Raw genomic sequence first — 72,089 nt, 5'->3', positions numbered from 1 at the left:
GCTTATAAAAAAAGTAATCAAATTTAATAACTTTAAAAGAAAAATAACTATTGATTTATAATAATTTGATTAAAATGGGTCAAATTAAAACAAACTACTTGGGAAATTTCAAACTAAAACAAAAAGAACTTTCAACTCTTAAGGAAAGTTTTAATTAAATTTTTTTTCAAAATAGAGTCAGTACAGCCGTATAAATATGTGGGAAAGGGGTTTTTTTAACCGCTTGTGTATTTTAAATGTTCGATGATCATTTCTGATGATGTGAAATCATTAATTGGATTTTCGAAAAACACCACTGAATAGGGTTGAAAAAGTCAATTTTATAGATAAAAATTATGTTTTAAAATTAAGGAAAATATATTTAAAGTGTGTAAAAACTTCCACCGAAAAGGTACTGAAAATTAAGCCCCTGTGGTTATGAAATTTTTGAAAAAAATGTCAAGAATGTTCTCTTGACGATAATGTTTTTAGTAGAACAAAACTTGAGTTTAAGAATGTGAATCTCGATACAATTTTTCAAATGTCAATCAAACGAGATATTGAAAGCAACATTTAAATTTAATTTTAAATAACCCTACGGATTGATAAGGAGCCAAGGTATAGGTTTTGTAATTTTGTATTAATTTTTTTTCTAAATATGTTTCAGGTATCATAATTCAAATATGGCTGCTAAATTCAAGTTAGACAATTTTGTTTAAAGAAATCTCTCAGTTTGATTTTCATAAAGTTTTATTGCAATTATTGATTATTTTGAAATCAAATATCGATGCATCAATCAACGGATAATACCGGCTCGTGATGCAAAACACATATCTAACTATTCATAACAACGAATGCAAAACAACTCCGATTTCGAATGGCACGGGTAGGCATGAGTTTGTCAAAACATCCGCAGCCGTTCTAATTAATAATGAAATCTGACTCCAATGTCACAATCGTCGTGAGTATGTGTAGTCCCACAACAATAACTAATGGCTGAATTGAACTAATCAAGTTTGACGCTCTCTAGCTATGATGAAGCTCCTGGAAATGATTTGGATTCAGGTCACTCGGAAATATGATGCTCTTTATCTACGTCGCACTTGTTTTCCATGTTGTTGTTTTTTTTCGTCAAATCGAAATGACCTTCTGAAAGTGTTGATGATTTAGCCTTAATCCCTATCACGAGAACCCTAAACGGGGGATTGAGAGCAATTGGAAATTCATTGCCCCCTTCATCTAATGTCGATCTTTTAAGATTTATGAAACATTTGCACGGTTCAGATTGAAAACTACGCTCCCTAGAAACGTAGAAAAAAGTGAACAACCAGCGAAAAAATCTCTTCAGATGGTGCTACCGAATTCCCTCGCAAATTCCTTTGGCCAAATCCAATGTGAAAACCAGCAGTCAGTGGTGGTTATGGAAGTGTAAAAAAAAACAAAAACAACCGAAACCCTATTACGAGGCGAATGCCGGCTACGTGACCAGGATCCGCAAAATGGACCCCCTCATCATCACACATTCATTCGAAAGGAAAATCTTATTTGAAAACAGCCACAAGAGCTGGTTCTTGTTCTTGGTCTGGTTCTGCAGAAATCCGCGACCACACAATCCTTGAGGGCATGACGAATGGTTTCCCAACTGAACACACAAAATGATCGAGGAGAGATTCTAAGTCAGATTCTTCAAATCTTCGCAAAACTGCACCGGGGATCCTTCGAATTCCATCCATCCATTCGTCCATTCTGAAGCGCACAAGATGGAAGCACGATTTCGCTGCTTAAAAAACAACTCGAAAAACCGGCGAGCGAGGGGCTCCAGCAAGTCTGGCTGCGCCAAAAACCATTACGAATGTTTATTTAACATACATCTACAGAGAAACCAGCTGAAGGCAGCCTTCGAGCAGCTTCGAGCGGCGATAATTGGAATGTGTTTGTGTCGATGGTGCGGTTTTTTTGGGCGATCGTGACCAGTTTCCAACGATTTTTTTCTCCGCCAGGGGAAGTAAACAAAGCTTCGAATAACCACTGCTGGCAGCGAATTCCGAAAGATAATTTTGACAAATTTCACGCCAAATCAGCCAAATCGAAAAGTCCCAGGGCTCGATTGGTTGCAAATTTGTTTTTTTTTCTCGTGATCCACGTTTAAACAACGCAATCTGACACCCGCTGAGCACCAGACAGAATTTCTAATAAACAAATTCTGGGAATCATGCATTCAGAATTTTAATTCTGACGCCAAAATTTGAGTTCCAACAATGGTTGCCGAATTCACAGAAAAATCTATAATTTCACAGAATTTTTAGCCTATTTTCATCACAGAATCTGTGTCACAAAATACAGAATTTTTGCCTTTTTTTTGAAAAATAAATTTTTTAACGTGAATATAAATTTCGGATAATTAATTGGAAAAAAGGTGAAAAATTTGGTAAGGTTAATTGATTTTTCTTAAGTAAAATGCAAAAAATTCGCAATTTGACATGACTTAATGAAATTAATGGAAAAAGCATCACATCAAACCGTCACAGAATTTTTTGGTTATATCACATAAAATCAGAATTTTTTTCCGTTAAAACACAGATTTTTTTCGACAACCTTGCTTCCAACCTCCTTGTAGGAACTCGTTTCAAAATTTTTAAAATTAGTCTACCGGTCAAGCCAAAAAAGAGACCGTTTCGAATTTATCAAACAAGACTCCTACTCTTCAACTGTCGTCTGACATCGCTCATCACCTCTACATTAGAATATCGTTCAGCGGAATTTTCCCTACTTTGCTGCTGTGCTCTGGCGTAGTACCGAGTGCTCAGCTTACCCCGCTTCACGTGCGGCAACGTGATCCTGCATCAATTGAAAGCCTTCTGTTGACATACATTTCTTCCCGTGGAGGGCACTTTAGTTTACTTAACCCTGTTTGTTTGGTTTTTTTTTCAATCAATCTCAAGCTGTCCGCGTGTAACTTTTTTTTTCATATTTCTCGGTGGAAATTCGAATCAATTTAAATTATTTTTTGACGCTAAACTTTATAGCTGAGGAAATGGAAATGCAATAGTGGAAAATTTGCTCCCTGCCCAGTCTATTTCAACTGTGTCAGAAGGTCTGAGGTCAAATGTTTTTCACTTTTTTTATTCTAAAAATAAAAATTATTCATGAAGATTTGATGAATTTTTAAAGATGCAGAAACACTGTACAGAAAAAATCCATCGACGTCTTCTGTTTATCAATTGCCAGTAGTTTTTCTCCTTTTAATTGGTATGAAGTCTTGGTTCTCGATTTGATAGATTCAATTGTGGATCCGGAAGATGAAATTGCATCATCAATTTCAATTGACAGAGATGGTTTACGAATGTAGTTTAAAATTGATTGCTCATTTTCCAACAAAATAGTTTGATTGTTTTTAATGCAAAAAAAACTAGAGTCTCTTTCTGATGATATATTATGGATTCTGATTATTACGATGGGACTGTCGGTTGCAAATTGAAACTTATACTCATACTTATAGACTGTTCCGAAAATTATAAATACACTTTCTTTCTTAAATAAAAGAAAAAATGATTTTTTAAACTTTTCATCATACTGCAAAAAAGTGTTTTCTCTCAATTATTAATAGGGTAAAGTAAGAAGACGTCAAAGCTCTATCTTCTCAAACAACATGTTTAAAAACATTTTTCAAAAACTTGCCTCTAAAAACGAAAAATTCGTTTAACTTATTTCGAAGCGAGTTTAGAGACAAACTTTGTATGAGAGAGTTGTGACAATTGTAAAACTACACAACTTAATTGAAGGTGTCAGGTTTTTTTTTTGAAGTTTAATGGTTTTTTTGGGTTATTTCTTTAAAAAATGACATGTTTTCATTGTTCAATATCTCTAAAAGTTGCAAACATACCAAAACAAAAATATACACATTAGAAAGTGCAATCGTTCGACTTTCATGGACATTTCGTTTCATTTATATGCATAAGGTTTTACTACTAAAATAACTTTACTAAAAGATGGTAGATTGGCAAATTTCAACATTTTTTCACACCTTCAACACAAAAGTGGCATAGTTGGCCGATCTTGACACTTTCAATGAAGTTGTGTAGTTTTACAATTGTTACAACTCTCTCATACAAAGTTTGTCTCTAAACTCGCTTCGAAATAAGTTAAACGAATTTTTCGTGTTTTGAGGTGGGTTTTGAAAAATGTCTTAGAAACATGTTGTTTCAAAAGATAAAGCTTTGACGTCTTCAACAAAGTTTCTTAAAATTTAATGATCTACAACTTTTTTGAAAACGTCGGAGTGATAAAACGATAAATACAAAAAATAGAAAAATTATCTCACTTATAGGTGAATTGATCAGCAAAAAATTTACAATAAAATGTGCGCATTTTAAAATGATGAATCATTGTAGAACACTTTATAAAGCTATTTAAACAATTAGGCCTTCAAAAATCCCATGATCACGTTTTTCGAATTTTAAACCACTGTGAGAGGTAGGGAATTGCTTCAAGGGTGACACTACGATTTTTGTATTTTTCTGCTGTATTATTTTGTTTTAATTGGTTAATGTTTCAATAGTGTTCAATATCTGGTACCTGTTCAATAACTAGTGCTTCTACCCTAATTCATTTAGCATTAGTTTTTGTAGGGTAGGTGAGATCTCTTGCTTTTCTTTTAACACTACTCATCAGCTTCTGCTTTCCCCGACCATTTTTACCAATCTTTATTGAATTTGTTTAACATTGTCGACTGGCTTCATATATATCCTCAGATTTGCCTTCATCAAAGCCCCAAAAGCTTCGATTGAACGAATTTCTGGACAGTTTGGTGGGGTCATGTCTTTCGGTAAGTGACCTTTTCAACTTCATACCACTTTAATACATCGTTCTTGTAGTGACACGAAGCGAGATCATGTCAAAAGATTTAAGGATTGTTATGCTGTTTGATCAAGGGTAGCAAGGGGGCTTTCACTGATACCAGAACATTCTTTCCCTTCGGTGAGGTATAAAATAGTGGTCCAGGCAGAGTTTTATAGTTGAGTTTAATGTAAGTTTCATCATCCTTGACACAACCCGAATTATTGGTCAGAAGTTTGCCGTAGAGTTTCCGAGCCCTCGGTATCGCGGATGCAGCCTCTCTTGGTAATCAAAAAGGCTGCTTCTGCTTCCGATGAGTTTGAAATCCAATTCTCTCGTGGGCAAGCATAACATTAGTCGATGAGGAACCTAGTTTCTTAGCCGCTTCCGGAACAAATGCCGAAGAATGTTGTTTGTAGTAATCCTTGATTTTTTTTGTTCATTGTAGGGCCAAGTTTCCTACCGCGTCTCGGGGAATCTGAGAAAGTTCTCCATACTTTTTCAACGCGGTCGCACAATCCATTTTCTTTGCTCGGAAATAAGGCCACGCATTTTCAGATTTCTTCGCCAAAAACGACAAAAATGACAACGCTTACTTCACTTGGATGTAAACAACAGTACGCAGCCAAAGTTTGGTTGAACACGATCTTAGAAATGATGGTTATTTTAAAGTGTACTAGCTGACCCTGTGTGCTTTGTGACGTGTTCCCAGAAGAATGAAAAGACAAGACTTAGCTAGAACGATGTTTATTCAAGCGAGTGCGACAACTGAATGAATGAATGAGTGAGTTATTTATACTAGCAGGTACCCCTAGCGTGGTGATATTATGCTGCGGCATTCTAGTGGCTTCTGATTGGTCGTTCGGTCGTGTCCTACCACATCTCCCTTTTTCAAGAAAGATCGTATGAGCTTAATCGCTTGGGAAGGGAGTGATTTCGGGTTGGTCTTGTCCGTGGTGGTGGAACTTCAGGTGACTGCAGAGGTGAGGCATACTCGGAACAATCCGAATCGTCTTCATTCAGCAAGCATTCTGTTTGGTCAGCTACGGATACTGAAACAAAGAAATCATCCAACAACACCGACAATGGAGAAAAACTGTTGGATCGGCGATTGTTTTTGGCAGATTCGGGCCACCCGTTCTGGATATAGTTGACTACTTCTTGAAGCGTTGGATTCTCTGCTGATTGTTTGGAGATCATGTCCGATGTTAACGGCAGGTTGGAGATGGACCCTTCGAAAATAGTTTCCACGTCCGTCTCCATCTGTATCGCTGCGATGACATATTCTTCGTCCGATTTCTTGTGGAAATCCATAAGACAAGAGAGAAGATCGGCGTGTCCAAAGCTTGCGGTTGGAACGAACTGGATGTCGAAATTGTAAAGCAACACAGTCAACGCCCAGCGTTGGAGTCGATTTTCTGTGTACACTGGAATCACTTTCTTGCTGCCGAAAACCTTCAGGAGGGGCTTTTGGTCGGTTTGAAGTGTGAACCTGCGACCATAAACCATTTTGTGGAATCGCGTGACAACAAGGATGAGTGCCAAAGCTTCCTTCAGAGTGTGTTAAAACGAGGTCAGACTGCAGAATGGATTTAAAGCGGTCGAACGAGCTTTGGCGTTGAGGAGTCCATTCCCAGCGGGCATCCTTTTTCAGTAACCGGCATGGAGTTCCTTGAGTTGGCCTACAAACCGTCCATAATAAGGTGAGTGCTCCTAGTTTGGACCTAGAGCCTACTTTAGTCCTAAAATGCCGAAAATTGTAAATAATTCATTTTGCTGGCATAGAATAAAGATATTTGTATGCACACAATGAACTCTTATTCTTCCTGAATCCCACCATACTATTTTTTGCCATTAAAAGTCTTTCTGATAAAATCTTCAACGTTTTTAAAAACTTACCTCCTCATCAGTGGTAAATCAGATAGCTCAGTTAGTGGGGCGCGTATTAAGAAAATAGAGTGTTAAGGAAAAATCACGATTTTTTACTGTCCAAGCCAAAGTTTAAAAGAAAATTACTTTCACTGTGAAGAATATGAACCGTACTTCCAATTTTTCCTAAAATTTATGAAAATCAATGGAAAACTCGGAAAAATTGCTTAGGGTCCAAATATAGGAAACTTTCGACTTTGATGTTCCATGTTTAGACCTGACATCACCAATACTTTGTATCAATACCAAGAAATCAACAGAGTTGCGAATTTATAATTGGGGCATAATTCAGAACCAATATTGAATATTTCTAACATTTTTTGCCAGCTTTACGCAAATAAGCTACAAGTAAGTAAACACAAACAAGTTTCAGCTATTGTTCTGCTTATAGAACTGTTGGGGAATATTTTTTTTGATATTCATAACAGAAATTTTGGTTTTTTTTAATGTTTAAAAGCTGTAATACTTTTTTATGGTAATAAATTATTTAAAATAACATGTTCAATGAATTTGTTTATTTATTTTCGAAAAATCATACTTTTTATAGGAATTTTAGTTCTAGGTCCAATGAAAGGAACCGGTTCAGTGCCAAAATAGGAACAGTAGGTTCAAAGTTGGATATTTTGATCATCTATTTATATGCAAATCTCTCAATAACGGCGAAACCTATGTTGAAAATTTTCATCGAAACTTGCAGATAAGATCATGACTTATAAATGAATTTCCTGAAAGATATAAATTTCCCGCCCATTTATGAGAAAAACATGATTATTTAAAAACCACCGCTTAAAGGGTCCAAAGTAGGGCAACTAACCCTAGTTTATAGCGCCAAGATCGAAGCTGTGTCGGCATCTCAGAGATCACACGAGTCTTGGCGAAGACCTTCCTTGTCGATAATGTGACCAAGAAATTTTATCTGACCAAGACAAAAACGGCATTTTTCAATGCGTAGATGAAATCCATAATCACGAATCCTTCCAAGGGTCGCGTCCAGATTGCGATCGTGTTCCTCTTGAGTTCGTCCGGTTACCAGAATGTCGTCGAGATACATTTTTACACCCGGGATGCTAAATTAAGCTTGCCAGATTGCCCGGTTTTATCCGGGCTTGCCCGGATATTTGATGCAAAATTTCGAGAAAGTCCGGTCCGGCCCGGTTGCCCGGATATCGTGAAAAAAGTCCGGATATTGCCCGGATTTTTTTCACAATTTTCACAAAGAAACCAAAAAAAATCAAAGTTTTTGAGTAAGTTTCAGCAAAATCGATTAACGGTATGGAATTTTTCAACGGTTGTTTCAAATAATTTTGCTGATTTACTTTTATAAACCTTTAAATATTTAAGTGTTCCAAAAAGTTTTTGGAAGTCTGCAATTACATTAATAAAATATTAATTTCATTTTTGTTGCATTTTTTCTTTGCTTCTATCTATAATAAAACCTAAATTTTGCCCGGTTTTTGCCAGGTTTTTGAATTTTAAAAATTGAAATCCATGCCCGCATTTTGCCAGGTTTTTTTTGAAAAAATGCCCGGAATTGCTAGGCCCGGATGGGAGTGGAAAAAATTCTGGCAACCTTATGCTAAATACCATGCAGTCGATTATTCGTTGAAAAGCTTCAGGTGCCGATTTTATACCTGGAGCAAGACGGTTGTACTGAAACAGGCCTCGGTGGGTGTTAACCGTCAACAGCTTGCGTGATTTTCCTCTACTTCCTTCTGGACGTATGCGTCCGACAGATCGTAACGCAGAGCTTTAAACTGGTCTTCTGTTAATTCTTCTATTGTGCGATATCGTTCGATCGATCAGGCTTCCGAAAAGTACAGCTTTGCTATGACAGCCTTTTTCTTGCCAAACAAACTGTCAAGGTTTTCCTTACCACTCGGTTCGCTGCTGTACCGTCGGTAACGAATCGTATTGCTTCGGCTACATCGCACACGTGCGAGAACCCAGGCTGTATCTGAACAATCTGCTCAAAGCATGCGTTGCCGAAAGTGTTGTGCTTTAAGCTGTAGCGAACCCAACCGACAGTTCGGTTTTCATCCCCCCATCCTCCTGTTTCGAAAATAATTTCATCCTAACTGTCGGCTGCAGGGCATGACAGTTTTTGCAGGACTGTCACGGGTGACTGTCGTGCCCATACCGTACCCATGCCCGATCGTATGCGCTGCTGCTCGGTTTGAATAGATCGAACGAGCCATCTATTCAAACCGAGCATCAGCACACGACCGAGGCGTAACGCGATGTGTGGTGTCGGTGCAGGTTAGGCGGAAAGGGGTGGGGAGGGTGATTGGGGTGATCACCACCCACAGTAGCTTCAAGCAAAAGGAAAATACGTTCGTTCGAAATCAACTCAGCCCGAGCGAATCTCGGCTACAGTCGGACGGAGTGAGTAGTACTGTCATGCGAAATTCAACGCATTGAAAACTGTCACGAAGATTTTCCCAAAACTGTCACGAAGCTTAAAAAACTTTCATACCCACGAACAAACTCTCGCATGAGGTAAAACAAGCCATCGCTGTACATCGCCCGACCGCTCCTTTTAAAACTGTCGGGAAAGAAATATTCGGGAAGCTTTCATCGAGGTGCATGTGCGACATTCGCAAGAATACTGTCGTTCGCCAGTACTTTTCGGAAGCCTGCGATCGATGGCTAGGTAGATTTCTTATTTTCATTGTGTGCGCAAGTTCGCACAAAACGAGAATAAGAAATCTACCTAGCCATCGATCGAACGATATCGCACAATAGAAGACTTAACAGAGCAACCACATGCTAAATTTTTTGTCCGTTCGAAACATGTGCATTCACATGGCGGTCGAACCATCCATAATTAACTGTATCGAAAAACGTAGTGCCTCCTCTATTGGGTACTACTTCTTCAATACAGTTAATTGGGGAGGGACAAATAATTTAGCATGTGGTCAAGCTTCTATTTCAAAATGCTTATCGCTCTTTTCACCATCTTAGAATTTTCTTCTGATCTACTATCCCTCTTTCATTTCAACTCTTTAACCCTCACCGATAAAGCCGCAAATTAATTTTATAAAACAAATTCACGGTGATTTCTCTTCTTAAATAATAAAAAACTGCAGTAATTAAAAAAAATGAAATGATAAAAATTACTTAAAAGACAAGAAAAGGAAAAAAGACGAAACTGACCAAAATCACAACAAAAAGCGAAAAAAAATTGACAGTAATATTAGCAGATTGATTGGAAAATATATACATTCCTCTTGTTAAAATGTCCGGCAAATCGATTGGACATTAATTCAGACACCGCACCAGCTTACGAACGGATATATAGTGCCGTTTTTACCCCTAATTCCCCTATATTTTGTAAACACTCCAGAAAAACACTGATTTGGACTTCAAAATTTTAAACAAAAATAGACCTATCATGTGTGTAGTAGTAAGTTCGGATCTGAAAATTTTGAATCAAATGAGACCTATCTTGTTTGTTTTTTTTCCGAAAAATCGAATGAGGGCTGTTTGAGCATCGGCACGCATCGGAAAATTATGGCTGTTTTTACTCTCAGTTCACCTACATTTTTTAAATAGTTCTTAAAAAGCATGTTGGGACTTGAAAATTGAAAACCAAATGGGACTTATCTTGTGTGATTTTTTCCGAGGAATCAAATGAAGGCTATGCATGCGGTGGCTCAAATAGCCTTCACTTAATTCCTAGGAAAAAACACACACAAGATAAGTCTCATTTGATTTAGCACTTCCAAGTCCAAACATGTTTTTTCCTTACTTAATTGAAAAATGTAGGGAAATTGAGGGTTAAAACAGCCATAACTCCATTTAACCATGCGCACGGTGGCTCAAATAGCCTTCACTCGATTCCTTGGAAAAATTCACACAAGATAAGTCTATTTTGGTTCAAAATTATTTAGTCTGAATTAGCTGTTTCCTGGATTGTTTAAAAAATATAGGGGAATTATGGGGTTAAAAAGGATTTAACTCCGTTTATAAGCTCATGCGGCATCTTAATCTTGTTCAATCGATTCGTAGTATGCTTTTTTTATAGATTCGGTTCGTACGGCAGGGAACTTCTTGAATTTCTTTGCGATTAAAATTAAAATGATACAAAATGACAACAAATGTCAACAATGACACAAAAGAAAAGTCGATTAGAAAGTGTTTCCGGTTTAGATATAATTTACAACTAGTTATTTTGTATTTTGAAAAGGTAGTTTTCATATTTTAAATTTTTAATATTTATTCCTTTGTTTTTAATTGGACCGATCCGCTTTTTGGATTCTATTCTTAATTAATAAATCAAGACTTTTTTTCAATTTTTTTATTCAATAAAAGCTGACCGAAACACAAAGCTTTCGCAAAATTTATTGGAAATAATGTACCGGAAAAAAGTGATATCACTTCCACAAAAATGGAGAAAACAATGAGTTATTCACTAAATATACAGCTTTTTACTTGCAGGCTTCCCAACTAGTTTTTTTCTTCCTCCCTATTCTTCCGTCCCAGAGTTCAATTGTGTGGGCGGCACCGGAAATAGGAAGCTATAAATTGTTATTGAAATTCCAAACCAATTTTTGTGTTTTGTCTGTGGGCATCAGAGAGTTTTTTGCTCGAAATAAAAACACCCCAGTTAGTCGGAAACTGCAGCAATGATCCAGTACAGTCTGGATGCGATTGGTTAGTCCTTTTTTTTGCTGCTGCTGCTTCTGCCGTCCATCATGCTTTGCGCACACCAGTGAAAGAAAACTTGTGAGAAGTGAATGGAAAAACTTCACGAAACTTATCCGCAAACGAATAGTTTTGTTTTGAAGGTGGTCGATTTTGTGCTATGTACACTTTAATATTTATATTTACACTGATAGGAAAGCTTTTAACTTTAAACGCTGAAATGCTTTCCCTTTTTGGAAATCAAGTTGTTAAAAGTCATTTAATAAGTTCTTGGGAAAAAAAACAGCCATCTGTATAATTTTTCTTTGGTTTCTTCTAATTTCCTACGATTTTTTTTCTTTTCAAACCATCCACCCCAGTGAAAGACTTATGTCGGTGGTTTTTATTTACATTCATTCTGATCTGCTGGAATGAGTCTTGAGGAAATTTTCAAGAGCTTTGTCTAAAGGAAAAAAATATCGGTTTTCCAGAAAACCTGAAACAACCCTTTCGGCGACTCATGAAATTTATATGGAGCTACTACCTCACAAAACAGATTGCAATCGATAAGCCCGACCTTGGTAACGGTTTATTTTATTCGTTTTTCCCCGTTGTTTTCCACCCTTTCAATGAACTTTTTTGTCCTCCATTGAGGGCTTCTTTCCCTCCGTGTTTTCCGGATATGAGAAAAATCTGTTTTCCATTCATTCGCTGTGCTTGAGCTCCATTGAAAGAATCGAGGAGAAATTTATGCCCATTATGGCTAGCTAACTGGTGGTTCTGGCTGCTGCGGCGTGATGGAAAAATTTGTGCAATGGACAGAAAATAAACAATGGCTGCCGTTAAAGGCAAATTTATGTGTTGTTAATTTTGCCCCACCCTGCCGCCGTCTAATAGACATCCCGAGCGAGCCCCATTATCAATTAGCGATGATGGAAATTGATGGGCAGCTTTTTCGATGGCAGGTTTGTTTACAATAAAAATAAAGCCACGTTGCGAGAAAATTTGGTTTTTGGGTATTTTTTTAATTGATTACTAGCTAACCGATAGCATCGATTGATGCCTTTCTTTGAATGCGAACAAGTTGGTGTTACCAGTTAAATCTTCTAATAAAAATTTGTCTTTTTTTATCTTCAATTGTCGAATAAGACAGTTTCTGATAAAAATTCGTTTTATTATTTTTTCTATCGCCATCGAACTTAAAAAACACGAATTTTTCAATATTGTTAACACACGCTCGAGCACTTTCAAACAGCCAACATCCATTGGGTTTGTTCTTAATTTTTTTTCTTGTAAAAGGCGAACAGCATTTAAGGTGACAACCGTCTACCGGGGCATCATGCAGCTGTCATGTTTCATGTCTCATGTCTCATGTCTCGTGTTTCATGTCTCAGGTCTCAATGTCCTTATCATGTCATTGTCGTTGTCATATCATCTCTTTCATGGCAGGTCCTCCCTGTTCAAGCTACAAATTTTTTTTTTCAATTAGTACAATTTTTTTAAGTAGTTTCCGGGAATTAACGCGGTTACTGTACTTGTTTTAGAAACAGGCAGCTCAAATGTTAATTTTTTTCAGCGATCAACGAACAGTATCCTTATTTCGAGCAAAAACTCTCTGATTCCCACAGACAAAACACAAAAATTGGTTCGGAATTTCAATAACAATTTATAGCTTCCTATTTCCGGTGCCCGCCCACACAATTGAACTCTGGGACAGAAGAATAGGGAGGAAGAAAAAAATAGTTGGGAAGCCTGGAAGTTAAAAGCTGTATATTTAGTGAATAACTCATTGTTTTCTCCATTTTTGTGGGAATGACATCTTTTTTTTTGCCGGTACACTATTTCCAATAAATTTTGCGAAAGCTTTGTGTTTCGGTCAGTTTATATTGAATAAAAAAAATTGAAAAAAAATCTTGATTTATTAATTAAGAATAGAATATAAAACACTTTCTAATCGACTTTTTCTTTTGCATCATTGTTGACATTTGTTGTCATTTTGTATCATTTTAATGTTAAATTTTAATCAAATTATGTGTCCATTTTTTATTGTTTATTATTCAAGTGTTTTTTTTGTTTTTTTGTTTTTGTCTCAAAGCACGATGGGGAAAAAAGTGTATAAATCGCGAAGAAATTCAAGAAGTTCCCTACCAAACGAACCAAATCTATAAAAAAATATACCTTCCTTTGGTGAAAATGTCCGGCAAATCGATTGGACAAGTTTAAAAAGCCGCACGAGCTTATGAACGGAGATAAAATCCGTTTTAACCTTTTATTCCTCTATATTTTTTTAACAATTCAGAAAAAAACTAATTTAGACTGAAAATTAGTTTCCTTGGAAAAATTTACTCATCTTGTGTAAATTTTTCCAAGGAATCGAGTGAAGGCTATTTGGTTAATTCCCCTACATTTTTCAATTGAGTCAGGAAAAAAACACGTACGGACTTGGAAATTTTAAACCAAATGAGACTTATCTTGTGTGTGTTTTTTCCTAGGAATTAAGTAAAGGCTATTTGAGCCACCGCATGCATAGCCTTCATTCAATTACTCGGAAAAAATCACTCAAGATAAGTCCCATTTGGTTTACAAATTTCAAGTCCAAACATGCTTTTTCAGAACTATTTAAAAATGTAGATGAATTGAGGGTAAAAACAGCCATGATTTTCCAATGCGTGCCGATGCTCAAACAGCCTTCATTCGATTTTTCGGAAAAAATCAAAAAGATAGGTCTCATTTGGTTCAAAATTTTCAGATCCGAACTTACTGCTACACACATGATAGGTCTATTTTTATTTAAAATTTTGTAGTCCAAATCAGTGTTTTCTGGAGTGTTTACAAAATATAGGGGAATTGGGGTAAAAACGGCACTATATATCCGTTCGTAAGCTTGTGCGGTGTCTGAATTAATGTCCAATCGATTTGCCGGACATTTTCGCTAAAGGAATGTACCTTTATTTTTCATAAAATTTGTTTTTTTTTTTATGATGAGACACATATTTTTCCCCCTATGTGCAACGTAATGATTTTATAATTTTGTCTTTTTCAATAAATCTGCTAACATTTTTGTCCAAGTTTTTTTTTTCGCTTTCGGTTGTGATTTTGGTCAGTTTGGTCTTTTTGCCTTTTCTTGTCTTATACGTAATTTTATGATTTAAATTTTTTTAATTTCTGCAGTTTTTTTATGTTTCTTAAATTTTTCAATTTTTTGTAACTTTTGTTTGCTTTTTTCACTTTTTGGTATTTTTGATCAACTTATTTGTTTCGCTTTTTTTTTATTTCCTTGAATGTTTTTTAGTGAATTCTCCATTTTAGTCATTTTTTTCATTTTTTTTTTTCATTTTTTCAATTAAGTTGATTTTTTTTTTACATTCCTTTTTAGTTTTAGTCCCTTTAGTCTTTCAAGCTTTTTGAGTCTTTTGAATCTTTCGAGTCGTTGAAGTCTTCTGAGCCGTTTGAACTTCTTGAATTTTTGAATCTTTTGAGTTCTTTTTACCCATCCGAACCTATTGTGTTTTTTAAAGTTTTTTGAATCGTTCGATATTTTACAACCTTTTGAGTTTTCGATAAAATTGAGCATTTTTTATTTTTTAAGTCTCTAGAGTCTATCGAGTCGTTTGAATCTGTGAGTTTTTCGAGTCTTTTAAGTCTTTTTAGTGTTTGGAGCCTTCTGAATAAAAGACAAGCACCGTCTTAGCCGATTTACCCAAGCAACCAAAAGTTCGAATATCACTTAAGGAACGAACTATCAAGTTCATATATAGCTGTACAAAAGTTCTGTGGAACTTTTTGCTGTTCAAAATGCTTTTTCGAGGTCCATGGAACTTCATTCTTTATCAAGTTCAGCCAATACTCAAAAAAAGCTTTAAAGTACTGTTTTGGTTTCTGTTTCTACTTTTTGGGAACTTTAAAGTTTGTATGAAGAAAAACAATCTACTTGTTACGTACTTCTCATTTTTTTCAAAATCAAGTAGCTATCAAAGGGTTGCAAGTCTTTTTGTACAACTCAATTTGTAAAAAGTCTCTGTTGTACTATTTTGTAAACTTGAAAGTTTTTAATTAGTTCCAACGGGCGTTCAAAAGCAACTTCGTATTATAGAAACTTTGAAGTAGATTTAAAGGCTAAAATCTACTTTTTTCGAACTTCAACACGTGTTTGCATGAATACATTCGTTACTTGGGAAACAACTATATGAAGTACACATTAAGTTCCGAAAGAACTTTTTAACAGCTTGAAAGTGGGAATTAAGTAGAAATAAAGAACCTGAAAGTCGTTTTAAAGAAAATCATCACATCGAGTAAAATCGTTGCCTACTCATGATGTTCATATAGGGCAACAAGTATGGATCTCAACTTTCAAGCGGTGAGCTCGGGTTCGAGGCTTGGTAAGAACATGTTTTTTAAATGTAATGTGAGTTAGTAACAAATATAGTTGATTAATACGAATCAAAATAGCAGACTTGAGAAGGCAATTGAAGGAGCGGATAAGTAATTTTTTCGATTTTTTATGCTGCTTATAAAGTGGATTTTGAAGCTGGTTAGAAGTTGTTTGACGATTTATGCGAACTTTTTGTCAACTTTAAAGTTCGTTTAACTACTTAAAAATTGAGCTGAAAAGAAGTTGTATTAGCATACTCGATTAAGCTGATCAAACCTGATAGAGGAATGTTATCCGAACTTTTGGTTGCTTGGGTAGGCTTTACAGACTGAATAAATAACGTGGACAACATAGAGAACATTTAACACCCAGTACCGAAATGGGAATCGAACCCATGCCATCAGTGGACCAGCGATTACCGTCTTACCACTCGACCACCGAGACGTACAATCTACTGAGTGTTAAGAGTCTTGAAGTTTTTTGAGGCTTTTTGAGTCTTCGAGCTTTCTGAGTCTTTTGAGTGTTTTGAATTTCTTGCTGTCTTTTTAGTCTTTTCAGTCTTTTAAGTCTTTTAAGTCTTTTAAGTCTTTTAAGTCTTTTAAGTCTGTTAAGTCTTTTAAGTCTTTTAAGTTTTTAAAGTCTTTTAAGTCGTTTAAGTCTTTTAAGTCTTTTAAGTCTTTTAAGTCTTTTAAGTCTTTTCAGTCTTTTAAGTCTTTTAAGTCTTTTAAGTTTTTTAAGTCTTTTAAGTCTTTTAAGTCTTTTAAGTCTTTTTAGTCTTTTAAGTCTTTTAAGTCTTTTAAGTGTTTTAAGTCTTTTAAGTCTTTTAAGTCCTTTAAGTCTTTTAAGTCTTTTAAGTCTTTTAAGTCTTTTATGTCTTTTAAGTCTTTTATGTTTTTTAAGTCTTTTAAGTCTTTTAAGTCTTTTAAGTCTTTTAAGTCTTTTAAGTCTTTTAAGTCTTTTAAGTCTTTTAAGTATTTTAAGTCTTTTAAGTCTTTTAAGTCTTTTAAGTCTTTTAAGTCTTTTAAGTCTTTTAAGTCTTTTAAGTCTTTTTAATCTTTTAAGTCGTTTTAGTCTTTTAAGTCTTTTAAGTCTTTTAAGTCTTTTAAGTCTTTTAAGTCTTTTAAGTCTTTTAAGTCTTTTAAGTCTTTTAAGTCTTTTAAGTCTTTTAAGTCTTTTAAGTCTTTTAAGTCTTTTAAGTCTTTTAAGTCTTTTAAGTCTTTTAAGTCTTTTAAGTCTTTTAAGTCTTTTAAGTCTTTTAAGTCTTTTAAGTCTTTTAAGTCTTTTAAGTCTTTTAAGTCTTTTAAGTCTTTTAAGTCTTTTGGGTCTTTTAAGTCTGTTAAGACTTTAAGTCTTTTAAGTCTTTTAAGTCTTTTAAGTCTTTTAAGTCTTTTAAGTCTTTTAAGTCTTTTAAGTCTTTTAAGTCTTTTAAGTCTTTTAAGTCTTTTAAGTCTTTTAAGTCTTTTAAGTCTTTTAAGTCTTTTAAGTCTTTTAAGTCTTTTAAGTCTTTTAAGTCTTTTAAGTCTTTTAAGTCTTTTAAGTCTTTTCAGTCTTTTCAGTCTGTTGAGTCTTTTAAGTCTTTTCAGTCTTTAAGTCTTTTAAGTCTTTTAAGTCTTTTAAGTCTTTTAAGTCTTTTAAGTCGTTTAAGTCTTTTGAGTCTTTTGAGCCTTTTGAATGCTTCGAGAATTTCGAGTTTTCGGAGTGCTTCGAGTTTGTTTTGTTGCAAGTCTTTTGGATTTTTGGGGTCTTTTGAGGATTTTGTGTTTTAGAAGTTTATTATTATCTTTTAAGAGTTTTGAGTCTTTTGAGCTTTTCGTGGTTCAGTCTTTTGAACATTCTAGGATTCCAAGATTTTGAACTTTATGAGTCTTTGAGTTTTGTTATGCCTGTGGAGTCCCTTTATTCTTTTAATAATTTTTAATTTCTAGAGTGTTTTGAGTTTCCAGGATCTGATGAATTAAAAAAAAAGTTTTCAAGAGAAAATCTGAATAATCGAGTATGAAATGAATTCAATCACTTTTAAGTGACACCTACAATGCATTTCAAGAAGGTCAGTATCGGAAATTTGGAAAGCTTTCCATTGAAATTAGTGTTTTTCATTCATGAATTCTGTTGAAAAATTCCGACAACCAATCGAACAATAGGAATGTTTTCGCCGGAAATACGTAACAGGGTGTTTTTCCACCTCCCTGGTCACGATCAGAGTTAGGCGGCTGAAACGTGTGTCCTAGCAAAAATGATGTTGCCCAGCCAGGCAAACGAAACAGTCGTCGGTGGTGGTTGTTCAATGAAATTATGACTAGCCGGTAAACATCGACCTGGCTCTCTCTTTGGTCAGCCCGTTGTTGTAGGTAGGAAAATTGACACAGAACGAACGAGGTCCACCCAAAAGGAACATGTGCCAGGTCCAGTTCAGCGTTCGAGTCCAGCTTCCAAAATCTATGTGTGTGTGTATTCCGTTGTTGTTCTTCCATTGCTCAATGCTCAATGTTCCGGACTGCGATAATTGTGTGTCGGACAATGAACCAAAATTGAGAACCCACCGGGGGAATGTGTTTGGATAATGCAAACAAAACCTAGCAGGAATATGGAATGTATTTAGTTTGAATGGGATATTTGGGGGTTGGTAGAATGGTAGATTTAGTGTTTGTTGAGCAACTACTCACTGTTATGTTTTCGAAAAGAAAATAACCATTAGAAGACTTCATTTTTATGTTGGGAATAGATTCTTAAAGAGCACTACTATTTTAGTCAAACAAGGTATGGGTCAAATTACCCCATCAGACCCTCCTCAGCACTTTGGGGATAACTTGATAACATTAGAGTACAGTAAAATTTATATTGGGTAGAAATCCGGGTGCATCAAAGGCCTTCGAATGCCCTCAGACCGGCTCAGATATGTGGAAGCCACATCGATGGCAGATGACTTTGTTTTTGTGTATCCGAAATGTTGACAGAGAATGGTGCGAAATACCGTTGTTGGCCGTCGACGTCGTCGTTGTTTGTGACTACTGTTGGACCATGATGTTTTGACCTTGTCCAGAGGCCCTTGCCACTGACTTTTGCACAACGAACCGATTGGAGGATTGTTTGCTGAAGCTGAATCTGTTTGGACATCTGCAGAGGTATTCATAAGCTGAACTATTGGCCCCCGGGTGAGGTAATTTGATTTTACAATTCAAACATTCCGTTCGCATTTGGGGCGAGCTTCGATCAATTTCATTATTCGAAGGACTGTTTGGTTCCAATTGGTAGCTAATTCTAATTCTAGGCCTGCCGATTTCTAGTTCCACCTTATTTCACTCGATAAATTTTGCCAATTGATTTTATCACCCCTACGTATCTTAGTTGCACACATGAAAATTATTTGAAAAAAATCTCTGGACTTGCAGCGAGATTTGAACACATAATATTGGAGTAAGAACATCAACAGATGTTACATAGGACATCACAGTATTCGTTTAAAATAAGTGAGTCGTAAGTAGCGAGAACGAAATAATGCGAAACGAAATAAAAAATATTTCATATTATGTCGTTTTATCAATTTTAAATTTTTATAATTTTTTGTCACTTTGAAGTTGTTGCAACTTTTAGCCTTTCTTACAGAAAGGTATAGTTATCGATGATTTGGGAGATTATTAATAATAGCCTTACCTTTATACCTTTATAGGTACCTATCGAATCACCTCGACGAGTTCTGACGATGTTTGTGTATTTGTGTGTATTAGTGTGATTTTTTTATTCTTTATTCTTGGCGTCTTTGCGAAACTGGACTGCACAATTCAAAACTCGTTTGAGCTTTCATTACGTCGTATGAAAAAAAAGGTGAACAAACAGTTTCATCACGAAAAAATACATTAACTGACACACATAGCCGGCAAAAAGTTAGGGATCACCCACTAAAAAACACGCAAATGTTGATCGTTCATATCTCAGCCGTCTTAGGACATATTGCAAAACTTCTAATCTCATTTGAAAAATAATGAGCAATAGCTATTTCGGAGGTATTTTGCCCAGATATAATGTTTTAGTTTTGTTCCTTAAACTTAAATTAAAGTTAGAACATTTTCAAAAAATCGCATTCAATATTCAAAGCCGATCATCTCGGGATAAGGTGGACCAAATTTCAAAATTTGAGTTGCATTAGATTCCTTATTCTTTACTTCTCAAAACAAATAAAAAAAACTGTGCAAAAATTTAAGAATGTACTTTTAATTAATAAAATAGACACTTAAGTTATCCTCCTAAAGATTGGGATCACCCCTTAGTATGGTGTTTTTGAAAAAAGTTTGGAATCATTCTTTTAAAAACATGCAAATTTATCTCACTGATATCTTTCTCAGCTAACATCGTATTGCAGATCTGAAGGGTTCTTTTGGAAGCTTAGGAATTTTTGTTTTTTCATAAATTCATTCAAAAATTATATTTCAAAGTGATAATTATAGAAAATTCAGAATCATAAGTGTGAACTTTCAAAAAACAGTTAATTTCAGGTGATTTTTTATAATTTCATTTTCGGGTACATTTTTTCGGGTACAACCCCGAAGTTTGATGAGTCAATGATAGGGAATTGATCCACACATCAAATGCTAAGATAGTGATTGTAAGTTCCATCATTCGCCCAGCGCTATAATCGTAAGCACAGATTGTTCTGAAGAGTCGAAAACGACACGGGGACGCGCCGATGCAAACCATCTCATCTTCTCATATGCCGTTCGTGCTCAAGAAGCTTTTTCCTGAGCATGAACAACAGGAGAGAATTTCGTTCGTGGAAGCTAATTAAAACAAACAAGACAAATTCTACTCATTCGTTTAGAGTTTCAAGCTATAAGGCTAGTTTTGTCGTTCCCTTTTCTCTTCCACACTTCACATCTTAATATGAGCGATGCGAGCTTTTTTCGCATCGAAAAACCTGTGCAATACGATTGCTCGGTGGTTGGTGTAGGCAAGGTTGCCAATGTGCCTGATTTTCCAGAATTTGCCGGAATTTCTTTTAAGAGCCCCTTCTTCAGAAAGAGTTTGGATCTCGGTCAACCAGGCGACCGAGATCCCCCCGAGCCTTGGCCGCCAGGCAGCGCAAGCGTCAAGAAGACCTGCCTCCACTGATGGGACAACCATGCGTGGTCCAATTCCACGAGGGGAGCGGACCATCAGTGGTAGTTTTCCCAAGCGATCTCATCGGCTTGGTCTTGGCCTCCAGGCAGACAGTCTGCGTACCTGCCTCCACTGTTTGGCAACCACCAGGGGTTGTCAAAGCCCAATCCCAGAAGGGGAAAGGACAAGTAGTGGTAGTTACGCCAAGGCCGCCCCTCTCTACAGTCCAACGGCTTTTCGTGGCTACAACACACAATATTGTATAAGTGAAACTTTTAATACATCTCTTCTTGAACCGCTTACATTCGTAAATATCAAAAGACTTAGAGTGCTCAACTGCATCTATTAAACCTATAAGTTTCCTATGCGCTTCTGTATGTGAGAATGTAAACTAAATTCGAACTATTTCTGATCTAAATTAGAATTTTAAATTTGATCAAGCTTTAAAATCGAATTATACTTCGGAAATCTAAATGTTTTACGAAATATCAACCATAATATGAATTTCAGAAATTCAAGGATGACTAATGTTGCACGTTTTTCAATAATCTATAAATACAATGCTCATTCATATTTTTTTTTTATCTCAACCGTATAGCACACAGTGGTTCGAATCCCCAAAAAGCTAGAAAATGGTCAAATTTTCAAGTAAGCGAAAACCACCATTTTGTTGGATTTTACTTTCTAAATCTAAAAGTACGTTTTAATGTTAAAAGATATTTTCTCGGACGTTTTATACAATTTACGACAATTTTTAACTATAAACAACTCGGAAAAGTATTTGAACATGGACAAATAAAATAAGCCTAAGAACTAAGGTCGTTTTTAAGGATAAACATCCCATCTCGATACTGAGTGTTAAATACTAATCTTAATTGTCCACGTTTAAGTCTGTAAAGCCTAAATCGGTTAAGACGGTGTATGTCTATTTTAAACAAAACAAAGGTTCCGACAATAATAAACTAACCTAGAGAAGATTAAAATACTCAGTTTTCACAAAAATATTTATATAAATATACATAAGGGGCCGTTCAGATACCACGTGGACAGAAAAATGAGATTTTTAACCCCCTCCTCCCCCTCCGTGGACAAGCGTGGACATTTGACAAACCCCTACCCCCCTCCCCGGATGTCCACGTGGACACATTTGAAAAAGTTTTTTTTTTAAATACCCTTAATTTGACAGTTAGAAAATACCACTTTTTGCCTTTCTGTTATAGAAATGGCTGATTTTGTAAAACCGAATAAGAATTTCCTGATATAAAAGAAATTTAAAAATTTAAAAAATTTCACTTATCATATTTATCACTTGCCTTCAAGTAGCTACTTATTGTTTAAACTTAAACTGGAAAGGTATACCATTTTGAGATTTTGTTTTAAACATCTTAATATTTATTCACCTTTGGAAAATATTTTAAATATAATTATGTCCACGTGGACATGACCAAAACCCCTACCCCCCTCTCCGTGGACAAGCGTGGACATTTCCATACCCCCCTCCCCCCCCCTAAGTTGTCCACGTGGTATGTGAACGGCCCCTAACCATAATTTGCTCATGATAATGCTGGAAAAGTGTCAAAATAAAACCTAAAAAAATCTATAACTCATAATTAATCGATCGATATGTAAGCGTTTTTATGAAACTGACAAAAAATGTGGGTTATTTATAAAAGCCTGATTTGTCCTGATTTTTATATTCATGGTTGTCTGAATTTGTAAAAAAAATGTTGGCATCCCTGGATGTAGGTATCTAGCAAAGACGATGACGGGATGGGAGATAGGAGTCAATCCGAACTGTTACTTGCTGAAGCCAATAATGAGAGATAATAACCAAACAGTAGCGCCACCAAGTCCTCCATAGTAGAGTTTAGAGCATTTGGGAAGCTTTTGAGAACAAGCATATAATTGAAAAAGAATTAGCTACTCATGCTATTTTTAATAATTGTTTTGCAAAATTTTTGTTATGAGAAGGTGCACGTAAGACACATCGACGGAAAACATTCAAATTTTTACAAAAATTTACGAAAAATTCTCAACAGTTCTCACAGAGCGGACATTTCAGAAGTGCATTTTCATAAATGAAATGCTATACTTGAATAAATTTATAAAAATCTAAATCTAAGCAATAAACAGCTCCGTTGATTCCAGACACATCCTTCAAATTGGTTGCTTTGGTTAACATAAAACAGGCGTATTTTCAATGGCAAGATAAACACCAGTTTTTGAAACTCAATGTACCGAATTAGTTGTCAATATTTTTTCAAAAATGTTTAAAATTTCAGAAGAGGATCTAAAAATTGATTCTATTTGCTGGTTTAGTGAGATCTATTAAGGAAAAAACCATAGTAAAATTAAATTTAAATTTATCGAAAATTTTTACTTTTTTGTTTTATATTTTTTCGTAATAACAAAACGTCAAAGATTCTTCTGGCATCTCGAATCAAGCATTGTTTGATAATGCTTAGGACCAAGAATAAATAATTCACTCATTTTCAAAATGTTCAATCTGTTCTCAGTCTAAAAAATTAAATTATATTTTTATACAAATTCACAGATTTCACAAAATTGACAAAATTGTCAAAAATTAACAAATTTAAAAAAATTATGAAATTGGACAAACTTGTCTAAATTAACAAAATTCTCTAAAATAACAAAATTGAACATTGATGAAATTGGCTAAATAGACTATAAAAAAATTGAAAATATTTTACCAAACTTTCAAAAACGACAAAATTAACAAAATGGACAAATTGACAAGGATGATAAAATTTACAAATTTGACAAAATTTAAAATACTAAAAAATTGTGAAATTTGACAGAAGTGACCACATTGACAAAATGGGTCAATTTAACGAAAATTACAAAAATTATTTATAAAAAATTGTCAAAAATTTTAAAATTGCCAAAACGTAAAAAGTAGACAAATAATGACAAAATCGACAAGACTGACAGAAATAACCAAAATGACAATAAATAACTGATACCTGATACCTATTCCCTTTTGAATATTCCTACGGACTAGCTCAGATTAAGATTTTCTGGTTTCAACTTTTAGATATTTATACCAATGGTGATTTTAAGGGTTGTTCTAACCATGCTTCTCATCATTCACAACTTATAAGAACATTGTGTGAACTTTTTGAAACAAATATGTGTTTATTTACTCCCGCTACTTATGGCTCCAGCATTAAATTTCGCGAAGAAATGATTGTATACTGTTGCTTATCCCTCATCTAAAACATTCGTTATAGGAAAAAAACACTGAATCCATAGTTCCTGCTGAGACTTTTTACGATGCTAAGTGTATTCACTTTATGGATTGTAATATGAGCATCGTTAAAAACTCATTCACTTAATTTTCTTCAATCCATCACGGGTTTGTAGTAATGACTCTGCAATTCCAATTAAATAAAAACCAACTCAGAATGAGTTAGTTACTCCATTTCTCTCCACTGCAACCTTAAATGGAAGTTATTTATGAAAAAAAGCTACATAGGTAGTCATTTTAGAAATTGCCACCACAATCATCGATGCTCCCGCCCACCACCCTTTCGGAAAGGCCGGAAAAATTAAAATTCATTGACATGGCACTCCGCAAATGTAACTGATGACACTTTACCTCCGGAAACCGGTTCAAACATCCGCCCGATGGGTGCCAAACTCTCGGCTAACTTTTGCGAATGTCCTCCAAACGAATGTGCCTGATTTCCCCGGACGATTTGGCCAAACTGGTTCAAACAATCACAGGACCTGTTGGAAAAACAAACGAGATTTACTTCATCTCATCGGGCAGCGGGGGCGATTAACTGGGTGGGTAACTAAATTTGATTGCCACCACAAAATTTACCATTTGCCGTCAGTCAGTCCGTCGTTCATCCGGGTCGGTCAATCGGCATGCGGAATGCAAAAGGTGGTTAGGTTCCAGGACTTTTAGACCACCTCAATGTTCGTCACCACTCCAAAACTAGCGAGTGATTAATTAATATTCAAAACGTTGTCATTTGGGGTTGGTTTATGTGTTTGAGTATATTTGTGCGAGTGCGTGTATTATTTGCGATGGACATTTGTGCCACCACACCGTTTTGATTCCACCACCCTTGCTTCTTGCTCGACTTCAGACTTTTCACCGATTGCGGTTCTCTGATGCCAAGCGCATTCGTGTTGCGTTTTATTTAATTTGTTGATGCATAAAACAGTTGGTGACCCGCGGTATTGGCGACAGATTAAAATGGCAACAAATAGGAGCAACGCATCAAAAAAGCAGCCGACAAAGTTAAAAACAGTCAATCCAATTTGCAGTGAATTGGAAATGCCACAATTGATGTAGGAGGAAGTCGGGGGAGGTGGGGGTTGATTTGATTCAACTGATTGTGTGGCGCTCTAGTTGTAGTTATGAGAAATGTCCTGGATTTGATAAACCGTACTTTGAAATCAATTTGCGGGAGTGTTTTCATTAGTAGGTATTCTTTTTTCTTCTTATTTAAAAGTCTCGAATTTATTTAAAAAATCAAAACAATACGTTTTGTTTATCCAATCACAGAAATATGGAAAGTCCCATAAATTCTTCTGGAACTAGAGATTATTCCTTGCAAAACATGTCATAAACTCATTCCCGCTACTAATGACTCACTTGATATGATTGAGGTCTTTTGTGATGTACTCGGTTGCCATTTTTAATGTTGTATGGATACTAGACTGAGTCGATTTGGGGTCATTTTTGAATTTCTCAAACCCTGGGATATAAAAAGCTTCGTTTTGGTTCAAAACTCATCCATGATTTTTTGCAGAATTTTTAAGAAACGTTTATATGAGTAAATTTTTGCTTTTAGGTTTGTGTGGGAAATTTGAATATTTTATACTGAAAAATCAACATTATTTTTGTACCTTCTGTGGAACTGCTTTTGGTTTTTGTGCTAATTTATAAATTCTCTTAATATCTTATTAGACAAAAAACCTATTAGCTGTTTAACAGGGGGGATGTCTTTTGGCATTGATAAACAATAAATTCAATTGACATCACTGCTTGTGCCCCGCGAAGTATTGCATGAAAAGTGGTCATGCAATACCTCGCTAGGCACTGAGTGGTCACCTGGAATGGGTCCTAACTAGAATTATTCGATCTTTAGTAAAAGATAGATCTCCCAGATTGATTCAGCTGGGCGGTCGTAGGATCGATACACCTTAAAATCGAAGCTTGAAGATCGATCTCTAATAGATCGATCTTATCCATTTTTAACAAGAAAGAGAACATTTTGTTATAATAAGGACGTTTCAAAGATGCGTTAAACTTCTATCTTTTGTTGGAATAAATGTATATAACAGGGTGGCCAGCGAACCGGGAAAACCGGGAATTTAAAATGGGACCGGGAAAACCGGGAAAAAGCCGGGAATTTCAAATCAAAACCGGGAAAATTAATTATGGATTGTTTTTCCCGATAGATAAATAAACCTATTAAATCCTAAAATACATTCATTTCATCATGATGGAACTTTCTCTCAGAAACTTTACGATCTATAGTCGCTTTATCCAGGTTTGATAACCATTTGTGAAGAACAGGAAAATGTCGGAATTCCATATTAATGACTAAATGCCTGGAAAAGTCGGGAATATTTCAAAAATTGAGACTTTTCAACTCAGCGCATACTTTTGTCAAGCAAACAAAAGTCGTAGAAAAAATTCTCGCCAACAACTATTTCTAAGCTCACGCATGTTGTGCTCTGCAGTGTATATAAAAAAGTTTTCAAATTAAATAAACGTTTCACAACTGTAAAGTTTGAATACGTTAAGTCTTGGTAAATAACTTTTATAGCGTTAATTAACTAAAAAATTTCTACCATTTTGCACTTTCTTTGCGAATATCTGAAAAAAAATAGAACTTAAAAATTTGAATGAAGAAATAAGTGAAAGGAATTTAACAAATTTCTTAATGCCAACGACTTTATAGTTCTGATGTGAATTCATACGTTAAAATCAGACAGTTTTCTATTGAATCTACATCTCGAGAACTAAGATTTGAGCTTAATTATCTTATAACTGGAATTATTATACACTAGCCCAGAATTGATAAAGTTCAAGTCTGCATCAGGAGCTCTTTTTTCAGAGCAACACGAAAATTTAGATAACTTGCTGAAACGAACCTTGAAAAAATTATCTTATATCTAACAAACACGTTTAAACTGGGGGAGTTATTTTGAAGATTTCGACTAAAATATCGAATAAATTTGATTAAAAAAATGAATTTTAATAGAACGTTAAAGAAGAGATAGGAATTCAGTTATTCATCCATGAAGTCTTAACTCGGTTGAAAAATTTTCTGAAAACCTTTTTATTACAAAGATCTCACGATCAAAGGAAGTTTTTAAATAAATTGAGCAATGAGAATTTTTTCAGCAGTTTTCAATTGAGTTTCTGGATTTGTAGGAGTTTAAAGTTTTTAGAGAACCTTTTCCCTGCTTTATTAACGGCTACACACCAAATTTCACGCTGATCGGTTTAGTAGTTACCGGAAAATTTTTGATTGTATCAAAATTTTATTAATTTTGTATGGAAGACCGCCGCCTTCCCTCCCCTATCTTAATTTAGAGGAGTTTGAAAGTATTATAGAAACTATTCCTGGTCTTCATAATGGCTACGACAAATTTTGTATCGCAGCCCACCTTCCTTTAAGTCGGAGCGGTTTGAAAGTATTTTCGAAACCTTCTCCGACTCCATAAACTTTTAAATACCAATTTGATTGGTTCAGTAGTTTTCGAGTCTATAGGGAACAGACAGACAAACAGACAAATATTCATTTTTCTAGATATAGAAGATGAGTGCCCTCTTTATTTAAATAGAAAGAGTCTTTTAATACAACATATTATATATCTAGATCAAAACTTGTTTGCCAAAGCAATAAATCATCTCATCATGATTTATCAATTTTTGATAAAACTTGAGCGAAAATGTTTCTAATTAATCATATTTTTGAAAATTTTGTACAGGAGCCCCCTTTACAAAAAACGGTAAACATTTAGAAATCTTGGAATAATCTCATGACATCAAGAATTTTATAATGAGCCAAATTTTATCAAAATCGTTCGAAAATTGTTCGAGTTCGTATATATTTTACAATTAATATGGAAGAACACCCCCCCCTCTCCTCTCCTATTTCCTACACAACTATTTTTAAATACTATTATTGGTCCAAATACATCAAAACCAGTTCAACCCCATAATAAATCATTTAGTGATGGCGAAATACGTTTGGGTGGGAAATTTGATGAAAATTTCTAATAAATTGTATGGATTGTTTCATATTTTATGTAAATATTGTATGGGAGCCCCCCTCCCGGAGTCGGAGGGGTTTGTAACTTTGATAGAAGCCATCTCCGGCCCCAAAAACCCTCAAACGGAAACCTCGGGATAACCGGGAAAAAACCGGGAATTTGAAAATGGAATCTCGCTGGCCACCCTGATATAAAGCTTTAATTTAGTTATATATATTGAATATATTGAAAAATTCCAAACAATTACTCTGGAGTACTTTACATATATTTTGAGCCAATCAAATTGAACAATAAAACAAAATTATCATTGTTGTTTATTTTTATCAAAAGTTCCCTATTAGGTTTTATTTAGTTCTAAATATTTTCAAGATCGAAGAAAAATCATTAATCCAAAATAAAAATGACAAAATTTTGATTTCAGAAACGAGTATATAAATTTGGAAAAAAGGAATAGGATTTAAATTTAAGTTAAATTAAATTTAAGTATCATACCTCAGATTTTGAATTCATCATAAATCATCATTTAAAAAGAAGTTATGAAACTCAAAAATTAGTAATATCATAAATTTATATGTGTGTATTCGTTTTAAATTCAAATTTCATACTGCCATCTGAAATTCCTAGTAAAAATCATATTTTGAATTTTTTTTTTCAAATCATTCACACAAAGATAATTTAAATTGAAAGTTATAATCTAGATTCAGATTTGACAAAAAAAGTTTCATTATTGGAAAGAGAAAAGCTATTTTAGTGCATATGTTTCAATAACTGTTTCGAAAGATTTTGGTATCATGAAATATTCCGTCAGATTTTGTCAATCACCTCTAGTTTTGGTTCTATGGCTCGTATAATTCTAAAATTTAGCAGTTTTTACTGAATTGCAGCTCAATGAAGTGAAAAAAAAACGACATAAAAACTCGAAGCCGATTACAAATATATTTACTATTCTGAATTTTATGAAGGATCAAGATTTTGTCTAGACTTTCGAGCTCCAGAGACACAATGCTTAGTTAGAGGAAAAAAAGTAATTTGTCAATTTTAAGACAATTCAATTGAAAATGATATAACTATTTCTTTTCTGAAATCACAAAAGGGCGTTTTGGGTTTTTTAATATTAATGTTTTTAATTTATTTAACATCTATGTAGAAGATTGCAAAACGTTTTGATTTCAATAAAATCTGTGATTCATTTTGGTTTAAAGTTTCTTTGAATTTTAATCAAATTCTTTGTGAAAAAAAATCAAAAAGAAAACTAATGTAACTTTTTCTGAGAAGTCAAAATTATTCACTCATTTTATTTGCAGTCATCGAGTAAGTTGATCATTTTATCAAAACCTATATTTTCAAAGTTTTTGTAAAATTAAACAGTTTTTTTTCCAATAAAAAATGCGAATTTTTTAACTTTCTCAAATCAGTTGAAATCAAAGCAATTTTTTATTTTAATTATTTCTAAAACATCGAAGAAAAAGGATTTTTTTTTAAATGTGAATATAATTCTTTATTTTCTTTATTTCATTTACCCTCTTTGTTGAAAAATTGTTACTATTCCAAACAAATGATTCAAATTTCTATTCATTCGATTCAGATTTAATGCAACTCTAAAATAAAGATAGAATAGAATAAAATTTAGATTTAGAAATGAACTTCTTGAACTACAATTCACAATGAGAAATGAAGTTCAGAATTGATCAAAAACAACATGATATTTTCGAATCATCGTTCTGAAAAAATATAACAGGATAAATATGTGATTCAAAATCAGTTTTAGGTTTATTACAATTATAATCAAAATCTCAAATATTTGTTTCTCGAACGATGAGTTGCGAAATGAAAATCATTTAAATTTCATTTCGATTAACTTTCATTGATATGAAGTAGCTCATAAAAAATAAATAATTAAAAAGTTCCTTAAAAATTTATTCTATTCAACAAAACAGGTGAATCATTTTCATTTGTAAAATGACATTTAAAAAAGAGATTTCTTTTTGAGCTTATGAAGTATTCATGGTATACAAAATACGAAAATCAGCTTTTATCAATATTCCCTGACACGGAAAATTATAGTTTCGCAGATTAAAGTTGTTTCGAAGAATATCGAAAATAAAATAAAATGGAAAATAGGTTAAAAAAGTCAAAATCAACTCTCCAATTTTGATTTTTTTTTTTCATAATATCTAAAACTAAGTTATATGAGATCATATTGAAAGAAAAGGGGCTACACACTGTATCCTCACATCCCCCCCCCCATTACTCTTTAAAATGCTCATTTATTCACGAGATGTTTTTTTAATTGGTCGATTTTTTAAAATTTGTTGAATCACTCCCCCCCCCCCTCCAGAGCGAGCTCTAGGATCGCCCCTGACTCTGCTGGATAATTGCTTTTAATGGCCGACCCATGGTGATGGTGAGTACAACCCCGCCTAAGGAAACGAAAATTGGGTGACAAAATGGGTGCCATGACTTTTGGTTCGTGGGAATAAAAACGAAAGTTGTATGGCAGGGCCCTTTTTTAGGTGGGAGGGGTCCAAAACTATTACCTCGATCATTCTCATGTCCAATTAGATCACTATACAAAATTTCAAGCTGATCGGTCAAGCGGAGTGGATTTGTATAAGGTGCATAATATAGATATACAAACATAAATAGTCCATCTCATCTTTCTAATCTTATGTATATTCATTAACAAAATTCAGAATTTGAAAAATTTTACCCTAAGCACAGTTTTAAAAATTTGGATTAAAATTTAAAGTTTTCATTAATATATTATTACATTTTTGGAGCCGGACTGAAAATTCCTAGATTTTTGATTGATATTACAAATCTCGAATCCAGCACCCAGAGCTCACTCTAGATACGCATTTGAAAAAAAAAAAAAATTAAAGTTATCCAACAAAAATCTGAATTCCACCTAACATGAATCTTAACCAAACATCAGAAGTTAAAATTTAAATTCTATTCTATACCTACCTACCTAAGGGTCCAGCGCCGATTGACCGGCGCATAGGGCTGAGATAAAAGATCTCCACTGCTGGCGATCCGGAGCCAGCGTCTTCACTTGCTGCCAGCCAAGGTTCTCGTCAACTGTGCGGATTTCAGCGGCTAGACTTCGCCGCCACGAGCTTTTGGGCCTGCCTCTTCTTCGATGCCCATCTGGATTTTAGTCAAGCGCCTCTCTGCAAATCTCGTTTTCATTTCTTCGCAGCGTATGCCCAATCCATCTCCACTTACGTTGATAAAACAATACTGGCAAAATTTTAACCCATTCGTATAACTTTAAGGCGACCCTCAAAGACCTTCAAATTTGTACCGAACTTTGTATGGAGAAGTGAAAATTTTCCAAAATAAAAATTGTGTGAATGAGTTTTTCAAGTTCAATTTTCACTCGCCTTCAAATCCCAGATGCTAAATTGTATAACCATTTTTGAAACACGCCCCCGCTCCAGCGATAATTTGAGAGAGCATCACAACACTTGATTCACTCAACACTCCTTCAGGCATACGAATCAATATGTTTCTGAAGTTTTTCTTCCATTTTCACGTAAACAATAAACAATTTCAATAATTTTCGCGAAAACGATGATAAAAACGCGTGCGTTTCGAACCGATCAACGCCTACTTCAGCAGGAATAGATTGAGAATTTGAAAAGAAAATGAAAATTAAAAAAAAAATCATTTTGGAACTTGAAGTCAGAATTGAACTGAAAATAAAATTATTGTTCGCGGGAAAGCTGCTTTTGTTTTTCATCACTTCCTGAGAAATCCCACCAGATCGTCAACTGGCTCTGGATTCGAAATAGTTACCTACAAGTCGCAACCGCAACTCTTTCGCATTCCCAATAAACCACCACCAATCATCCGGGAGCCATTTCGGTGTGATCAAGAATGACCCCAGCCAGAGCTGTCTCCAATGGGGGGTTTCTGCGGTCTCATCTGCAGAAATCACTAACTGGTCACTCCCGTCCTCAATTAATAATAATCCGAATCAATTCGTGTCGATTTGATGAACACAACTTCCCCATCTCTTCACATATTTCCTCCTTCAGCTCAAATGTAAAGGAATGAAGGAATCCGACCGAACCTGGACTCTCGGTTGCATCAATGTTCGAAAAGGATTGCGAATGACGAGGACTTGTCCAGCCAGGCGGCTTTGTAATGGACACATAATTGGTACTCTCGGGGAAAATTTTCACTCATTTCCACCGAACTCCACAGTCGGTCACACACAGATTCACATACAGATGCGCGCCATTTCTCTCTGATATTTATTGATCAAGAATGAAGGAAAGGTGTCGTCCAAAATGCCCCTCTTCTCTTACGTTCTCGTTTCGGAGGAAGAAGAATGGTGGGTGGGGGTCAGTCCGTGTGTGCTATTATAAAGTTTATTGGCTTTGATTGACGTTTTAATTAAAAGCCACTCGGTTGACTGCGCGATTCCGTTCTGTCTCTCCGTACATCCGCGTTCGCCGTTTGGTTTGGCGAGAATTGCCATTACTAAACGAAGTCATTGTGTGATGGGTATGAATATGTATCTCTAGAGCCATATCTCCGGTTAGATTCAGGTATTGCGGCACGCAGCTTAAAAAATTGTTTCAATTAATCGAAATGAAACTTTACATGTTCATTATAAACATATGTAAATGGGGTAGGATTGCACACTACTTGTTTTTGTCAATCCGAATACAGCAAGTAGGGTTGATTTGTCAAGAGATTGGAACACCCCTAAAACATTTATCACAATCTAGCCTCTCTCGAATACGTTTTGACTTATATTATTTTTTTTGCTCATCTTCAATACTCAAGTTGAAAATCTTCATAAGGGTGGTCCTAAAAATAATGAAATCGAAAACAAATATGTAAAATATACATTAAACATTTTAGCAGAAAATTTGACATTTAAAAAATGCTTTGATCATGCCAAAAGTTCCAACACATTAAATTGCAAAATTTACAAAATTGACAAAATTGACAAATCAAAAAAAAAAAAAAAATGCAAAAATGATCAACCCGTCAACATTGATAAAATTGAAATAAAAGAAAAATTGACAAAAATAAAAAAAATGATTGAATTTACAAATTTGACAAAACTGACAAAATTTATCAAAAATGATAAAATTTACTTAAAAGGTCAATTTTACGAAACCTACAAAATTGATAAAAAAAATTTACAAAATTTACATTTTTTACAAAAATGACAAATATGACAAAAATGACAAAAATGACAGAAACGAAAAAAATGACAAAAATGACAAAAATGACAAAAATGACAAAAATGACAAAAATGACAAAAATGACAGAAACGACAGAAACGACAGAAACGACAGAAACGACAGAAACGACAGAAACGACAGAAACGACAAAAATGACAAAAATAACAAAAATAACAAAAATGACAAAAGTGACAGAAATCACAAAAAGGACAAGAATGACAAAAATGACAAAAATAACAAAAATGACAAAAATGACAAAAATGACAAAAATGACAAAAATGACAAAAATGACAAAAATGACAAAAATGACAAAAATGACAACAATGACAAAAATGACAAAAATGACAAAAATGACAAAAATGACAAAAATGACAAAAATGACAAAAATGACAAAAATGACAAAAATGACAAAAATGACAAAAATGACAAAAATGACAAAAATGACAAAAATGACAAAAATGACAAAAATGACAAAAATGACAAAAATGACAAAAATGACAAAAATGACAAAAATGACAAAAGACAAAAAAGACAAAAAAGACAAAAAAGACAAAAAAGACAAAAAAGACAAAAAAGACAAAAAAGACAAAAAAGACAAAAAAGACAAAAAAGACAAAAAAGACAAAAAAGACAAAAAAGACAAAAAAGACAAAAAAGACAAAAAAGACAAAAAAGACAAAAAAGACAAAAAAGACAAAAAAGACAAAAAAGACAAAAAAGACAAAAAAGACAAAAAAGACAAAAAAGACAAAAAAGACAAAAAAGACAAAAAAGACAAAAAAGACAAAAAAGACAAAAAAGACAAAAAAGACAAAAAAGACAAAAAAGACAAAAAAGACAAAAAAGACAAAAAAGACAAAAAAGACAAAAAAGACAAAAAAGACAAAAAAGACAAAAAAGACAAAAAAGACAAAAAAGACAAAAAAGACAAAAAAGACAAAAAAGACAAAAAAGACAAAAAAGACAAAAAAGACAAAAAAGACAAAAAAGACAAAAAAGACAAAAAAGACAAAAAAGACAAAAAAGACAAAAAAGACAAAAAAGACAAAAAAGACAAAAAAGACAAAAAAGACAAAAAAGACAAAAAAGACAAAAAAGACAAAAAAGACAAAAAAGACAAAAAAGACAAAAAAGACAAAAAAGACAAAAAAGACAAAAAAGACAAAAAAGACAAAAAAGACAAAAAAGACAAAAAAGACAAAAAAGACAAAAAAGACAAAAAAGACAAAAAAGACAAAAAAGACAAAAAAGACAAAAAAGACAAAAAAGACAAAAAAGACAAAAAAGACAAAAAAGACAAAAAAGACAAAAAAGACAAAAAAGACAAAAAAGACAAAAAAGACAAAAAAGACAAAAAAGACAAAAAAGACAAAAAAGACAAAAAAGACAAAAAAGACAAAAAAGACAAAAAAGACAAAAAAGACAAAAAAGACAAAAAAGACAAAAAAGACAAAAAAGACAAAAAAGACAAAAAAGACAAAAAAGACAAAAAAGACAAAAAAGACAAAAAAGACAAAAAAGACAAAAAAGACAAAAAAGACAAAAAAGACAAAAAAGACAAAAAAGACAAAAAAGACAAAAAAGACAAAAAAGACAAAAAAGACAAAAAAGACAAAAAAGACAAAAAAGACAAAAAAGACAAAAAAGACAAAAAAGACAAAAAAGACAAAAAAGACAAAAAAGACAAAAAAGACAAAAAAGACAAAAAAGACAAAAAAGACAAAAAAGACAAAAAAGACAAAAAAGACAAAAAAGACAAAAAAGACAAAAAAGACAAAAAAGACAAAAAAGACAAAAAAGACAAAAAAGACAAAAAAGACAAAAAAGACAAAAAAGACAAAAAAGACAAAAAAGACAAAAAAGACAAAAAAGACAAAAAAGACAAAAAAGACAAAAAAGACAAAAAAGACAAAAAAGACAAAAAAGACAAAAAAGACAAAAAAGACAAAAAAGACAAAAAAGACAAAAAAGACAAAAAAGACAAAAAAGACAAAAAAGACAAAAAAGACAAAAAAGACAAAAAAGACAAAAAAGACAAAAAAGACAAAAAAGACAAAAAAGACAAAAAAGACAAAAAAGACAAAAAAGACAAAAAAGACAAAAAAGACAAAAAAGACAAAAAAGACAAAAAAGACAAAAAAGACAAAAAAGACAAAAAAGACAAAAAAGACAAAAAAGACAAAAAAGACAAAAAAGACAAAAAAGACAAAAAAGACAAAAAAGACAAAAAAGACAAAAAAGACAAAAAAGACAAAAAAGACAAAAAAGACAAAAAAGACAAAAAAGACAAAAAAGACAAAAAAGACAAAAAAGACAAAAAAGACAAAAAAGACAAAAAAGACAAAAAAGACAAAAAAGACAAAAAAGACAAAAAAGACAAAAAAGACAAAAAAGACAAAAAAGACAAAAAAGACAAAAAAGACAAAAAAGACAAAAAAGACAAAAAAGACAAAAAAGACAAAAAAGACAAAAAAGACAAAAAAGACAAAAAAGACAAAAAAGACAAAAAAGACAAAAAAGACAAAAAAGACAAAAAAGACAAAAAAGACAAAAAAGACAAAAAAGACAAAAAAGACAAAAAAGACAAAAAAGACAAAAAAGACAAAAAAGACAAAAAAGACAAAAAAGACAAAAAAGACAAAAAAGACAAAAAAGACAAAAAAGACAAAAAAGACAAAAAAGACAAAAAAGACAAAAAAGACAAAAAAGACAAAAAAGACAAAAAAGACAAAAAAGACAAAAAAGACAAAAAAGACAAAAAAGACAAAAAAGACAAAAAAGACAAAAAAGACAAAAAAGACAAAAAAGACAAAAAAGACAAAAAAGACAAAAAAGACAAAAAAGACAAAAAAGACAAAAAAGACAAAAAAGACAAAAAAGACAAAAAAGACAAAAAAGACAAAAAAGACAAAAAAGACAAAAAAGACAAAAAAGACAAAAAAGACAAAAAAGACAAAAAAGACAAAAAAGACAAAAAAGACAAAAAAGACAAAAAAGACAAAAAAGACAAAAAAGACAAAAAAGACAAAAAAGACAAAAAAGACAAAAAAGACAAAAAAGACAAAAAAGACAAAAAAGACAAAAAAGACAAAAAAGACAAAAAAGACAAAAAAGACAAAAAAGACAAAAAAGACAAAAAAGACAAAAAAGACAAAAAAGACAAAAAAGACAAAAAAGACAAAAAAGACAAAAAAGACAAAAAAGACAAAAAAGACAAAAAAGACAAAAAAGACAAAAAAGACAAAAAAGACAAAAAAGACAAAAAAGACAAAAAAGACAAAAAAGACAAAAAAGACAAAAAAGACAAAAAAGACAAAAAAGACAAAAAAGACAAAAAAGACAAAAAAGACAAAAAAGACAAAAAAGACAAAAAAGACAAAAAAGACAAAAAAGACAAAAAAGACAAAAAAGACAAAAAAGACAAAAAAGACAAAAAAGACAAAAAAGACAAAAAAGACAAAAAAGACAAAAAAGACAAAAAAGACAAAAAAGACAAAAAAGACAAAAAAGACAAAAAAGACAAAAAAGACAAAAAAGACAAAAAAGACAAAAAAGACAAAAAAGACAAAAAAGACAAAAAAGACAAAAAAGACAAAAAAGACAAAAAAGACAAAAAAGACAAAAAAGACAAAAAAGACAAAAAAGACAAAAAAGACAAAAAAGACAAAAAAGACAAAAAAGACAAAAAAGACAAAAAAGACAAAAAAGACAAAAAAGACAAAAAAGACAAAAAAGACAAAAAAGACAAAAAAGACAAAAAAGACAAAAAAGACAAAAAAGACAAAAAAGACAAAAAAGACAAAAAAGACAAAAAAGACAAAAAAGACAAAAAAGACAAAAAAGACAAAAAAGACAAAAAAGACAAAAAAGACAAAAAAGACAAAAAAGACAAAAAAGACAAAAAAGACAAAAAAGACAAAAAAGACAAAAAAGACAAAAAAGACAAAAAAGACAAAAAAGACAAAAAAGACAAAAAAGACAAAAAAGACAAAAAAGACAAAAAAGACAAAAAAGACAAAAAAGACAAAAAAGACAAAAAAGACAAAAAAGACAAAAAAGACAAAAAAGACAAAAAAGACAAAAAAGACAAAAAAGACAAAAAAGACAAAAAAGACAAAAAAGACAAAAAAGACAAAAAAGACAAAAAAGACAAAAAAGACAAAAAAGACAAAAAAGACAAAAAAGACAAAAAAGACAAAAAAGACAAAAAAGACAAAAAAGACAAAAAAGACAAAAAAGACAAAAAAGACAAAAAAGACAAAAAAGACAAAAAAGACAAAAAAGACAAAAAAGACAAAAAAGACAAAAAAGACAAAAAAGACAAAAAAGACAAAAAAGACAAAAAAGACAAAAAAGACAAAAAAGACAAAAAAGACAAAAAAGACAAAAAAGACAAAAAAGACAAAAAAGACAAAAAAGACAAAAAAGACAAAAAAGACAAAAAAGACAAAAAAGACAAAAAAGACAAAAAAGACAAAAAAGACAAAAAAGACAAAAAAGACAAAAAAGACAAAAAAGACAAAAAAGACAAAAAAGACAAAAAAGACAAAAAAGACAAAAAAGACAAAAAAGACAAAAAAGACAAAAAAGACAAAAAAGACAAAAAAGACAAAAAAGACAAAAAAGACAAAAAAGACAAAAAAGACAAAAAAGACAAAAAAGACAAAAAAGACAAAAAAGACAAAAAAGACAAAAAAGACAAAAAAGACAAAAAAGACAAAAAAGACAAAAAAGACAAAAAAGACAAAAAAGACAAAAAAGACAAAAAAGACAAAAAAGACAAAAAAGACAAAAAAGACAAAAAAGACAAAAAAGACAAAAAAGACAAAAAAGACAAAAAAGACAAAAAAGACAAAAAAGACAAAAAAGACAAAAAAGACAAAAAAGACAAAAAAGACAAAAAAGACAAAAAAGACAAAAAAGACAAAAAAGACAAAAAAGACAAAAAAGACAAAAAAGACAAAAAAGACAAAAAAGACAAAAAAGACAAAAAAGACAAAAAAGACAAAAAAGACAAAAAAGACAAAAAAGACAAAAAAGACAAAAAAGACAAAAAAGACAAAAAAGACAAAAAAGACAAAAAAGACAAAAAAGACAAAAAAGACAAAAAAGACAAAAAAGACAAAAAAGACAAAAAAGACAAAAAAGACAAAAAAGACAAAAAAGACAAAAAAGACAAAAAAGACAAAAAAGACAAAAAAGACAAAAAAGACAAAAAAGACAAAAAAGACAAAAAAGACAAAAAAGACAAAAAAGACAAAAAAGACAAAAAAGACAAAAAAGACAAAAAAGACAAAAAAGACAAAAAAGACAAAAAAGACAAAAAAGACAAAAAAGACAAAAAAGACAAAAAAGACAAAAAAGACAAAAAAGACAAAAAAGACAAAAAAGACAAAAAAGACAAAAATGACAAAAATGACAAAAAAGATAAAAAAGACAAAATCGACAAAAGTGACAAAAACGACAAAACTGACAAAAATGACAAAAATGACACAAAAATTCGAATTTATGATGAAAAATGACAATAATTTGAAAATTGAATCAATTCGCAAAATTTGCTTTTCTGACAAAATTGACAAATTTAACAAATCGAACTAAATTGTGCAAATTGACAAATTTGATAAAATCGAAAAAGTTGGTAATATTGACAAAAATTAGAAAATTCACAGAATTTGCCATCAGTGACAAAAATGACAAAAAGGCTAAATGGACAGTTAATGACATTAACGACAAATTTTACAATTATGACAAACAATGACAAAATGTTTAAACTGATAATTTGGAATCGAAAAAAAAATACAATCAAGTCAAAATTGGTAAAAATAAGAAAACTGAAACAAAAAGACAGAATGAATATATTTACAAAATCGAAATTTACAAAACTGCCATAATTGAAAACGGGATCACTCAAGTATTCCAGGATACAGCCATTTAAGAACCGCTTATTAGTTGCAAATGATGTAATTTATATTTTTTTTTATTGATTCCTTTTTTCTCAAAGCAAATTCGAATTTTTATTTTCTTATTTACTGCGTTTGAAATTCTTTAATCGCTATTTTATGAATCAGAATTTGTTAATTATTTTGTTATCTATTTTGTTTACTATTTTGTGTCATGTGATAGAATCAGTAGTCAGTCAGTAAGAAAGGCTACAATCCACTGTCAAGTGTATTAAATAGGGTTTTTTGCATTTGAAGATCATTAAAAAAAGGAATTCCTCCAATTAACCAAAAAAAAAAAAAAAACAAATTCTATGCTTTCAATTGATTATTACTGTTTTTGACCTTCTTTACATAAATTTCCAAAGCATTGAAAAATTCACAACACTTCCATTCATTTCCAATTGCAAATGATGAAAACTGCTATAAAACCATTTTCCTAGATCTCTTTTACGGGGCTGTTTGCAATGTTATATATTTTGGAACCCGATCCTCATCAAAGATTGTTTCTGTTTTTTTTTATCTGGCTGTTGTCTTCTCGTGCCAAATTCTACCCCAAAGTCCAATTCGCTAGAAACGAGCCGGCAAATAACCGGGCTAGCTGGACCTGTTTTCCAATTCAGTGTGAATTTCATTCTCGCCATTTTCATTTTCCCCAACCTTTCTTCTAACCAGTGAATGAATGTGGATTGGAGACGGTGGAGCGCTAGATAAATCCAACCCGTTTTCCTCGTTCGATTTTTTTCCGGGGAAACGGGGAAAATCTACTCGGCAGACTGTCCCTCAAGGACACTTCGTTATTGAGTTTCCCATTTTCGGCGGCACGGTAAGGTGTTGGAGCATCCGACGAAACATTGAACTATGTAGAAGAGCTGCAGGACGCTTCCTACTTCTTCCCATTGAAGTCCGGATGGCAAATGAAGAGAGCTGTTGTTTCATTGTTGGTGGCTTTTTGAAATCGATTTAGCTCCAAAGGGGTGAGAAGGAACAAAAATATACCAGAAAATAGTTCTGACATTTGTCCAGACTGTTTTGAAGGCAATTTGAGGCTCTAGAAGGATTTGATATGTCTTTACTTGTTTTTATTTCGAGAAAAAAAACGGCAGGAAAAGTCCACTATCCTTAAATGTCAATCAATTAACCTTACAGGCACCCATTTTTTCATATAATTGACGATCCAAAAATGCATTTTCGAGCTATCAAGAATCAATTTAAAGGAGACACTATGAACTAATATTATAAAAACACACCTGTACATTATACGTTTGGATCTCAATACTTCCTGTGCTCCACATTACCACACAGGATACCTTCGAAATCGCTACAAAAAAAAAAAACCTAGCCAAGAATGGCCAAACAAATCCTTTTCCGAACCCTCATCTTCGTCAACTACATATAGGCAGGTGGAAAAAAACGGGAACAGAAATCAACAATAACTAGCACTGTGGCGCCCCATCAGAATAAAAAAAGTATCCCCAAAGTCCCAGAAGCAGTACAGAAGAGAGCTTGTGGCATCACCAAATAAAAACAATAGCTTTATTGAAACTGAAATTGGAACTTATAGCGCATTTTCCGATGCTTCAGAAAGCGCTTGCCATTGTCGGCGTTGCTGTTGGTGTTTCCTTCCTTCCGTGAGATAGCAGCAGCTTTTTACCCACACTGTGGTACACATTCCCCCTAAGGCAGGAGAAAACTGCAACACTTTACAGATCGGCGGTGGTCCAGGCAGACCCTAGTCAGCCAGATTGGACCGATATTTAGCAACAGCAGCAGTGATAGAAACAAAAGACAAGAAGGCAGAGGCAAAAACCAGAGAGAGAAAAAAATGAAAACCGATGCTTCAGGCATTATTTTGTAACACTTTATGTTCGATTGGCTCCCCTTCTCCCGCACCAATCCTGGCTGTGGGCTTAGAGATGGTTTTTTTTTCGTCCTACAGCATCCGGTTGGCTGCAACAAATGGGTTGGGTTAGGTGCAGGAGTTAAGCAAAAGGAACCACTCAAAGAAAGTGGTGGGGAGAGGGGAATAAGATAGCTGAGAGTGGATATTTTCAGTGAATTTATAACACCTTTGCAAGTCGGTGATTCGCCCTCGTGTGCCCAGTTGCTGGAGTCTGAAATTCATTTATTTAAAATTAAAATTAGAATTAAAAAAAATTAATAGAAGAAATGTTTGGGTTTATAAAAATTAGAGGTTGATTTTCGTTTAACAGACGGTGAATTAAAAGCTCTCAAATTTTACTAAAAAAATTTACAAACTTTTTTAACTCATTTAACACATTGCTGACCAAATACGAGATATCTAGTTTTTTCGCTTACGACAAAAAAACAATAACATATTACAAACAAACAATCAAAACAACGTACGATTTTTTATGGTTTTCAACGTCCTATTTCATTTGTGAAATAAATCTAGAACTAGGGAAAAAGCGTAAAGTCGTTTGTGACGATTGTTCAACGATTTGAGTTTTTTTTTTAAAGCAAAGGTAATACAAAAAACAACAAACTATCCATGCTTTAACGGTTAAAAAAACAATCCACAAGCAAATTTATAAAAAAAAACAAATTTGAAACAAAATTAAACATGATTTAAAGAAAATATGTGCTTATAAAAAAGAACAAATTAACCAAAAAACAATAATCCGAAACATTGAATAAAACCAAAATACTACCTTAATTAACCCTCAAAAGCCGTCCGGGTCAATATGACCAGAAGCGCAGATTCAAAGCATCTAATCATTATTCCAATATACTGAGGAACTGAGGTTTTTGAGAGACCGAATATGTTCTATGAAAATGTTAATCAAATTAACGAGAAAAAACTAAAATTTGAGTTTGGAAAATCGGTTAATTGAGAAATGAGATACAGCGATGCAAAGACAAAATTATAGCGGTCAAAATGTTCATTGAACCCCCACATATTTATACATCGTCGGATAGATGTATTCTTAACAATTCCAGAAATCAAAGAAGCACTCAAATACTGCAAAGTTGTCAGAAATTATGAACAATTTTAAAGTAAAATTATTTAATGGGACTTTTTTAAATTCGGAAACATTTACAGACAACCTAGTAGAACAAATTCACTTTATTTTTTTTTCTCGTGGGATTTTAAGCATCCTTATGGCTGATTCATCCCGACACTTTATTTCCCATCCCGACACTTTATTTATTCATCTCGAAACTGGAATAAATTACCTACACAATGAATGCAATATCATGAAAATCGGTCAACATTTGCAGCCACGGGAATAACAAATTACAAGTCAAATTTCCCCAAAACGGATATTTTGCGAACAGCTTTGGAAGGTTAAAAAAAATATCTGTAGGAAAAAAAGTGAAAAATCAAAAAAGTTCAAATGATTTAAAAATAAAATTAAGTTAAAAAATCAGTTAAAAAAAATTCGACAACCAACATACTATTAATAAGCAAAAGATGGATGAAAATAAAAAAAGTTTTAAGCAAGAATAAAATTAGAATGAATTTAAAGAAATTATTTAAAAAAAATCGAAATACCTAAGAAAAAAACAATTAAAATGTTTAAAAAAGATTAAAAAACGGTGGCAGAAAAGTTTCAAAAAAATGAAATAAAGACTGTAAAAAGAAAATAAAGAAAAGATAAGAAAAAGAGATAAAAATAAATTATAAAATGATAATCAAAAACATTAATGAAAAAAAAAATAAATAAAAACAATTTATTAAATAGAATGTAAAACATGAAAAAAATAAGTTATGAAACAAAAAAAAATGAAACGATTGAAAAAAAGTTTAAAATAAAAAAAGTTATTTAAAATAAATTTTATTTAAGATAAATGTTAAAAATTGAAAAGAGAAAATAATTTGAAAAAAAATATAAACAACAAAAAATAATTTAAAACATTGAAAATTGAATATAAAAAAAAACAAACAAAATGAAATAAAAAGATGCATTAAAACAGTAATTGACAATGAAAAACAATTGCAAATGGAAAATCATAGAAAACAACAATTGAAAATACATTTGAAATATTAAAAATTTAAAAAAGAAATAGAAATGCATAAGAAATAAGCATGCAGAAAGAAATTTTAAAAACATTATAAAAATTAAAATACTTAACACATCCATAGCATAGCAAAAAAAATTGAAAAAACATAAAATTTTAGAAAGAACATATAGAGAATCCGTTCGTTTTTGGCAACACAAATTTTGTGTTGCTAAAATCGAATGTTGCCAAAACCGAACGGCATCTGTACTAAAAATTTTTGAATAAATAAAAAAAAGGAAAATTTAAATTTTATTTTGCAAATAAATAAAAATTTAAAACAAACAACAATCTAAATTGAAATATAAAATATTTAAAATAAAAAAATGAATACTATAAAACATTGAAAGTATAAAAAAATGAATGTAAAGAAAAAAAAATAGTTTAATAAAAACATATTAAAAATAGAAAATAAATAAAATTTGAACATAATCATTTGAACATTGAATAAAAATAAAATTAAAAAAAATAAAATTCAAGCTAAAAAAGAAATAGGGAATATAAAAAAAAAAAATAAAATCGATTAGAAACTAGTATAAAATTAAAACATTTAATAGTAAAAGTTGAATAAAATTTAAACAATTTCAAAACTCACAGAATAAAAGTAAAAATTAAAAAAAAAAAAATGGAAAATTAAAAAAAAATCAGCAAAACAAGCAAAACAAGCAAAAAAGACGAAATATGTTGAGAAATTATTAAAAAAATATTAAACATTCGATGAAAAATTCGAGTTAACAAACAAGTTAATATTTAAAAAAAAAAGTAAAAAATTAATGAAAAATTAATAAAAAACAAATAAAAACCAAATAAAAAACAAATAAATACAAATGAAAACAAATGAAAACAAAAACAAATTAAAAAAGCACAAAAATAAAAAAAGAAAGTAAAGTAAATTAAAAAAAATTGAAAAAAAATTAATTTTTTTTTTATGAATTTTAAATAATAAAAAAAAGGTTTAAATAATTCAAAAACGGTTGAAAAAAAAATAATTGAAAAACGGTTTCAAAAAATAATTAGAAAACGGTTAAAAAAATAGTTAAAAAACGGTTAAAAAAAATTAAAAAAGTAATTAAAAAAAATGTAAAACATTATTAAAAAAAAAGTAAAAAAAAAATAATAAAAAAAATATAAAAAATATATAAAAAATATAAAATAATTTAAAAAAAAATTTAAGAAAATGAAAAGAAAATAATAAAAAAAATAATAAAAAAAATAATAATAAAACTAATAAAAAAATATTCAAAAAAAAAAATTAACAAACACAAAAACAAATAAAAAATAAAAATAAAAAACAAAAACAAATTATAAATAAAAAAAAAACAAAAACAAATTATAAATAAAAAAAAAAAACAAAAACAAATAATAAATAAAAAAATTTAAAAAAAAATAAGGAAAATTAAAAAAATTTTAAACATAAAAAAAAAATAAATAAATTTTGAAAAAAAAATAACAAAAAAAATTTAAAAAAATTGAAAAAAATATTTAAAAAAAAAAATCAAAAAACAAAAAGAAATTAATAAAAAAAAAATAATAAAAATAAATTTTTAAAAATACAAAAAAAATTTAAAAATAAAAAAAAATTATAAAAATTAAAACAAAAATTAAAAAAAAAAATTAAAATAAAAAAATTATAAAAATTAAAAAAAATAATTCAAAAAAATTAAAAAAATAAAAATAAATCATAAAAAAAAATAAAAAAAAAAAAAAAAATAAAAAAAATAAAAAAAATAAAAAAATAAAAAAAATATAAAATAAAGAATGAAAAAAAATTCAAAAAGTAATTTAAAACAGCTTTAAAAATAATAAAAAATAATTAAAAAAAAAATTTTAAAAAAGGAAAAAAAAATTCCCAAAAAATTAAAAAAAAAAAACAAAAACATATTTATCATAAAAACAAATTTAAAATAAATAAAAATGAAGAAAAAAGTTTTAAAAAAATTCAAAACATTTAAAAAAATTTAAAACATTAAAATAATATTTAAAACATTAAAATAAAATTTAAAACATTAAAATAAATTTAAAAAAATATTTTAAAAAAAATTTAAAAAAAAAAAATTAAAAAAAAAATTAAAAAAAAAATTAAAAAAAATAAAATAAAAAGAAATTAAAAAAATAAAAAAAAAACTTAAAAAAATAAAAAAAAATTTAAAAAATAAAAAAAAAATTTAAAAAATAAAAAAAAAAATTTAAAAAATAAAAAAAAATTTAAAAAATAAAAAAAAAATTTAAAAAAATAAAAAAAAAATTTAAAAATATAAAAAAAAATTTAAAAAAAAAATAAAATAGAAAAATTAAAAAAAAATTTAAAAAAAAAAAAATAAAAAAAAAATTAAAAAAAAAATTAAAAAAAAATAAAATAAAAAAAAAATTATAAAAAAAAAATTACAAAAAAAATAAAAAAATAAAAAAAAATGAAAAAAATAAAAAATTAAATAAAAAAAAAAAAAATAAAAAAATAAAAAAAAAATAAAAAAAAAAGAATTAAAACAATAAAAAAAATTGAATAAAGTGGGAAGAGTGGGGTATCTTGGGCCACTTTTTTTCTTTGCTTCATAACTTCTTAGTTGCAAAGTTTATGAGTTGAACCCAAACTGAAATTTCATAATTCATTTAGTTATTTTAAAGCGATTACATGAGGAAATAAAAAAGAGAGTTGTGTATGATTGAATAGTTCCTAAAACCTGGTTCGCGAACGGTTTGGCAAAATTCCTTATCTAGGATTTATCGTCTTCATCGCATTAGAAAAAATGGACAAAACATTTTTTCATAACTCTTCATTTGGCATAAGAAAACTTTACAGATAGTAATAACGTATTTTAAGTTCTGAATGTGTATAAAAACACCGAAATATAGGTGGCCCAAGATACCCCACAAAATGTGGCCCACGATTCTCCACTAGCAATGATTTGCAAATTGGTTGCGTTTCTGTGACTTATGACTTACGACATCAAAAAATCCTTTTCCACGTGAAAGAGCATGACAAAACTAAGACCATAAGCGTATGAGCATTTTTTTTAATGTACTTTAGGTCTCCCACGGATGCAATTTTGCGAGTGATTGTTTAATTATGTAAGTAGGCTAGTTAAATAAAAAAGGCATATGATACGTACATAAATCAACAACATATAGAAAAACATGCTTACGCAAAGCGACGACAATGACAGTTGGATTGAGATTTTCACCTTAACACACAGCTGAGATATTTAGACTGGCCCACGTTTCCCCACGGCCCATGTTTCCCCATGGCCCACGTTACCCCACTCTCTCATAATAAAAAAAATTAAAAAAATAGAAAACATAAAAAAATTAAAGAATAAAAAGGAAAACAAAAAAAAATAGAAATTATAATAAATAGGATAATAAATAAATACATAAATAGGAGAAAACAAAGTTCAAAATAGTTTCAAAGCAATTTGAAGATATCGAAAAAGGCCTTGAAAGTTATGAGTTGAAACATAAAAAAGAATTTAAGTTTTTTTAAACCAACAGATTGAATAACTTTAAAACATTGCAATTCGAAATTTACTTTGCATAACACCATTTAAAGGAATACATAATAATGAAAAAAAAAAATCAAATAATTCGTTCTTTTATCAATTTTTTTGACATCTGGTTTTAGACATTTGTGTTTGTTTTCCTTACATTATAAAATAATTTAAAGCAAAGCTAACAGAGTGTGAATTATCGGTCGAAAAGAGGAATTGATCCAGTACTATTGATCTATCTGTAATACAAAGGGTTCAAAAGAGCTTCAATTGCAAAACAAATTATAGATACTTATTGCGCAATTCTTCTACAATCACATTCACTGTCTAGAATGGTTCAAAAGCTTAAAAAAAATAATTCTATGCTTGCAAAACCCCGACCGAAATTATAACGAAACTGTTGGAATTGCAAAATAAAACTCTCAAAACACCAAAATATTCACCGAAACCATTACATTGAAATATCACTGAAATATATTCGAACAAATATTTAAAAAAATGTTAAATTTTGTGTATTTTCGTCTTCTTCTTCTTTTACCAACATGGCCAAAACATGTTAGCATCCCGGAAAATATTTTTTTTCAACATATACTCTGTAACATTTCAATATATGTACATTGCAAAGATTACTACGGCCAGGCCAACCATGTGATAAATACCGCAAAAGATACTGGAACAAGGGGAGCAATAAAACGTGGAGATCCCTACCAAACATGCAATAACTTTATATAAAATTCAAAAGTATAAAATCGAAAAAAGGTTGGATTTCACCAAATAGGTTATCGTCGATAGAACACATTCTTCGCTGATTCTTTTTTTTATAACGGAATTTACTGAAACCGAAGTCTATGAAGCTGATTTGTTTCTTCCTACGTCCTGTAAAAAGTTTATTTTTCTACTCAGTACACTTCACAATTTTATACAGCCTTGCTTATTTTCAACTGGTTTCGGTATCGATTCTTCGTTATTTAAACGTTTTTCTTGTGAAATTAGAACGACTTTTCCCGGAGTGGAATTTTTGTTAAAAATAATTTTACATTTTTCTTATTTTCAACAACAAATTGGTACTGGCAGACCGTCTTTAAAGAGCATTAACAAAATCTGTCAAGTAAATTTTGTGATTTTCATAATTCAATCCGAAAATTGAGTTGTCTCAATTGCTTTATAGAAAAAACCTCTTTAGAACATACTAGAACAGGGGTGAGCAACCTGTTGAAGCAACGGGCCACTTCTAATTTGAAATTGTTTCGGCGGGCCGCATTAAAATAAAATTTTGGTAATAATAGTTTGCAAAGCTTTACGTTATTTTTTAAAACGACAAATTTTTGTTAATAAAAATGAAAAAAATGATAGATAAAACGAATTCAGGTTGCATGATGTTTTTTTTATTGGGGATAAATCAGCTAAAATTTAATCGGTTCATCAAAAATCTTTATAATTTTTCAATAATATTTATATTGATCTGAAATGTTTAGCTAATATTCATTTTTTTAAAAGGAAACATCATTTGCTTTCCTTTTATTTATTAAAAACGAAAAATTTTGAAAATCTTTCTATGGTTCGTTAAAAGATTCGAACCGTTTTCTAAGAAAACCCCTTTTTTGTTCGCACCGATACGACAGTATTTTCCGTCATCACTACACTTTCATTTGAAAGTTTCATGAAGCTTAACCATAGCAATTTTTCTTTGTGCTTATTTTCGAAATTTTTTTTTTAGAATTTTATCAAATTTTATCGTGAAGCCACAGTTTTTTTCCGATGATTTTTTTTTATTTGAAATTCTTATAAGATCATTATAATGAGCAAGGTTTCAAATCTTGAAAATTCAAAATGTCACAGATTTTTACCCGGATTTGTCAATGTTACAGGTTACATTTTTTATTCTAGAAATTTTTTAGAGATTTCATAAATAATATTAATTTTATTTAGATACCTCTGAGATAGCCGTTCAAAGACTGAATCATAAAACAATGTGGATTATTAATTTTAAAGTAAAATGACTCAATTGCATGATTTTTTGCATGATTTGCCTGTGAAATTTCGCAAAATATAGCACCACACATAACACAAGAAAACAAATTTCACATTTTTCCAAGGTGCAAAGAATTTTAGAACTGATTTTGACTTATTTAGAGGCGCTAAATCCACATATTCAATAAGTTATTTTGTCAGTTCTAGTTGTCGAGATAACCTTTTAAAATAGGTAAAAAAATAAGTTATTTAATTTGTGTACTTTTTTGACAAAACTGTGAAATACAGACCGCGAGTAGTTTTGAATTCTGAGAAAAAAGTTTTCTTTTTGTTATTTTTTTCCAAACCTGCAATAAACGGGAAATTCGACAAAATTTTAAAGAAACATACACTAAATTAAATCTTTGATATTTAAAAAGCTGTATGTCAAATCATTTCCCAGTCTTCAACTAAGTCGTTTAATGAAATAAAATCTATAATCTCCAATATTCAATAACTTTATTTAATGATGTCAGAAGAAGTCGTAATCATATTTTTGGAATATTTATAAATATTAGAATTCAAATTTTGAAAGCGCTGTATCTCTGATACAAGAATATTTTGGCAATAATTGAATCCCTGATTTAGTGAAGGGTACTAAATTGAATTCACATCATCATACAATTTTAACTTTGCTTGAAACGAAAAAAAAAACTACTTAACGGACTTTTATATAACGTTTTCCAATAAAAAATACTGTATCTACTCGTTTAAAAGAACTCAATAAAAAGCTTAAATTCTACAAAAAAAAATCAACAATCTGGATGATTTTGGGACAAATTCAGCTGCAAACAGGTGACGTGCGTATCAAGTTATTGATAAATCTTTTTTTTAGTTTAGTAAGGGCTGTTATTTTATGAAAATTGACAATCTATCGTAGAAAAAAATCGTTAAATAAATTTCATTTGAGATAAGCTTCACGGGCCGCATGCGGCCCGCGGGCCGCGGGTAGCTCACCCCTGTACTAGAAGTTTCCAAATATTGGAAAAGCTTTCATTTTTCTGCTAGACAAATATGTTGGTCTTCCAAACTGTAAATAAAATAGACAGCTGATGCATGTTACCTAACGAAATTTGGAACAAAACACAACTGCAATCGAGAGGGTTAATCGGGGGGATCGAATCTCTCCGGAAATTGGCTTGCCAAAGACAGCTGAATGATTCCGAGAATGTCCTTGTTTTTTCGGGAGGATTTCTTCTCATTGTAACTAAGACGGGTGAGAAGTGGTGGAATTCTGAAAGGAAAATTGAAACAAAAGAAAATGTATTTACCAATGTGTGTATGTTCTTGGAAAAAAACAAAAAAAATAAACAAACAAAGCACAACTGGAGTCAGCTCTCTCTTTCTCTCTGGTGTTTACATTCGTTTTTTGGCACAGATGTTATCGCAATAATTTGATTTCCAAGCCACACCGGAAAGATGTCACAAATGGGTGGGAAGGGAGGAAATTGTGGGAAGAAGGGTCTGAAATGATTCTGCAGTAAAAACTCGGAAATCGGAGCCTTGTTAGTAGGTAACGTGGGTACCTACTATCTGCAGTACAAAACCCAATTAAACCGGACATAATTATTACCGAGAATGGAGGAAGGCTGAACAGAAATGAAGGGGTTATAAATGGGTGGATAAAATTATTCCATCCGATAACCGATGCATCTGCAATCCGATAACACTTTTAAATGATAAAGTCGAAAAAAATCGTGTAATGAAAAACCACAACACAACGGTATGACTGATTTCAATTAAAAATTGTGGCCAACATTATTTTATAATCATTTTTGAATTACGACGTTATGATTTCAAGGACACTTGAAATGGCATTATGAATAAGTATTTAATTTAAAATTTTGCTCAGGAAGGAATGAGAAACTTAGAATGTTTCTCGAGAAGAAAGTTTTTCCTGGATGGTTGAAATGTTTGAGTCAGAGTTTCAATGTTTGTTATTGACAAGTCGCAGCCAAACAAAACTGATGGAGAAGTTTTTGTTGCCATCAGTTAATTGAATGAGAGGTCATCTTTTGCGCCAGCAAACTTTGTCTACACAGTTAGGTTAGAAGCTAAAACATAAGTCTGTAAAATTCAACAATCGGATAAGTATCAGAACAAGTTTTTCTAGTTCCTTCATCTATGTAACGGAGATAAATCCATTAGGAGGAAGCATTATTAATGCGATCGATTCCGGCTCTAATTTAGTTTAATGGTCCTCAGAGAGTTATAAAACATGTAAGAAGTGAGGTGCACGTTATTAGCTGTTTAGCAGAAACAGCACAACAGAAGCATAAACTTTAGCAGACATTGAAATATCAAACTACACAGAAAAAAAATTAACTAGAACATCGAGCATTTTGTATGGATAGACAACACAATCCCGATAATGCGCTATCGATGTGCATTAGCCTAATTAACATTGGCTGCATTCCCCAGATATGTAGGAAACTCCTTCTCATTGTAGCGTCCAGTTTTGCTGCATCTGTCTGCCAGGCGCCCAGGTTGTCCAAAATAGGTTTTGCGGTTGAGAAAATGGCGATTTTTTATATGGCCCGTCGTTGACCCAGCATCCGGTGTTTGAGAGTTGAGAGCTAGACCTGATGACGGTTGCACAAACCGGAAATGCCACAAAAAGTCACGCACAATTCTGTTGGGAAAATCACCTGCACATAATTCCTTTACTAATTGCTAGCTGGATTGGAGCCTGATTGTTATTTCGAAGTGCTGTGTTCTGTGCTTTCGTGTAATTGCGTTAGTGTGACATTTATGCTTCCGTACAACAATCGAATAATGATAATCAATTTTATCGAACAATGGCAAAAATGACCAAAATGCGATGACGGCTTGAATTAAAAAAAAAAATTCAAAAACTATAAACATGACAACAAATTGACAAAATGACAAAAATGTCACAAAAATGGCACTAAAATGACACAAAAATGGCACAAAAATGACACAAAAATGACACAAAAAAAAGACCACAAAAATGACACGAAAAAGACAAATATTTCAAAAATGATAAAAACGACAAAATTGACAAAAATGACAAAATTTTAAAAAAAATGACAAAATGATAAAAATGACAAAAATCACAAATATGACAAGAATCGCAAAACTCACAAAAACTACATAAATAGGACAAAAATGACACAAGACTGACACAAAAATGACACAAAAATGGCACAAAATGACACAAAATGACACAAAAATGACACGAAAAAGGCAAACATTTAAAAAAATCATAAAAAAGACAAAATTGACAAATAATGAGAAAATTCGAAAAAATGACAAAATGATAAAAATGATAAAAATGACAAAAACGAAAAACAATCACAAAAATGACAAAAACTACACAAAAATGACACAAAAATGACTCACAATTGACACAAAAATGGCACAAAAATGACAAAAATGACACAAAATGACAGAAAAATGACACAAAAATGACACAAAATGACACAAAAAATGACATAACAATGACACAAAAAAAAACACGAAATAAACCAAAATTTCAAAAATGATAAAATAGACAAAATTAACAAAAATGAGAAAATTCATAAAAATGAACAAAATGATAAAAATGACAAAAATGATAAAAATGATAAAAAATGATAAAAATGATAAAAATGATAAAAATGATAAAAAATGATAAAAAATAAAAAAAAAAAATGACAAAAATGACAAAAATGACAAAAATGACAAAAATGACAAAAATGACAAAAACGACAAAAATGACAAAAATGACAAAAAATGACAAAAATGACAAAAATGACAAAAATGACAAAAAGGACAAAAATGACAAAAATGACAAAAATGACAAAAATGACAAAGATGACAAAAATGACAAAAATGACAATAATGACAAACATGGCAAAAAATGACAAAAAAGAGAAAATGACAAAAAAAGACTAGAATGACTAAAATGACTAAAATGACAAAAAATGTCAAAAATTATTTAAATCACAAAAAATGACAAAAACGTCAAAAACTTCAAATATGAGAAAAATGACAAAAATGACAAAAATGACAAAAATGACAAAAATGACAAAAATGACAAAAATGACAAAAATGACAAAAATGACAAAAATGACAAAAATGACAAAATGACAAAAATGGCAAAAATGACAAAAATGACAAAAATGACAAAAATGACAAAAATGACAAAAATGACAAAAATGACAAAAATGACAAAAATGACAAAAATGACAAAAATGACAAAAATGACAAAAATGACAAAAATGACAAAAATGACAAAAATGACAAAATGACAAAAATGACAAAAATGACAAAAATGACCAAAATGACAAAAATGAAAAAATTACAAAAATGACAAAAATGACAAAAATGACAAAAATGACAAAATGACAAAATGACAAAAATGACAAAACATGACAAAAATGACAAAAATGACAAAAATGACAAAAATGACAAAAATGACAAAAATGACAAAAATGACAAAAATGACAAAAATGACAAAAATGACAAAAATGACAAAAATGACAAAAAAGGACAAAAATGACAAAAATGACAAAAATGACAAAAATGACAAAAATGACAAAAATGACAAAAATGACAAAAATGACAAAAATGACAAAAATGACAAAAATGACAAAATGACAAAAATGACAAAAATGACAAAATGACCAAAAATGACAAAAATGACAAAAATGACAAAAAATGACAAAAATGACAAAAATGACAAAAATGACAAAAATGACAAAAATGACAAAAATGACAAAAATGACAAAAAATGACAAAAATGACAAAAATGACAAAAATGACAAAAATGACAAAAATGACAAAAATGACAAATGACAAAAATGACAAAAATGACAAAAAATGACAAAAATGACAAAAATGACAAAAATGACAAAAATGACAAAAATGACAAAAATGACAAAAATGAACAAAAATGACAAAATGACAAAAATGACAAAAATGACAAAATGACAAAAATGACAAAAATGACAAAAAATGACAAAAATGACAAAAATGACAAAAATGACAAAAATGACAAAAATGACCAAAAATGACAAAAATGACAAAAATGACAAAAATGACAAAAATGACAAAAATGACCAAAAATGACAAAAATGACAAAAATGACAAAAATGACAAAAATGACAAAAATGACAAAAATGACAAAATGACAAAAATGACAAAAATGACAAAAATGACAAAAATGACAAAAATGACAAAAATGACAAAAATGACAAAAATGACAAAAAATGACAAAAATGACAAAAATGACAAAAATGACAAAAATGACAAAAATGACCAAAAAATGACAAAAATGACAAAAATGACAAAAATGACAAAAATGACAAAAATGACAAAAATGACAAAAATGACAAAAATGACAAAAATGACAAAAATGACAAAAATGACAAAAATGACAAAAATGACAAAAATGACAAAAATGACAAAAATGACAAAAATGACAAAAATGACAAAAATGACAAAAATGACAAAAATGAAAAAAATTACAAAAATGACAAAAATGACAAAAATGACAAAAATGACAAAAATGACAAAAATGACAAAAATGACAAAAATGACAAAAATGACAAAAAATGACAAAAATGACAAAAATGACAAAAATGACAAAAATGACAAAAATGACAAAAATGACAAAAATGACAAAAATGACAAAAAATGACAAAAATGACAAAAATGACAAAAATGACAAAAATGACAAAAATGACAAAAATGACAAAAAGACAAAAATGACAAAAATGACAAAAATGACAAAAATGACAAAAATGACAAAAATGACAAAAATGACAAAATGACAAAAATGACAAAAATGACAAAAATGACAAAAATGACAAAAATGACAAAAATGACAAAAATGACAAAAATGACAAAAATGACAAAAATGACAAAAATGACAAAAATGACAAAAATGACAAAAATGACAAAAATGACAAAAATGACAAAAATGACAAAAATGACAAAAATGACAAAAATGACAAAAATGACAAAAATGACAAAAATGACAAAAATGACAAAAATGACAAAAATGACAAAAATGACAAAAATGACAAAAATGACAAAAATGACAAAAATGACAAAAATGACAAAAATGACAAAAATGACAAAAATGACAAAAATGACAAAAATGACAAAAATGACAAAAATGACAAAAATGACAAAAATGACAAAAATGACAAAAATGACAAAAATGACAAAAATGACAAAAATGACAAAAAAGACAAAATTGACAAAAATGACAAAAATGACAAAAATGACAAAAATGACAAAAATGACAAAAAAGACAAAATTGACAAAAATGACAAAAATGACAAAAATGACAAAAATGACAAAAATGACAAAAATGACAAAAATGACAAAAATGACAAAAATGACAAAAATGACAAAAATGACAAAAATGACCAAAAATGACAAAAATGACAAAAATGACAAAAATGACAAAAATGACAAAAATGACAAAAATGACAAAAATGACAAAAATGACAAAAATGACAAAAATGACAAATATGACAAAAATGACAGAAATGACAAAAATGACAAAAATGACAAAAATGACAAAAATGACAAAAATGACAAAAATGACAAAAATGACAAAAATGACAAAAATGACAAAAATGACAAAAATGACAAAAATGACAAAAATGACAAAAATGACAAAAATGACAAAAATGACAAAAATGACAAAAATGACAAAAATGACAAAAATGACAAAAATGACAAAAATGACAAAAATGACAAAAATGACAAAAATGACAAAAATGACAAAAATGACAAAAATGACAAAAATGACAAAAAATGTAAAAATTGACAAAAATGACAAAAATGGCAAAAATGACAAAAATGACAAAAATGACAAAAATGACAAAAATGACAAAAATGACAAAAATGACAAAAATGACAAAAATGACAAAAATGACAAAAATTACAAAAATAGCAAAAAATGACAAAAATGACAACAAAGAAAAATTTTTTTTCAAAAATGATTCTAAAATGATACAGAAATAATTCTCTTCTTGGAACATTAACAATTTTTTCTTTAAAAAATTGTTTAAATAAGAAATTTATTTTTAAAGGATTTGTCGAATAAACTCTTGAGGTCTGGGATGATTACTATTCAATTGATGTTTTCATTTTCCAAGAGAAAGAATTTTTTTTTTCATTTTGTTTAGCATTCCATTTATTGTGACAATTGTAAAAATTTGTTTCCAGCAGTCGTTTTTCTCACTGTATCATTCAGTAAGCCATTGCTATTCGTTTGTTTCACCACCGACTTCCTAGAAGATACACAATTTACAATCGATTTTCACCTCTCTAATGAACTTTCCATATTTTCTTTCCATTTACAGGTACGTATTGAACAAGCAAGCAACAAGCAACCGATAATTGAACGAACTTTTGATAGGAACTGTGGAACCAATCATCGATTGTGTAGGTGGTGATAGAAATCACACCAAGCAAGGTACTTTATGCAGAGGTTCCCTGATAGACTAGAAGACCCTGTAGACTGTGAAGCAACTCTACAATTTTCTGATTGAATCGAAGCTCCTCGTCCTTTTTCTAGGAAGAAGGTAAACAGGAAGGTGGTTTGGATAACAGAGGCAAAAATCAACACCTCTTTCGAATGCAAATTGAAAGTACAAAGCACTAATTTCCCACCGAAGTTGGTAGGGAATCCCTCTCGACTTTCAGTCTCTCTCGAGTTGCTGGTTTACAGCATGAATGAATAGAAATTTTATTCTTGTGGGATTCTTCATCACCGATTCAAAGCAGCAACAGTGTTGATGGAGTGTCATTTTAATTCACCATCAAAGTATGGAAACAAATTTTGATCGTATGTTCGTTGACGATTATTGCTGATATTAAACACTTGAGCAGCAAAGCAAATAATGTTTGTGCACTTTAAACTCTGGCATCACCAAGATGACGTTGATGCCAAACACTTGACAGCTATTAATACTAGCTAGTTAGGCACCTTGGCAAATTTGATCGAATCTCATAATCTCGAACCACAATTGCTTAATCTTCCTCATCAGCTGCCAAATAACACGGTTGAATGAGTGAGGACACCGCAAAATCCTACCCGAAAACATATCTTTATGGAAAATATGAAAGACCGAATACATAATGGGGTAGAGAGAAGGTAAGTTCAAATAACGCAAATCGGGTCAACTTCCACGTATACTTAGATACATATATCCATCAATAAGAAGAAAATTCTCAGCATGGGGACAAGCGATGATAACGATGATAGTATAGTTGTTTGGCATGATTATGACGAGGACGACGACGACGACGATGATGATGATGATGATGATGACAATGTTTCATGATAATGACAGACTGTGAGCTGGCTTCGAAAGACGTTAGCATCCCCCCTTTCATGAATGAATGAAGATACGACGACGCCGAGTGTCCTCTGGAATTGAATTATCCCCCAGAAACGAACGACCTTTATCCTCTTTTACTAGCTAGTGTGTAGAGTAGGACTAACTACTCAGCTTCCACACTATTTCGACCCCTCAAACGGAGACGGAGATGATGGCGAAACGAGAACGAGGAATGAGAATCGCTCCCCTGCTGCTGATGACCTGCTTGAGATAACACGAAACAAGGACATTGCCGTCGCCATTTTCCTCTTCTAGACACCTAGCAACAACATTCAACCACCCACTTCTTCTAGAGAATCTTTTAAGATCACCTTTTTCCGTCTTAATGTTTCAACTAGTGAGTTGAAAGCTGCCATCGAGGTTGTCAAGGAACGGGAGATTCTACTCGTGCTCCTCTGTTGTAAATGTGATAAACAGAATACTAGCCCAGACTTAAGGCAGAAACACAATACAGCGTCGGTCGTCGCGTCACGTCAGCGGTCAACGCTGTCGATAAGTACTAAAACGCGGACGCGACGCACCCGACGATTTTTGCATCACAATTCAGCGTCAAGAGACATCTAAGATGTCTCTTGACGCTGAATTGTGATGCAAAAATCGTCGGGTGCGTCGCGTCCGCGTTTTAGTACTTATCGACAGCGTTGACCGCTGACGTGACGCGACGACCGACGCTGTATTGTGTTTCTGCCTTTACTCGTATGACGAATAAACAACTATGTTGACAAACAAAATCTCCCGGGATAAAAGCAGCAACAACAACAAAAATAACTGGATTGACCGAAGGATGTCAAACATTGAAACGTCAAGATTGATACATTTGCTCGAATAGAAACCAATTTCTTTGTTCGGTACTTAAATCTTGGGACATGAAATTTATTCACATTATCTGCAAAACTAACCATTTACGATTTTACGATTCTTGCTAATCTCAATTTAGAGATTCACTCAGACACGTCTGACGCTCACAAGAATAGAAATGACTGACTTTGATTTGTTTGTTATGCCTAGTGTTGCCAAAATAACAAACGTTGGTATAGAAATTTATTTTATTTGATATATCTTCAGTGTTGCTGAATACAACTATCATTTTGTTATATGTTTGTTACTTAATTTATCGGCCTTATCGGTGAGAAGTGCTGTCCTTTTAAGTAAGAACATCTTAAGATAATCAAATTTTATAGACGGATAGACAGTTGGAAGAAATGAAAGATGGTGAAATTGAGCAGGTAGAATTCATTAGAAACATTATCATCACCAGGCTTCGGACTCATTTCAGAGCCCAATAAGAGCGGAGTTCAAATCGGCTCCGCTCTTTTTAACGTTGTTGTGAGCGGAGCTAGAGTGGTCGATTGGATCAGAGAGACGAAACACACAGGGAGCTGTTTTTTTTACTTACAAATCACTCAAAAGTGAAATAAGTACTCTATAGGAGCGTCTTCCAAAGTGCACTCTGCGCTTTCTACGCTAATTCCGTCTTTATCCACCGGAAGGCCAAATCACAACAAACAATCAGCTGCAGCAGCCTTAAAAATCTGCGCTTCCCAAGCCAATCCATCTTTTCCACCGAATGGCCAAATGATAACAAAAATCAGTAGCAGACTCCTTAAAAATCTGCGTTTGCTAAACCCAATCCGTCTTTTTTCACCGGATAGCCAAAGCATAACAAACAAATCTGTGCTTCCTAAGCCAATTCCGTCTTTATTCCCTGGAAGGACAAATAAAAAAAACATTCAGCAGCAACCGTCTTGAATATCTGCGCTTTCTAAGCTAATTCCGCCTTTTTCCACCGGAAGTCCGCATCAAAACAAACAATCAGCAGCAACAGTCTTAAATTCCTGCGCTTCCTAAGGTAATTCCGTCTTTATCCACCGGAAGGCCAAATCAAAACAAACAATTAACAGCAGCAGCCTTAAAAATCTGCGCTTCCTAATCCAATCCATCTTTATCCACCAGAAGGCCAAATCACAACAAACAATCAGCAGTAGCAGGCTTGAAACCCGCACATCCTAAGTCAATCCGTCTTTTCCACCGGAAGGCCAAATCACAACAAACAATCAGCAGCAGCAGCCTTAAAAATTTGTGTTTGCTAAGCCCATTCCGTCTTTTTTTACCGGATAGCAAAATCATAACAAACACATCTGCGCTTCCTTAGTCAATTCCGTCTTTATTCACCGGAAGGCCAAATCACAACAAACAATCTGCAGCAGCAGCCTTAAAAATCTACGCTTCTCACCAATCCGTTTCCACCGGATGGCCAAATCCAAAAAAAAAAACAAAACATTCAGTAGCAGTCTTAAATTTCTGCGCTTCCTAAGCCAATTCCATCTTTATCCACCAAAACGCCAAATCAAAACAAACAATCAGCAGCTGCCTCAAAAATCTGTGCTCCCTAAGCCAATTCAGTCTTTTGCACCGGAAGGCAAAAACACAAAAAAAAAACAATCAGCAACAGCAGGCTTGAAATCTCCACTTTCTAAGTCAATTCGTCTTTTCCACCGGAAGGCCAAAATCAAAACAAACAATCAGCAGCATCAGTATTAAAAATCTGCGTTTCTTAAGCCAATCCGTCTTTTCCACCGGTCGACCAAATCATAACAAACAACCAGCAGCAGCAGTCTTAAAAATCTGCGTTTGCTAAGCCCATTTTGTCTTTTTTCAGCGGATAGCCAAATAGTAACAAACAATTCTGCGCTTCCTAAGCCAATTTCATCTTTTCCACCGGAAGGCCAAATCACAACAAACAATTCTCCACTTTTCTGAATTTCTCCACTTTCTTAGCCAATCCGTCTTTTCCACCGGAAGGCCAAATCAATCAGCAGTTGCAGTCTTGAAAATCTGCGCTTCCTAATCCTATTCGTCTTTATCCACCGGTCGGCCAAGTCATAACAAACAATCAGCAGCAGCAGCCTAAAAAAATCTGCGCTCCCTTAGCCCATTCCGTCCTTTTTTCATCGGATAGTCAAATCATCACAAACAAATCTACGCTTTCTAAGCCAATTCCGTCTTTTCCACCGGATGGCCAAATCACAAAAAAAATCAGCTGCAGCAGCAGCCTTTTAAATCTGCGCTTTCTGTGCCTATCCGTCTTTCTACCGGAGGCCGAATCAAAAACTTATATTTTCGTAGCAGCAGCCCTGACAATCTGCGCTCTCTGTCATTATGCTACTAACCACGCCATTGTCGTGATTTTACGAGTCTTACGAATCTCAATTCAGAGATTCACTTAAACTCGTCTGTCGCTCACACGAATAGATTAATGACTGACTTCGTTTTGTGTGTTGCCTGCCTAATGCTGCCAAAATAACAAACCTTGCCATAGATACGTAATTTATTTTAAATATCTTCAGTGGCCAAATACGTTTTATTTTATTTTACTTTAATTAAATTTGATTTATTTCCGGCGTATCTTTTATCTCATCTCTGAAGATATGTTTTGATTATTGGATCATGAGCGAATGTTTTAGAGTTATTAACATCAAAATAAACAACAACAAAATCATTGAAGCAGTAACATTAGGTTTGCGGAATCCGTATTTTCGACGTCAAATTAAAAAAAAACATGAGTTTTTAGGAAAAAATATTTTCAACTGTTAATTTGTATTTCAACAAGAAGACTCTTCTCTAGTACTATCCCGATCAGGAGAGCATATCAAAATAATAACTCAAACATATTTCACGAGATATTTATTATCTTTTTCAGTTAGAATTTTCTTTTCATAATTTTCGACTCCAAGTTTCTTGAATCTGGGTAATATCTTATTCTGATTGACATTCTTGAATAGGATTAAACTCACTTTCATCGATAAAGAATTGGTTTCAAACTATCATTAAATATTATAATCGTATCTTATTTTTATATGCATATAATCTTCCATGAAACACGAACATCAAAGTCAACGGCCCAAACCGTACTTTAATGAGTTTCGCTCAACAGATTCATAAAATTGTATTCAATATTTTGGAACCCAAAAATGGAGTATGGTGTTAGCAAATAATGTGGGTTATTGACATTCCACTAAAAAATTTTCTCGAAGTCATTTTGTCATTTTGTAGCATACCGTTCGAAAGTAATTGAAGAAAAACAAGCTGACGTGACAACGGTTGACAAAAAGACCTTTTCGAAACTTTTTCGCTGAAGTCAAATTCTCCTATTGTCAGTACAATTCCTTGATCTAGAGTAAGGTTGCCAGATTTTTTTAAGCACATATCCTGGCTTTTTTCAATGAAATTCGGGCTACCAAACCGGGCTGGACTTTTTCCAAATTTCGTATTAAATATCCAGGCAATCTTGCAAGCATATTCTGGAGACTTGTTGCAAATGAAAGTTTACACAAACTTTGTTCAGACAGTTTTTGAAAAAGTACTCAATAACATGTAGAATAAGGTAGCCAGAATTTTTTCAGCACGTATCCGAGCCGGACAAACCGGGAAATTTTCTATAAAAACCTGGAAAAATCCGGGCATTTCATTTCTCAATTGTCGACCAAAAATCCGGGAAATATCCGCACAAATTTTGTAAAAACCCAGAAATTACTCAATAAAATTCAAGATAAAAAAATTGAAAAAAAAAATATTTTCATCAAAATTCATAAACAGAATTTGAATTGTATTTTAGGCTTCGAAGAACCTTTCATGATGATTTTTGCAAAATCTGCTTAATTTTTTTTTGTTTTGGTGGCTAAGTAAGAAAATTTTACAACACAATTTATTTTTATTTTGTTTGATTTACCAAATGAAGTAAAAAATCCGGGCCAAATCCGGCCAACTGGGCCGGGTCAGACTGTTCTTGAATTTTGTAAATATCCGGGCAAACCCGGATAAAACCGGGCAATCGGGCAACCTTAATGTAGTAAAACCATGTTAAAAACGTGACGTGACGACGTGTGACTTTTCGAAAACAGGTTTTTCGTTCCGTCATCACATCACGTCTTTCATTGGGAAGTAACAAAATTGGAAAAAAGTAATGAAGTAATGAATGACAAATCATTAGTTGAGCTGTATAATGCCACAAGAAACCTTTTAAAATATGTTTTAGTATAAATTTTTTTGTGTTGAACTGATCAAATCAGGTTTTACTGAAAGTACATGAAGTGAAAGATTTTCAGATGTATCTTAAATTGTTCTGATTAGTCTCAAAATAGTCTCAAAATTGTCTTAAAAGTGTTTTAAATTTGCATAAAAATGTCCTTTAAAAATTGAAAAAAAAAATCATTAATAAATGAAATAGTCAAAATATCTTGAAAAAAAAAATATTCAAATGACAAACGATATGAAAAAAAAATTTAAACAAAAAAGGTTAAAATAAATAAAAAAAGAAAAATACAAATGACAAACAAAATGAAAAAAAAAGTTAACGAATTTCGACATTATATGTATATTTCGAAATGCGGTCAACAAAATTTAACAAATTCAGTATCTGTAAGTTTTAGAAAGTGTTGTGTTAGATTTTGTAGAATATTATAATATAGTTTCACCATTCAATTCATAACACTTGAGTTATGCCTCTAAGAGTTCTACATGCACGGCTAGCGAAAAAACGAGGTTTCTGTATTTGGTCGTCAATGTGTTGAGAAAAACTTTTTAACTACATCCCTGAGAAAAACTTTGGGACATTTTAAAGAGCAGACTCCACAAAAAACTTTTGAACTACATTCCTGAGAAAAACTTTGGGATATTTTAAAGAGCAGACTCCACAAAATAGAAAAAGTCTTCTAAAGTGCCCGGGAATCGAAAGAAATGTAACTCACTACAAGTGAAAAAGATGGCGCTAGCCAGTACTGCACAAAATTTGGTTCCAATGTTTTTCTTGTTTCTGAGCTGTCTCGAAAAACACTTAACAGTTTTTCCAAATTTAGCACATGTAAACATTACATTTGAAGCTCATTTTGCTTAAAATTTTATTATAACTCCATCCACACAATCAAAAGTCATTTACAAAAGAAAATGAAGCAGTTTTCTCGAGTACAGGCCTTTTAATCAAAATTTGCACATTTCTCAAAATTGTTGAAAAGGTCTAAAAAGTGTGGACAATATGGACACAATAGAAAATTTCATCTCTTGATAGTTTTTTTTTAAATTGAGCGACCAAAAAAACCTAACAACTTCACAAAATTCAACATCTCGACTCAAACTGTGCAGCGGGTTTGTTGCTGCCCATTTTCGGTACAAATCAGCTTACAATTTTTCCGAACACTTTCGGAAACAAAGTGGTAGCTACCTACAACTATCTAAAGTAGACGAAAGTTGTGAACAGCAAAAAAAAAACCGACAAAACAAAACAAGTTAAAGCCAAATGAAGCCTGCCGAAAAACTTTACGACGACTGGTGGTTCAGGAAATACCCCATCCAAAAAAATAAAAGTAGGGTCAGAAAAATTCAACATTGACGACTTCCTCCATCTTGTTCGTTGGTGGTTGTGAAAAAGCTAGTGAGTTTTTTTTTACTTTACATTACCAAGGTTAGATGTGAATTTTCCCTTTTCGTTTTGCTTTTACGATGACCAAATTTTGTCTCATTTATTTTTTACGATATTTTTTATTCCTCACTTTTTCCTCTTATCTTGTCCGAGGTGGACCCTGAAAATGGGTGTGACTATCTGGAGGGCCAATTTTGAAGGCTGAACGGAACGGAAGTGGCGCATCCCTGTAAGTTTAATGGCTCTTCTGGGAATTCGCTGCCGGTTCGGTTCCGGTCGTTTTGAGTCGGCCAGCAGCTTCCATGGTACGTGGCTGGGGGAAAACAGAAAACTTTGCTTTCTCCCTATTTGATGCCGATTTAAAGTCCGCTAATGGTGATGGAGTTTTGAAGCTTTTGCAGGTTCGAACTTGGTAGCTTTCTCTAGCCCCTATCTTAATTTAAGAAACGACTCTTCAAGCGACTTGAAGCGACTCTCATTTCCCAGGTGTCGAGGTAAGGTGAACATCGAGAGTGTTCTAATTTAGCTTCAACCACATGGCATTAACACTTTAGAGATTGCCCTTTCTCGACAAGACGAAAGTGATAGACAACTGCGGGGAATTCGCTCCATCACAAGGACGGCGCCGTGGTGGTTTCCATCAAGTGAAACCTCAACCCGACGCCAGAGATCTTTTGGCGTACCAACAGGAGGCAGGATGACATGTTCCAGCACTTTGTGCTATATCCCCATCTACAAGCATACAGGAAACACCCTCTTCGTTAGTTAGCAAACACACCGACAGATGGGGAACCGCCAGCTAGCAAGTTAGTTGAGCCTGGAAAGCGAATCGAGTCGTTGACATCCAACGTGTCCGCCTCTCGTCAGGAGAACTAATTGGATTGAAAGTCAATTAGAAGCAAATAAATATCAATTTAATATGCTAATGAAATCATGACAAAGAGAAACGTAGACGTGTAGCGCGCACATCACGGCACGGCTTTGCACAGCGCCACGGTGAGTGGCAGGATATGCCGGAAAAGCGAAAGGTAATGTTTGAGTGGGTGGGTGGAAGGCGGCGAAAGAGCAACAGGATCTATCCCGCATCCATCGAAACCTAGATCCGATCCCGGGGGGTAATCTGGGGTTGTTTCAGAATGAATGTCGTCCTTTTAAACAGGTTTTTCTTTTCAACATGTCTATGAAAATTAAATTCCCAATTTTGACTGACTGATACTGTTGTGATATCAAATAAAATCGGAAAATGAATTTTTTTCAATTTACAACTAGTTTATTGAAGGCCTTTTACTTTTACAAAGTTTTAATGTGCCGAGTGTATTCGATTCACTATAGGTTAGTAGGAAAGGGAGCCGTAATAGTCGCGGCGACTCAACTGTTAGAAATCTTAAAATAAGGGAAAGGAAAATGAAAATATAATAACTGATAATATAATTCTCGTCAAGTCATGTAAAAAGGTTACAATAGTGATTGATATATGGTTGGATTATCCCTAATAATTTCTAATCTGTTCAACTGGCAACAATTCCAGTATGCACTACGAATTCACTCTTCGTCGATTCTAGAACAATAGCGAATTGACGTTGTCTCTCACTTGCGACTCTCTGTTATTGTTTACATTTGCCACGCGGTTCGTCAATTCGGATCAATCGCCGCGGTATAAAGTTCGGTCGTTGCGAGTGTAGTTCAACACCTCCTCTCAATTTACACGTTCCGTAACTCGCCTTGGGAAGCCCCTTGGTGAATGCATCGGTAGGATCGTCCTCCGAACGGATGTGTTTGATGTGGACCTTCCAAAGCTTAACCAGCTCTCGAATGAACATGTATTTCAAGTCCAAATGCTTCATCCGTTGATCACTTCTAGTTTCTTCTGTGAATTGAATACAAGGCATTGTCTGCCATGATAATAAAAGAGTCAGTGTTAGCCACACCTAGTTCGCCAAGGAGGTTTGTTAACCGCATTCCTTCCTTGGTTGCCATACAGAGTGAAATTAGTTCAGCTTCTATGGATGACAGATTGACGTTTCGTTAACCACGAAACCAGATTACCAAATACCTTGAAAGCATGACCAGAAATAGACTTTCTTTCATCGACATCGTTTGCGAAGTTGGCATCAGTATATCCCATTAAAACGGGGTTCTCTCCGCTTTAGTCCCGCCCAATGCGCATCGGAAGACGTCGCTTGAAACATGCGGATTGCGCTGACTGCGGCACAAATGTCCGACCTCGTTGAAAGAGCAAGATTCTGCACACATCCTAGCAGTTCCTTAAATGGATGATTGGTTGGTTCACCATCCTTCGTCTTCGTCCACTGCACATTCGGATCCGTTGGTGTACCTATGGGATTACTGTAAAACATGCCAAACCGTTTAAGTATTCTCTCGGTGTAACCCACCTGAGAAATTTCAATGGTTTGCTTATAATAATAATCGTTGATTCTGCGACCTGCTAGCTTGTTTAAAACCATACAAGTTTTTCTGCAGTCTGAAGAGTAGTGAGTTGCCCATGTACATCTCGTTCGTAAGTCTCTTATGTATATCTCTTCCTCCAATTGATCAATTGAGGGAGGCTGTTTTTACGTCTATCTGGTGAATGGTTGAAGTTGACTGGTTAGCTAAGGACCAGATTGTACGAACACTCTCCATTTTGACAACGGGCGCAAACGTGTCTTCGCAATCATTACCAGACCGCTGTGAGCAACATTTCGCTTCTAATCTTGCTTTGTATCTTCCGTCTTCTTTTATCGAAAATACCCATTTCGATGAGATTTTCGTTTTTTGGGCAAGCGCTCGACCGTCTTCCAGATCTTATTTTCGTTCAGGGCTTTCGATTCATCGCTGATGGCATTTTTCCACTTTGGCCAGTCATCCCTTGTCTTCAACTGGTCGACAGTTTGTGGAACATCGCTATTATTTGTTGCTTTCTTGTTAGTGTCGTCTGATCGGCGAACTACAAACGGGAATCGGTTGTGATCCAACCTCCCCTTCACCGTCAGTGTGACTGTCAAGATCTTGTGCGCTTCCATAATCAGATTTACCAACCTTACCCACGTGATGTTCTCAATTGAATATTCATCTTTAACAACGATGACTTCGGGCTTGTCTTCAACAATCTCGTTACCCACGAGATGCTCATCTTAGTGTCCCACGAAGTTTTTAGACGCTTCGGAACTTTTTGTTGTAGGTTCGGAATCTGCGGAGGAGCCAGCTTGCAAACGTGCGACCTTCGAAGTTGTGCTCGCCTTCGAGATTTCGCTTGGCACGCCTGAAATCGTAACTCCCATCTGATTGGGACTTGCAACAGCTGCCTCGCCAGGAATGGCAAAGACCAGGGGATGGCATCTCTATCCTTTGTCATTGAATTTGACAACCATCAAAATTACGGGCCCTCGATTTTGTGGGCCCATAACAAACCTGACATTTTGCTGTCAAGGAACCGGTCGAAATGTCAAATACTAGAGAATTATGAATGATTGCTCATTAACACAACAATTATTCTGGTTCCTCCTGGTCTGAAAATTTTGACTTTTTCAACTCCTTTGGGATTGGGAACTGATTTGGAAGGAAAATACCATCAACTTCTCTCCCGATGGATAGAAAAAAAGGTTCTTTCTCGCAAAAAGAAACAGGTTGCCATCCCCCTGGCAAGACGCGCCGCACCGATCAAATGAAACAGAGTACAATCACATTTTTTCTCGTCAAGTCATGTTTAGAGATCAGGTTACATGATATATACTTGGATTATCCATTCGTCATATTGCCAACACTTTTCGAATGATTTCCAATGTGTTCAACTGGCAACAATAAACACTACACACAAAATAATCTGGATGTAGCGGCTACGTGTAAAACTACATAATTTTTATCCAATAGATTTTCACGTAGATGCTACGCAATAAGCATGTAAACGCGCCTCTATAAGAATCGGTGCATAATGAATATCAAATAAAATTTGCGTGATTTTTAACTTAAAATTTTAAGTGAGTACGACATGATGTTACAGTAAAAGGTACGTGACATTCGTATAGTTTTGAAATGTAACTAAGGTCGATTTGCTCGTTGATTTTGTTTCTCTTTTTATTTTGATTTAAGAAAATCAATGAAAATCTTTTTAAGGAAAGTTTATTCAAAACTGAATTTCAAACCAACACTATACCACAAAAAAAATATAAATAAGTATAAATAAGTTACCTGTCCCGGATCAGTCGAGAATCCGTTTTTTGATAATCCCTGGAGGGCACTCAGATTTATTTGATTCGTCAGGATGCCCGGAAAACTAACACCAACCTAACGCAAAGGGGTGTTCCGTGGCCTGAAAAATAAATCAATTTCTTTCGTTAGAAATTTCAATTCCACTGTCCAAATCATCGGTAAATCTATTCGGCTACGAATCTCGAAAATTGTGACAACTCACCTTCCAAATAATCCAGAGGCAACTGACAGAAATAGCAGTTTTCGGTGTAATCCTAGCGAAAACTAAACAAAACTTTCTCAAATATTCCACTTAGAACATAGTCAGGTAATATATCTTTCCTTATAAGATTTTGAAGAAGAAAAAAATACTCGAAACCGAGTATAAACTTGAAATTCATGAGGCAATTATGTGAAAGTGAAGTAGCTACTACCAGGGCGCACTTGAAAAACACTTTGGTCACTACAAGATTCACATAAAATCGATATGATGCAACAAAACTTCAGTTTACTTGAAAAATCCCGTTAAATTAATTTCTAAATTATTTTGCGTATACGAATTCACTCTTCGTCGATTCCAAAATAATAACGAATTGACGTTCTCTCTCGTTATTGTTTACATTTGCCACGCGGTTCGTCAGTCCGGAGTCCGGATCAATCGTCGAGGTGCATAAGTTAATTTTGCTGAGTTCAACAAAGGTATTAGATAAATTGAAATCTTAAAGCATGGATCATCCAAAATCTGGACGCACTGTTTATTATACCATAGCGCTCCCAGTTGTCGGATCTGGAATGTTTTGACAGTACTTTGTTCGTAAATGTTTCCGCTATCAATGCTGAAAATTTCATAACGATTCGTTTTGTTCCAATAAGGTTACCCACGTCAAAAACCCAACGTGGTCTGGTTCAAAAATCGTGAAATCGGATTTTGGGCGGCTTCCTGGCCAAAAATTTGACAAAGCCACTGGTCGGAGTGATGTCCCCGCCAAGTTCAAATTCGTTTTTGCCGATAAGTTGGCAAGAAAGTGTTTGATCTAGCAAGGTATTTGCAGCTGAGGAAAAAAAACCCCGGTTTTTGTGAAAAACAAGACCATGGACTGCGAAATGTACAAGGAGGAGTGCCTTAAAAAACATTTTTTTCGTACATTAGATCTCACAAAAGACCAGTAAAGTTTTCGCCAGATTTGTAAGCTACCACTATATACAGTTAAGAGGAATGTACAGTGGTATCGGGCCAACGACGGGTGGATTTTGTCGAAAAGGACATCAATCTACCCAACTGCCCTCAATTCCGCCCTATCAAAAAATGTTGGGCAGAAGATGAAGGAGAATGGTAGGACGACTCGAGATGCAACAGAGATGAAGAGATTGTGGAACAAAATGGCCGCTGAGGTCAGTGAATAGGGTGTCCAAACTATGATGAGTGGTTCTCGACGAAAAGTTCGAAATTTCATCAAAACAAAATCGGAATAATTTTTATTATTATTTTTCCTTTGAAGTGCAATAAAAACTATACATTTTGATTACAAAACATTTTTATTTTTTTTACATAGCTCCGAGGTAGACCCTTTTTAATGCGACCAGATTTTGTGTGATCTATGCTTTAGATATAAATTTCACTATGACTTTCTCTAGTGAAGTCAGAAATATTTATAATAGTATTTTCAATTTTTTAAGTTTTAGAATTTTATTTCTTTTAAGCGTGTATCTCTGAACCGAGAAGATATTTACATATACATACGTACGTTTAAAAAAAACTCAATAATGTGCCCAATTCGGAACATTTCCCTTAAAGAGTAGCTTCCTACCACACAGTACCCTATCAACAGCGAACCCAAACAATATTGTAGCAGTGAACCCCCTGAAAGCTGAAAGCTCCTCTTGAAGAAAGTCAACCACGGACAGAGTGGCGTCTCGTTGTTTAGATTTCTAAGTTATCCATCGACTTGGTATACATTTGTGAATCTACGCCTTCCCGTTGCCGACTATCCATCCAGAGCCGTTTCCCTCAAAGTTGAAAGTTACACTTGGAGGCTCCATCCTCGCTAAAATCATCAAACTGCTATAGTGTTTCGCTAAGGGAAATAAATCAACACACATCCACCCACCCACACAAACTTCAATATTGCCGGATGTTAGGCGCTCGTCGCTCGTTGGTTCCTGTTGTTGTGAAACACACCTGATGAACGAACGACCAAACCTGGAGGATAGCAGATGTTTGTTTACGCTTGGATAGCGATAGGATGTTCGGGGCTCCCCCTTTGTTTGATAGCAAATGCAATGCAACCCATCCATCAATCGATGACAGCGACCATCAGTTGACGAGGTGAGATTTTCCTGGGCGGTGGAAAGAGGAGGCTTTTCCCAGGACACGATCCACACTTCCGGTTTCGGGACACACGAGCCAGCCAGAGCGCGATACCACTGATTAATGGATTGATGCACTTTCTGGAATAGCTTCTCGGTATCTACATATGTTTGTATGTATATTTTGTGGAAACTTGAGGCTTAGCTGAGGGAATTAACTGGAAAGCGTGTCAGTCAGTAGTGAGGTACTTTATCAATACCCTACTTGGGAGGATGATAGCCAAATTCAAATTGTTTATCTTCCTGGGATGAACGAAGTGGTGTGAAGCAGATAGCAGATGCTATATCTCACACCCTAGACTGAGTCGATTTGGGATCATTTTTTAATTTCTCAAATCCTGGGGTCTTAAAAGCTTTGTTTTGATTCAAATCTCACCCATGATTATTTGCAGAATTTTAATGTAAGGTTTACATGAGTAAATTTGAACTTTTAAGTTTGAATTCAAAAATTGGATATTTTGTTCTGAAAAATCAGCCTAATTTTTGTATCTTCTGTGATTCTTAGCCTGCTAATGGTTTTTGTGTCATTTTTCAAGTTTTCAGCTGAACTACTTCATATCTTTTAAGGCAAAAAAGTTATTACCCAGCAACATTTTTGTAGCAGGCAATATACATACATAAATTTCTTTTTCTTTCTAAAGCGACGATAACTACACCAATTGGCCGTGATCCTACAGCTTATTCGTACCTATAGAAAGAATGCAAGAGAGCGCAAGATTTTTCTCTCATAGCCTCTCATAGTCACGATATTATCCAGTTCCCTCATTGATCAATATTACTCAATTCCCATCTGATTTTTAGCCATCTGGATTAGCTGCTGGTTGCAGAGAGAACATGACGATGATTTTCATTATTTTCAAACATGGCGGACTTTCTATCCTATCCGATTTGAACTGACTTCAGACGTCATTTTATACGATCTTTTCACTATACAGTTGGAATTGCGAATCGCAACACCATTGTAAACGACTGAAGTTATAATTTCTGATACGATTTCATGTTTGCTTGGTAGCTGTTGAATAGGGGTATGTCTTTGGCATTGAAAAGCAATCCACTCATCTGACATCACAGCCAGGTATTGCTAGACTACTGCTTTATTTCTATTCTTTGTCCAGGGCACTAGGATACATTCCACCGTGACGTCAAATCGCTTTTCCGAGCTTTTCTGAACTGTTATCATTCTAGAAGGCAACCAATTTACTTGAAAATTCAAAAAAAAAGTAGCAAACGGTCGCAAATTGAATTTCTTTTAAAATTAATATAATTTGGTCATTAAAAAAATTAAGTTGTTTGTGTTATGATCGATTACTTTTGTGACGTGAATTCACGTTCGAATGGATCATTTTTTACTTCAGTGCATACCACTTCGATTTCCTGTTCTCTCTGTGGGAATAGGATGTTGGTGTCTTCAAATAATTTGTAGAGAACACAATTACTCACAGTTTGATTTTCATAACTTCTCGATTGAACAACAACGAACAAAGCTTTGCCTCTTTAAAGTTGTGACGTAAATTCACATAAACACAAAAGGATAACGGACTGAATTCACGTTAGGAAATTTCAAAGTTATTCTGAACCATCCTTAAGAACCTTCAAATTATGCACACTTTTAAAAGAGATATTTTTTTATTCCAACTTGTGCATTCATAAAATTTTAGTATCTTTTCCTAACTTTTTCCTTAATTTGACTGGCACTTTAATAGCAACGTATTGAGGAATCATACGCAAAAATTACTACTGATTCACAGTCTTTATTTGAAGATTCCACACTTCCGGTTTTTTTCAATTTTTATTTGAATACTAGCTGATCCCGTACGAACTCCGTTTCGCTTTCAACTTTTAATACACGAAGATGAGTTTGCTTTTGAAAAATGAATAGAGCATATTTCTCTTATAAAATTTAACCAAAAAAAAAAAAACAAATTTTGTGACGTGAATTCATTAATTACAGTGTTGTAACTCAGCTGGATTTCAACCGATGTCTATAAAAGTT

The sequence above is a fragment of the Uranotaenia lowii genome, chromosome 3 (assembly GCF_029784155.1).
Source record: "Uranotaenia lowii strain MFRU-FL chromosome 3, ASM2978415v1, whole genome shotgun sequence".
In the NCBI taxonomy this organism is placed as follows: domain Eukaryota; kingdom Metazoa; phylum Arthropoda; class Insecta; order Diptera; family Culicidae; genus Uranotaenia; species Uranotaenia lowii.
This window is presented reverse-complemented; position numbering follows the sequence as displayed.